Source organism: Amborella trichopoda, chromosome 2 (assembly GCF_054954075.1).
Source record: "Amborella trichopoda isolate Santa Cruz 75 chromosome 2, AtrichopodaSantaCruz75HAP2 v2.0, whole genome shotgun sequence".
Taxonomy (NCBI): Eukaryota; Viridiplantae; Streptophyta; class Magnoliopsida; order Amborellales; family Amborellaceae; genus Amborella; species Amborella trichopoda.
Window position 1 is genome coordinate 9,327,021 of NC_142337.1, and position 72,089 is coordinate 9,399,109.

Consider the following 72,089-nt stretch of genomic DNA (forward strand, 5'->3'; position numbering starts at 1 on the left):
TGTGAAGAGAGAGAGAGCCGTGCTTTAGAGAGACAGAGCTTAGTCAATATTAACAATGAGTGAAAGCAATAGTGAGCTGCTGGTCCATGATGTAATGAACTAAATGCAGGGGAAAGAAGAGGGGGAGTGTTTTCATGGTGATGAACTTTGGAGAGAGAAAATCTTCGTAGCAAATTGGGTAGATGGTGAAAAAGTGAAGGCGCTGCAAAGTTTCTAGAGAGAGCGAGGGGCGAGAAAGCGAGCCTTTCAGTCTTCACCATATTAAGAGAGAGGGAGAGCTTATAGGGAATACCCAACATCACAGTTACAGAGATGGGGTGAAACAAAGAGGGCTTAGAGAGAGAGAGCTCCACTTTTCGACAACATAGGAGAGAGAGAGAGAGAGAGAGAGAGAGAGAGAGAGAGAGAGAGAGAGAGAGAGAGAGAGAGCTCCACTTTTCGACCGTATAGGGAGTACCCAACATCACAATTACACAGATAGGGTGAAATAAAGAGGACTTTGTATTGACGGCAACTCGTCTGACTTATCAGCTAGGCTTGAGCTTCCTTCCATTACAATAGAAAGAGAAGAAAAAAAAAAAAGAGGGTTTGGTGGTAAAAGGAGAGCTTTTCCATATTAGGAACAATGGAGGAGAGACAAACGAGGTACATAAGAATTTCAAAATCAACGCCACATGGAGGATCGTTGTTAAATTACTAGTATTTGGGTAGAAGTTAGTTGGATTATTCTCTCTTGGAAGGTAGGAAGGCGCCTCAGCTTCCTTCCGTTTGTTGACCTTTCTCCATCGCTTGCTGGTGTTGATCGATTGTCCTTAAACTAAGCATTCTCTCTCATCAGAAACCAATTTTTTTTTTTGGGTTTTGGTGATATGAAGAGGAATTTTGTTGCTTGGGTGATAATTGAGCCTCTTTGAGCATAAGGAGTTTTCAGAGACATGTCTTGGCTGAATTTGGTATTGGGTTTTTCTGAGAAGGGTGGACCAATGGGTGGGAAATTGGATTATTGGCAAAACATTGGGTTTTTGGGGAAGAATGTTTGTCAAAAATTTGATGGTAGGAGGGGGCTTAGACTGCTATTGTCTAATGTTATTATTTGGTTTTGTGTTATTTTTAATTCGTTTGGGCCTGTGATGGCTCTAAGGCCTCTCAGGGAGAAGGATAGTTCGTGGAGTAGCAACCAGGCATGTTCTCTCTCTCTGACTTTCTTTCTCTCTCTATATTTCTCTTTTCTTCTGTCTATTAGTTTTCTCTTGTTTTAAATGAGTTGCCTTGGGTTACCTTGTGTTTGCACTAGTAATATGCTTGCTTTCGGATTTCGAATTCTTTCTTCAAATGTTTTATGATAGAAAGGAAGTATCCAATTCCATGAGACTCTTATGCAGTTGTTAATTAAAGTAGGCTTCTATGATGATGGACCAATGATCATCTAAATTTACCATAGCTATTTGCAGCTGACCTATTGTTAAATTTGGAAACCATGAGTTACAAATTCAGAGTCAATAAGGCAGAAAAAACTGATCATACTTTTCCATGTACTATCTCTGCACTTCTTGTTTTTATATGGATTATCACAGTGCTCGATGTGATATATTTGTTCTAAGAAATCTTTTTTACTACTCGTTTATGATAAAATTTCCACATTTTGAGCTCTTAATCTTCAACTTCAGTAGGAGACTTAACATTTTAGTATGATATGAATTTGTATTTTGGTATCCTTTGATGATTTTATTTGGAGCCTGAAGGGACTGCCAGTTCTTTTCCATAATGGTTTCAAACATAGATCAACTAAGTGAGAATATGTGATGGAAATGAACAATAGACAGGCATAATAGTCCTGCATCCCGTGTAATATCAAGTACAAAAGAAAGGGTTGGCTGATCTCTAACAAAAATTCCAGTGGAAGTGATAAGTTAGAAAGATACGAACCAGATTATACATCTATCCAAACTGTGGACATAATACACATGTTAAGAAAATGAATATCCGAGAATGGACAGTTTGTTGCAAACCAGGGTATGTCGCTAGCCTTTGATGAGGAGTTGACTCGACCCATGAAAATCCTTGAAAGATATCTTTATGGTGGAGTGTTGGGTTCCCAACAATCTTGTTCAACTATTTAGGGCTTTAGAGAAAAAAAATTCTCCAAAAACTTAGAAAACCTTGACCCTGGTCAAAGTGCTAGCGGTCTGTGTTGGAGAAAGAGTACACTCGCAACCATGTGAGTAGAAAAATTGCTGATGCATCATGGAGTGAAACCATCATTTTGAAGCATGTGCGAAAGCATCATTTTGAAGTATGTGCGAGAGTAACGCCATGATGTAGAGAAAGCTAAGGTTTCAGACCCTGGATTCTTATCCTCTAAAGATTGTGGAGAAAGTGAAGTAATTCTTAAAGTTTGAACAAGACCATTATACAGTCTCAAATTATCAAAAGATGAAGTATCCTTGGAACACTAATGCCCTCAAAGCTGTACCCTTCATTTCTTAACATGAGGAGCACTGAAGGTAGACTGAATCTTGTCCCTTGGGTGGAAATGGAAAATTACAGCCTTCTAGGTTAGGGTTTCTTGGATTATGATGATTGTTAAGTTGTGTTTTGGTATAAGCTGGAGGTGGATTGAGGATTCCCAAAATTACTGGGTTAAATTGGATGTGGGAGAGCAAAGGTTGTGGTTCTGTAGATATTAGGATTAGGAGGTGAAGGATGGTTGGTAATTCCTTTTTACAAATCCGGTAACAAAGAGTTTACTGCTAGGGAATTGTCATTAGAGAATTTGGGAGGAACAGGTAAGTCACTTGGATGATATTGTTGAAGGTGACTAGAGTTTGAATTTCATATACTTGCATCAGCTTCACGTTTCGGCCCAGCTTTCGTTCGTGTAGTTTAAATATGTTTGAGAATGTATATTACTTCTTTCAAGATTTGGTTCCATTCACTACATTGAACTAACATGCTAAGAGTGACACTCTTGGTTTTGATTGGACTTCAAAATGACTTATAATCCTCCTTTCTAAATCGCCAGTGTATTCTTTAGTGAACATATTGTAAGAACTGCAAAACATCTTGTCATAAACTTTTCCTTTTGGATCAAGAATTATTTTTTTATGTCGATCTAAGCATAAACTTTAAGACTAGTAACTGGAAATGTATTTATTTTTAGCTTATGAATATTGACTCAGATCCATGCTGCAGCACCTACTTATCAAAAGAGAAGATCGTGACTTCAGCCCTTACATCGCTTGGAACATAACAGGAACTTATAGAGGTATGTTTCTGGCTGTTAAATAATACTGCTAATTGTTGCCATTTTTTTGTTTTTGTTTCTCTTAACATTAACATGAAAGTTTTCTCTACTCTTCTGAAGCTGGCTGCAAATAGAGACTTCATCAAAAGATTATCTTCTTTATTTTTTATTATATTTTATTATTTTCTCTAACATTTTTTAAATCTTAGGTTAAGATAAAGAAGAAAATAAGAGGTTATCTTCTTGATTTAGTGCATCTATTTTTGTGTTCAGCTGTAGCTAGTGTTTTGGTTCTTTTCAAAGTTCATCTCTCACTCTAGGTAGATGATACTTTTAGGATTCCTAATTTATTATCAGCTTTGTTCTTGATAAACCTTTTTTGTAAACATTGATCCTAATTCTGCATGTTTAAATGCAGGGACATGGGGCACCTTGGAAAATAACAATGGCTCTCATAGGTTTCCAGAGTTTGGAAAATCTAATGGATATATTATATTTGAGTTAGTGAGCTCTGTAACAAAGATTACGGGAGTCCATTATGTTCAAGTAAGTATTTTCTTTACTATTCTATTATTTTGCCATCATTTTGGCTAATAACGTTAACAAAAGAAAACTATGCACTTAACACTAACTAGTTATTCACATACGTTGTATGTGTACTAAATATTAGTCACTAAAATAAAATTTCAATCTTGAACTGGCATTCGAGTTAGCTTTGGTGAAAAGCCCTTGAAGATCAGAAGGATCATCAAGATGGCAAGTCAAGATAATCATCTGTTGAAGAGATTCACCAATCCAAGACGTCAACCAAAAACAGGAAGAGCATGTTGACAGTTCGAGATAGAAGTTCTTATAAGGAACTTTCTTAGCCCAGACGCCCTGGTTCCAAGGGTAACTGTCTTAACTAAGGCTCTCATTACCGATTGGTTTAGACTTTTAGGACGGCCACCAAAAAGCCCTTGACTAAGCCCGGTACATTAGGTGTAAGCCCCCAATGAGACCGTCTTACTAAGGCTCCCATTGCCGATAGGTTTAGATTTTCAGGACGGCCACCAAAAAGCCCCTTATTAAGCTCGGTACACATGGTGTAAGCCCCCAAAAAGACACCCCCCATGCCATCAGTCCAAGTCCTGGTGAAGCAGTTTATACGCCCCATTAAGGGTTCTCCTCAGTTGTCTATCTAAAGCAAAATAGACAGACCAAAGGTTCAGTGTAAAAAGGGAAGGAAGCCCTTAAGCAAGGCCCCTCGCCACTAGCCTTTCAAAAAACATATCAAAGGTTCAGTGTAAAATTGTTTTATATTTTAATTATTTTCTATAACCTACTTTAAAATGGATCCATCTTCACATATGGGCTTCTATTATAAATTTTTTATATTTTAATTATATTATTCTATAACCTACTCTAAAATTATTGTTAATCATATTAGTAAATTTGTTATTTACTTGTAAGTAAATATTATCCTAGAGAATTAGAAAAAATAAAAATGCTAAAACATATCACATAAACTTCAAAATATGATTAAATTCTATTTATTACTTGCATTTTGAGGTAATTAGTTTTTCTAAAAATATCTCCAATTACATTATTTATTTCTATAATTTCCATTTACGGTGAATTATTATCTTGTTTTCCTTTTTTTATATATATTCAATTATATCATTCCGTAATTGGTTTTTTAAAAATATCTCCAATTACGTTATTTATATCTATAATTTGAAGGAATTATCTTTTCATTGCTTTTGTATTTTTGGTTAATTACTTTTGTGTTTTATCTTTTATTTTGTCTTATTTTCAATTATACTATTTTCTAAAATAATTAAAATTAATTTAAAATAATATTAAGAAACAAATTATTAACTATAAGTAAATATTATTCTTAAAAATTAGAAAAAATAAAAATACAAACAATATGTCACATGATATGTGTACTTCTGCCATGGATTTTGACCTGGTCTTGCTTCTGGCATTTTCAAGAAAGACTGCAAGAATTTCCTAGAACTACAGAAAATCTAGTAGTGGTCGTCCTACTAATGAGACATGTTCTCCATTTAAATCTAGTAGTGGTTGTCCTACTAATGAGACATGTTCTCCATTTTGCACTTATATAAGGCAATTCCACTAGGCATGTGAAAGAAGAGAAAATCAAAATAGAATCAATAACCTATGTGATATATCTGCTGGCCCGATGCTGCTGTTCACAAACAAATGAAACTTGTGGGGATTAAAAATATAAATAGTGCGAATTTTTGGTACTAAATTACAACTTTTATTCCACGTTATCATGGATAACTATACTGGAATCCCATTAATATGAGACTGGTGCAATTATTAACCCATTCTCATTTATGTATTGGGTGTGTTGTATTCGTCATTAATTGAGCTTGATATGTGAGCTTTTTATTTTAAGTGCTGTTAATTTGTGTAAGATGGATCTTTTTGTTGTCTTTTCACATTTGTGCTTTACTATTCAACTACCTTTCATGCTTGTGCTTGTTTCCATCTCTTCTGAACAGGGAGCGATATTTTTTCGAGGAGCATCTGATAATGAGCATGATCCTGGAGTAACTCAGTTGAGAGTCGAAGGGGTTTATATATGGCCTTTCAGACAGCTTCGTATGGTAACCAATAGGTAAACTTCATGTGCTTCATTTACATACTATTCACTGGCTAAAAAATTGGGTAAGCATGTTCTGGACCCTGATCTCTCTTTCATTATACTAAGTATCTTACTTTTGGGCTGTGACTCTTGAGGTGAACGTGTGGTGATTGGTTGAGAGAATTATTTCTGCTTCATCTAGTTAATGTTCGGTAAATATTCATGTTGTGTTTTTCAACATGCCTGACTCCTGATTATGTAATATTTGAGTCTGGAAGTATAACAAAAGAACTTTGCAAATGATTTTAAATATATGAGAAGGGCTGTTAATTAAGTGAAAAATTTTATTTAGTATTTATCATTCTCTAAATATCCCAGAAGGGCTGTTAATGAAGTATTAGCTTGGGACAAAGCTGATTATCGGTTATTCACAGTCTAGTACCATAATCTTTTTCACTAGTGTTATTTATGATAAGGAGATGCTCTCAATCTTTTCTGGTTAATAGCAATGCATTTGATGGTTCTTTTATTTTGGATACTCGAAATTATCTCATAGATGGTTGGAACTTACTTTGTGATACATCTCACAGTGGTTGTATTTTTTTTGATGACCGAAAAGTTTGAATGTGGTTGCATGGTTTGACTTGTTTTCTCCAGTTTCACCTTGTAGTGTCCTGTTAAATTGTCTTTAACACAAATTTCCACCGGTAATCTCCTTATATTGAGGTGTCTGTCGCATTACATGCACTTATTGGTGGGAAAATTAGTTGGAAGTTATTTCAAATACTGCTTCCTTTTTGAGAATTCAGAAAAAGCAACCCTGATTGTTTAGGGCAAGTTTGGACTGCCTCCCCCTGCCTACTATTATAGAATAACAGAAACATAGTTTTTTCGCACCGACTATTATCAAATAGGCCACCATTTGGCTGCACTTTTATAAAGCGGGATTCCAAAAGTGATGGACACAGAGGACTTGCAGTAGTGTGCTCTGCCACAAGTGGAACTGATACTTCTAAAAATCCCATATAATTTTCTATCTGAACTGGCCTGTAGTGTTTAACTTGATGAAACTAATAAAATTAATGAGAAAGAAAATCCTTGGAGCAGGAGTACATGATTGTTAGTGGAAATGTCATCCACATTTTTCATTTGCAGTTTTAATTGGCTGTTTGTTCCTTTGGAGTTTATTTTATATACAAGTCTGAAGATATGTTACAAAATTTTCTGGTCCATGTTCTTTCTTGCAGTGGACCGGATGGTGGACTGAACCAAGAGGAAGACTATTTTCTTTCCAATCCATATCACTTGGTAAGTGGTGATTGCTTTTTTCTCCTTCTTTCATTACTATTACATTTTGTTCCTCATTGCTGATATGGTTTCAAGTTATGCATATTTTCTTCTTGCATCACATAGTTTCAAAGTTCACTAGTTTGTTCTTGTGGAAGCTGTTAGTGATTTTTAATCTTGGGATAAGTTTGAAATATGGACATAATGATCTTCTGATCGATGTCATCACTGATGCAAGATGCCTTGCAATTATGGAGAAAATTTATTCTGAACGCAACCCATGAAAATTAAAACAAGGCATATAAAATGACTAAACTGAACTTATATACATGCATACATAGAAATGCCAAGCTTCTTGACAAGTTCTATCATTTAAAAGTATATTAAGTTCATGGAAATGGAGTAGATGAAAAGCGAACAGAAGGTACCTCCTTTAAGGAGCAACAATTTTAACCATTCCAGATCCTACTAATCTACCTCCAAATCAGTGCAGGGTGTATATTCTTTCCATGAACGCAGGTTCCCCTTACCTACCCTAATGGCCTAACTTTAAGCTAGTTCGTATGTGGTGTACAAATTACAACACCAGGCCACCCTACTGGGATTGGGGACAAAATATGTTTATATAGATTTGCACTAATCCATAGTAAGCGGTGTTTCAGGCACTGGCGTGGCCAATAGGCAATAGCTGTTGGCCCCCCGACCAAGTGCCAAATAGAGTGGAACACATGTATAAAGCCGTCGTATTGGCACTTTATGCATTATCTAAGCAGGCCCTTAAACAAATCATCGCTTTTCTGAACAAATCATCGCTTTTCTTAGGAAGGGAATTACCTTGGTCATTTAGGCTTACCCTTCGTACTTCAGATTGTTTTATTGTTGCGTGATTTTGCATCATCAGCTTGGACTTTTCTCATCTCAAGTGTTCCAAGACTCTCCACGTGAGCAGCTGAAGAGAAAAGGGAAACATGGTATATAACCTTTATGTTCTCTTTGTTTTCATTGTCCTTTTTCCATTTTGATTTTCTCTAGCTGTATGTTTCTCTAATTATACTTGTATTCTTGTTTACTACAGCTTTTTTACTTGATTTGGAGAAACATTGCAATTTACAAATTGCTGCTCAGATTTCAAAGATACCATCGGATCAAAGAGGTATTGGAATTTTAATTTGTTTGTGCCCTTGTTTTTGGTTGGCTCCGTAATCTTGCTTGAATCCTGGAATTCTTTTAGCTAAAAAGTAGATTTTTTCTTTTGTGTCGATTTCTTTACAGTTTCCTGAATGCATTTGTAAAAGAATATGAAAGAGGAAATGATTGTAATGGTTAATGGTTCACAGCACAGTCATTGTGAGTGAAAATGAAATGCAAAGCACATCCGCAGTTATTTATGTGCCTATCATAGATCAAAAAGTTGGGTTCATTCTATAACTCGGATCAATTAAAATCTGACTTAATGCAGTGAGATTTCAGTTTTTTTTTTTTCCTTTTTTTTTTTTTTCTTCCTTTTCTAAAGATAAAAATCCCAAAAAGAAGGAAATAATAAACACACAAAAATGTAGTACTTGGGGAATTTCTATAAGGAATTTGTATATTTTTTAGCTGTGTTATGTTAAAAAACAAAATGGACAAAAGATCGACCTGTAGGCTGCATTAGCTTCTGCTTATATCATGTACTGCACATCTTTTAGTGCGTTTTTGCATATATGATGGAACTGTAGGCTGACATTTTCTACATCGTTTTAGCCATTTCATGTGCAGGATTCAGTTAGTGTGTTTTGAGAACTAAAACTTAGATGTGGTTGGAGGATTCTACTGTTCAGGAATGGACATTTCTATAGCCAAAAAAAGTTAGTGCGTATAATGGAGATTATTTACTATTATAAATTTGCTGTTTAAAATTTTGGACGTATTTTGTTAAGGTCATTTCTGAGAAGAATCTTCAAGTTTTTTTCTGAAAAATCTAGAGGTAGAAAATCTCCTAAGAAAATACCTCCCAAGGAAGCTGCCGAGACTGATATGTGCCATTGTAATCATATCAGATTTGGTTGTAGGATGCTAGTAAGTAGGAGAATCAAAATAACCACGTCTTATAAAAATAAACTGTTTTCAGTCTGATAAGGACTTACTTTCTTTCCTACTTTGTATACTTTTTTTTTTCATCTGTTTAGACCTTCTTAGATTTTGGATCTTTTTAACTTTGTGCTCTTGCTCCTTGCCTTAACTCGCCTCACTCTTAATAGCTTTCATTTCAATTATTATTTTTTGCCCATTCTGACTACCTATTATTTCCATTTGTAAGAGGTGATCCAACCTTTTTCATAGGCACGAATTGATAGGAAATATTTATATTATTTTGTTCCAGTTCTGTCCTGTATTCTTAAATGGATTATTACTATTAACTTTTTAGCTTCCATTCTTGTGACCATGAATTTTCAAAATATGTTGATTTATGATTAATTGATAATTTGATTCTAATAAGTAATAATACTATAGCCAAGTTGCTGAGTAGTCTCATTGCTTAATGTTAGATGGAGATCGTGATCATTACCACATGGAAGGTTTAGTGGAGAGTCCAGCACTGGATGATGAAGGAGAATGCTTCTCACCTATTCTCTTAAATGCTAGTTCAATTAGCATGGAAGTTTACTACAACAAAGCTGTTAACTATACGTTGATGGTTACTTTTGTATCCTCTGTAAAAGGATGTGTTATTCTCTCTTCTCTTATCTCTCCCATTGGTATGGTTCTCTATTTGTCTGTGCTGTTAGGCACAATGTGATATATACTTTTCCTCTACAAATCCATCGTACATATGAAAGAAAATGTATTCTATCTGTGTTTCTTGTTATTTGGCATTGGCATATCTTATGGGTGCATGCCTTAGCATTTTGACGCACCAGATATCTTTTCTTCAAGTTCTTCTGTTAATTCGTCAAATGGAGCACAGCAGTACTCAATCGGTAAGTAATACAAATGATTTTGATTGAAACCATGTGTGTAATTTTAAAAGAGTTGGTAACATTCTCTAAAGGCTTTCCCATGTATTTGGCCCATCTCTAAAGGCTTTCCCATGCATTTGGCCCATCATCTTCTAATATTTTATTTCCAGGGGGCAGCCAAAGTGTCTTTGCTGATGATCGGGCAACAAGCGATTATGGATGCTTATCTTTGTCTTTTACATCTAACTGCAGGGATATTAGTTGGTGAGTTATGTGCATAGCTCTTTATTTTGTTTTGTAATAACATAACTACTTGTGAACAAACTGTCATTTATCTTTATTGATGTTTTGGTTTGTTAAAAATTGTATATTTGTATCTGTATGCTCTAGAGATGTTCTTATGTTTTCTTTTCTAATACTAATATATTTTTTCAGTAAGAATAGTTTTGTTAATTCTATTCATGTACAATTGCATTTAAGGCATCTGATTCTTCATTCTTTGATAAACAAAATTCATTCTCAGAAAACTCAGTCCGTTCTTACAGCTATTTCTCAGAGTTTAGATCTTTGGTTCATTCAGATTGTCTGTTTCTTAGGGGAGAACTACTCCAATCAAATGATTCAGTAATTATGGCCTGCCTTTGTTTGTGAGTGTGTATGTGTGTGTGTGTGAGAGAGAGAGAGAGAGAGAGAGAGAGAGAGGTGGGCCTTTTTCACGTGTCCTTTGCCATAGATAATAACAATTCACTGATTAATTACATGTTTTTTTCCCCAATGGGGTATACCATCTGGGGTGTCGTTTAATGTGGAGGCACTCCACAAATAATGGTTGATTTTCGTTCTTAATAACCATTTCGGTATAGAACTGTTCGAACCTCACTTAGTTGCTTTGACATTGTCCAAGTAGGTTCATTTGCACCAAATTTCTCATAAATTTCAGGAGTAGTTCATGATATCCTTGTTTTCTGGAAATGCTAGACATATATTTGTTTCAGTATGGAAAAGGATGCGCTCTCTGTATTTGACCTGAAAACTCAATCAAATTCCTATGTATTGAGACTCATCTGTCTCACCATATCTTCTCCAGCATAATTTCTTAATAGTATATGGGAAAAGATGAGATTAACCCACTAGTTCATATGAACATATGAGCCCAACGGCCCAGATTGAATTTGGGCCGATCTGACGATCACGGATGTCCGGTAGTGCTTGAATTTTATTTATTTTTCTACATATCCAAATCACTTGGAATTTTAGGTGTGTGTTCTTCTTATCAAGGTGCACTTAATAAAAATATAAAAAAAAATTATCTGTAAAAATAAAAATGACCAAAATACCCCCCCAATCTTTTCGGGGGTATTTTGGTCAATTTATTTCATGTAAAATATTGTTTTGATATTTTCGAAGATTCACCTATTTTTGATGAACACACGTCTAAAATTTCAAGTGATTTAGATTTGTTGACAAAAAACTAAAATTCAAACACTACTGGACATCCGTGATCGTCAGATCGGTCCAGATTCAATCTGGGACGTTTGCTCATATGTTCATATGAGCTAGTGGGCTAATCCCATCTTTTCCCATAGTATATTTATCTGAAAAGAGAACAATTTCATGATACCTATTTGTGTCTCCTTTTGTGTTCTCATGGATACTTTCTTCTTTAGCTTGCAGAAAGATGAGTTCTGAAATGTATGTGATGCCCATCTGTTTTGTTTGTAGAATCTCTTTTTAATGCTTTTGCAACTGCGGCCTTTTTCAAGTTTGTGGTGTTCTCCATCTTTGAGATGAGATATCTCCTTGCAATTTGGAAAGCGGGTAGACCAAATACAGGTGAAGGATGGGAAACAATGAGACGTGAACTATCAATACTCTACAGCCGTTTCTGTAAGTCTATTTTCCAGTTAATTTTTTGTGTTTAGGGTTTGCTCAAGAACCTAGAATGCTTAGTGTTTTCATTGAAAGATCCCTTAACAAAATTGATTGAATGAGTTAACTTGTATATATGGTACTAGTAGTTTGTATCAAACAAAATTGATTCATGGTTTCATGTAATTTTTCTGCAATTGTTTGATAAATTCTCTACTTTTCAGATCCCGCAAACTGAATCAGATATCTTAGGAATTGGGCTTGGGCTTAAGTGGTTAGCAGTTGATGTTAACAACGTTACATCTCAAGTTCGATTTCTACCCACTGAACCCAAAAAAAAAGAAAGTGGGATATGTTTGTCAAAATTAGTAATAAGAAGAATAGTGAACATGTTTCAAAAAATAAAGTAATACGAAGAGAAATAAATAGTGAAATATTAGGTTGCCTAGAAGCATTGGATGGTTTTTTTAGAGCTAAGAAGTTGTCAGTAGTTTGGTAGGTCATTTTTCATTTGGATACATCAGAAGTGTTCAACTTCAGAGTAATATTGCATTATTACTTACTGGAAAATAAAGTTGGATTGTCTTTTATTGGCATGCGAATATTCTGAATTCCTGCTATCATCCATTAGTAGAAGAAAAGCTTTTACTCATGTTTGCATTGTGCGAACTTTCTGTTCAAATACTTTATGTGAATATGTTCTAACTCATTTAAGGCATTATTAGTTGAAAACTTACAAACGCTTTTGTGAATCTGTTGTATTACTAGACAATTGACTAAATATTGCTCTAAATTTATGAGTCTTCTATGTTTGGTTGGGATCTAGAATACCTGATTTGGTTGTACAATATAATCTTAAACAGCATATAGTCTCACTTTATCATTATGTGTAAAATACGTCCTTTCTAATGAAGTTTGATTTCATCAGATGGGATTCTTTTGGGAGGCATTATAATCATGTATGAGTTGCATAGTTTTCTGCGGCCTATTCTACTTGCAATGTACTCCTTCTGGATCCCCCAAATAATCTTTAATGTCATTCGGGATACACGGAAACCTTTGCATCCTCACTACATCTTAGGAATGACCTTCACTCGGCTGGCTATTCCAATGTATGCCTTCGGTTGCCCAAGTAATTTTATGCGCATAGAGGTTGATAAGAATTGGTGTATGTGTTTGGGGCTCTTCATGGGATTTCAAGCTCTTGTTCTCCTTCTTCAGCATTATCTTGGATCTAGATGGTTCATTCCTCGTCAGGTTTGATCATTTTCTTGTTGTGAGATTTATTTATTTATTATTTTACCTATTTATTTTGTTTTATCATATCTGACATTCATAATATGTGCTTTGGTTAAATGCCATCCTTAGCTTGGAGGTGATGTTGTCATTGATTCCAACTTAGTTACATCTTTATTTGAGGTCTTATTATCAGTTGTGATCTTATCAATGGGAGTTGGTTTTGTGGGTTTTTAGGACCAAAGCATGTTTAAGAGCAACTAGGAGACTAAGATTGAGTGCATGAATAACGTCCAGAATTTTATGCTTGTGAAATGGGATGCATATTGTAGACATGTATTTCATCAAATTATTATAAAAAATTACTTCTATCTTTTTTATCAAAACCAAAAAAAGATGCATGTATCTCTCTCTCTCTGTGATGCCAGACAAAGGGGCTTTGCTCCTGCACGAGTGTAATATGTGAGGTGGGCATAGAAAAGAAAGGTTTTACGTATTTGGAATGCTAATTAGGTATTTTGCTTCCTACAAAGATTAAGACCAGAGGATTTTGACCTCATAAAAGGTTCCCTAGATAATGTAGAGTTCGATCTAAATGAAGTACAATTAGGGTTAAGGTTACGGGGAAGTGTTTGATTGGGTTAGCGCAAGGTTTGTGATAGGTTTTAGGGTCTTTGAAGGGGTTAAAGCTTAATAAAAGAATGATGAGATGGTTTAAAGCCCATGGTTAGGGTAGCTATAACGCTGGTTTACATGAGGTTTGGAGAGGTATAGCCAAAAGGGCGACTAATTTGGCTACGGGGTTATGGAAGGGTTTGAAAGGGTGACTAATTTGGCAGTGAGGAATCATGGTCGGGGGTATGCGACAAATGAGGGGAAAGAAAAAAGGGCTTGAGCATAGGTGGGGGGAACCTCCAATCCACAAGCTAGGATTTGGGGGAAAATATCCACATAAAGAAGAAGAGGATTGTAGGGAATATATCCACTTGGACGCTTGAAAGCATAGAAAACAACCTCCGAAAGACTAAGAAACTTAGATTTCTAATTTATCTAGAACTGAAATTTTACTTTCTAGAAACCTAATAACGTAAGGAAACTAAAATTAAAACTCAATTACAATAAGGATACAATCTCAAAAGAAAGAAACCTAACGCTCTTCACTGCTTCATTCCAAACCAGGCTGGATTCTACATGAATGAAACTAGGGAAAATTACAAAAACCCCCCAAGACTACACTTTCTATGTAACTTACCTCCAACCTAACTTTTCTCTCACTTTTTCCCCTAAAACAAACTTTCTATGCAAATAAACCCCCAAGGGAAAATGTTCATTTGTTTTAGACGGAAATGCCTTTCCCATACACAAATCAATTTGGCCAGATTTGACGTTTTCGGACCCCAGTAGCACATTGCCGGAGCGCACCATCACATTGCCGGACCAAAACTGAGTACTGCCGAACCGCCCTTTGCAACTGCCGGAGCTCAGTGACTCAGAAGTTCTACTGCCTGACTGCCCTTTGCAACTGCTGGAGCGCTGTGACTCTAGAACATGCACTGTCGGATCGCACTTACACAGTTTTGGAGCCCTGTTCCACTATTGGACCGCACTTACACAGTACCAGAGCGCTGTGACCCTTCATTGCCGGACCGCACTTACACAGTACTAGAGCGCTGTGACCCGTCATTGTCGGACTGCACTTACACATGCCGGAGCGCTTGATCCACTGTCGGACCGCGCTTACATAGTACTGGATCCCTATTTTGGTGGGATAGAGGAGAGAGGCGTGGGTAAGGGAGGGTAGTTTAGGCATTTATTTATTTATTTTTTGGTTGGGGGGGTATTTGCACAGAAAGTGTATTTTGGAGGAAAAAGTGAGAGAAAAAGTTAGGTTGGTGGTAAGTTGCATAGAAAGTGTAGTCTTGGGTTTTTTTTTTTTGTAATTTTCCCATGAAACTAATGCGTTTATGTACAGTCCTAGGTCAGGTTTGTGCATGTGTGGTGATATACACGTCTGAAAGTTCCTTTCTGATTTGTTTTATTGGACCATCTTTGAACTGTGTAAGTTTTGATTTTATATAGCAGTAATTGCTATATAAATCGCATTATTCTGTCCCTTGGTTTAACCAAGAGGCTTGGCTGTAGATAAATGGATAGCTTTAGTGCCTGAGAGAGATTTCCTAGGTGTTTCTCATAAGTATACCAGGACACTAAAACCAATGAACCATGCGAAGGTAAATAAAATGATAATTGAATGATAGCCATTATTTCATAAATCGTGTTTCCTTTTCCACTCAAATATTCTGAGTAATGTCAGCTTATAATGATGAATGATTAAGATTGAGTTTGCATAGTAAGTGAAGAATCCTGGTGCTGAAACCAGATATTATCCAAAGGAAAATTGTTTCATGCGGGCTGGACCGCATGACTTCATATGCGGTTCAAAAAGTGTAAAGCATCCATCTTGAAGATGGATGCAAGTAGGTGTTCCATCTAAAAACAATGGAAACTAACGGTCCAAATGTTTTCTTACTAGAATTATTATTTTTTGTTTTAAAATTTATTTATTTTTCATATTCATGATCTCCATGTTAGAGATTACATGTCCTTAAAAATTAAGTGCAAAAATCCATCTCAAAAATAGATTTATTAGTAAGCCCGCATTTCTGTGTATGCGGGCTTGGCCCCATAGAAATTGGATCCTTATCCAAATTACTATCTCTTGGAAGTTCTATGGTGCTCAGAAATGCTTGGGTATAATCCAGGAAAATGGAGAGATTGAGGAAGATGTCGCACATAGAATTAGAGCTGGGTGGGCGAAGTGAAGATGTGTAACTGGAGTTTTATGTGATCGCCGCATTCCAATGAAGCTGAAGGACAAGTTCTATAGGATAACTGTGAGACTAGCTCTACCTTATGGGGTGGAATGTTTGGGAGATCAAAACACAACATACCCATAGAATGAGCGTAGATGACATGAGGATGTTGAGATGGATGAGTGACAAGACAAAAAGGGATAGAATTCAAAATGAGTACATTCAGGAGAATTTAGGTGTGGCACCAATAGACGATAAGATGAGAGAAAGTAGACTTAGGTAGCTGGCCATGTGTGGCACAGACTCCGTATAGAACTTGTTAGGTGGTACGAGTTAGTTCAAGTGGAAGGCTCAAAAAGGGCATGGGGTAGGCCGAAAAGGACATGGTTGGAAGTAGTGAGAAAAAATATGGGGACTTATGACTTCAATGAGAGCATGACCCTTAATAGAGCAGAATGGTGAACTAGGATTCATGTAGCTGATCCCAATTAGTTGGGAAAAGGCTTTGATGATAATGATGATGATGAATCACAAATGCGTCTCAAGATGCATCACTAAATGTAATATGCCCGCAGTTGTAGACGAAGTGGGTGGTAAACAAAATTGATCATAAAAAATGAGATGGTTTAGAAACACATGATGTAGAGAATGAGAAATGCATGGATACTAATGGAAAACCCACATGGATCAGAAAACACTGAGAAGTTATGGGAATAATAGATGAAATCACTGAGAAGTGAGTTACATATAGAGAAAACACCAATGTTGGAAATGGAGAATTGTGTTCCTGTCCAATTTAGAAACAAAATCGTCACCATTTCTAATATGCATCTTGAAAAGCAGTATGCCGTTCAATTGAAGCAGATCATGTAAAATTGATTCTCATTGTGGACTGACCGAATAACTCAAAACATAAATGTATATGCACAAGAGATGTTGAAAAAGCCCTAAATGGAAGTCTTTTAATATAACTAGTAAAAAATGTCTGGTTGTAGTAGAATTACTCAACTACAGAATAAGAAAGAATATGAACTACTAAAATAGAATTATACAACTAGACATTTACTAAATCATATCTGTATAAACATGTGCTTAGCATAATATGCACAATCCCCCTCCCCAACAACCACCCGTACACAGAGAGAGAGAGAGGAGTAGTGTCTACTGAGTGACTCTTTGTTCACCAAGTAAAGTTGCTCTTTGGACATGGACATCTTCAAGAAGAAATACATGTTTAACAACTTATACATGTAGTCGACAAGACGGTGTTTTCTGTTCATCTCCTATGCTCTTGAACTCTTTTGAGACTCATATCTAACAACTTCTACATGTGGGCAACAAGATGGTGTGTTCTGTCTATCTTCTATGCTCTCAAACTCTTCTGAAAGATTCAACCAAATGGTTTCCATGCTGCAGATGCTTGGAATATTGGAAATTATTTTTTTATTTTTTGGATCATTGAAATACTAAATTTTTGGGTACTAGAATTATGTTTCATATCGATATTGTAGCTTCCCACATATTGTAATGGTTTCAGTTCCATAGTAGTTTCTAGGTATTTTATGGAAATTTGTACTTCTTTTGTCAGATCCTATTGAAGTTATTGGATATACAAAGAATTATACATTTGCATTTTTCTATATTATGACTGATCCCTCAAATGATTTATAGATCCTACCGGAGAAGTACAGCTACTATAGAAGGTTTGAGAACAATATTAATGCCGTAGATTGTGTGATCTGCATGACCTCCATTGATGTAGTGCAGAGATCAAATGAATGTATGGTATGAATAGTTAAACTCACATCTGCATTTTTCTTTCTTTTCTGTTGGTTTGCTTTTGGGGTTTCTTTTCAGGGCAGCTTTATTATAATGACATGGATGGTGGAACATTGGGTTCATGATCATCCCATAAAATGATGGGCAGTATTGAGACCTGGATCCATCAGAATAGGATATGACTAAATGGTGCTTCCTACTCAGTGCATTATTCTCCCATCATTTCATTGGATGGGGTTGGGAAAATGTTTTCGATAGTCCATTTGGTACTACGGGACTTATCGCTATTGTAATTTACTTATCAATTTCCTTTAATAAATTGTTAAAAAGCAGCATTTTGAGACCTCGTGCATTTTTGCGACAGGTAACTCCATGTGATCACTTCTTCCATTCTGGTTGCTTACAAAGATGGATGGATATAAAGATGGAATGCCCAACTTGCCGCCGCCCCTTGCCCCCAGTTTAGAAGCCTCTCATCTGTATATCTGTATCACTCTTTTCTGCCGTTCCCAGCTTGTATAAGCCGGCACTAGGGATTACTCTTTGTTTTTCTGGGAAAGTATACTACATGTAAGACTGGAAAATCATAGTTCATTTGGGTCATCACCATCCAATGAATTGATGGCTGTGACGGAAGTCCTGTTTCTGTTCTTATTATCATCCATCTATTCATTGGGTGGTGAGTAGCCTGCTGGACTATGGAAAATCATAGTCCACTGGATTACAGTATGCTTCCCCCTATGCGCTATCTTCCTCTTATTCGTATTATTAATATTTTTTATGGGATTGTATACAATGAGATCATTTACTTTTAGTACAAGGATGTCACAATTACTTATAGTCATCTGATTTGAAATCTGATAGCTTTGGTGTCACAAAATTCGAAAAATTTCTTTTGAATTTTGAGCTTGGTCAATAGAATAAGTACAACCACCCAATTCAATATTCAATGGTCAAAGATTAATTCTAACCACCTTGTACCACAGATAAATAGTCTGAATGCAGACGTATTTTTTATTTACTATTGTTGCTGCTTTGTTATATTGTTATCATTATATTTTCAGTCTCTGGTGACACCTTCAATTTGAATTTTTGGTGCATATTTTTTTAGATGGCATGAGGCTCAAACTGTAAATGTGACAGCGACAGAGAAGGGATGTCCTGTTGTTTTTGCCTGCCAATGCATTCGCTGGGTCTTCCACGGTTGCTGAAGGGCCAAGAGTGACCAGCAGGAAGTTGTATTAATTGTACTATAAAAGAAACATTTTTGCTTTTTGTTTTTAAAAAAATAAAAAAGAAAAGGAAAATGAAATCAGGGTTGTCCCTTGTTCCAAATTGTATAATCCATTTTGGGTGAAGGTGGAAATAAACGTCTTGCACCCATTTGCAGGTTTTGAATTAGTTGATCTCCTCTGTTTCTTCTTTGGTATGTGGTTTTGTTTTCTTGGACCCCATATTTTTGTGCAAATATTGCATAAGAAATCCTGAACATCAAATGAAAATATTGTATTTCTCAATCTGTGTATGTAGCGGCCTATTTATATATATAGGAGAATTTTTTCTTTGAAACTTTGTATTTATTCAATGATACTTTTACAATCACTTATTTTGAAATTTAACGGACAACAGTGATTGTGATCTCCATGTACAAAAGATAAATGGTTCTTTGTAGACAATCCTAAGCTTAATATGAGAGTATCTAGAGGATTCCAATTTTTGGATGAATATCATCTTTAACTTCACGATTCAGTTTAAGAAGAAACAGAAATTTAGAATGTACTATTTGTACTCCTGAAACAAAATAATCATTATCATTATCATCATCACTCGAGTTATATTTTAACTATTTGAGGTTAGGTGAAATGAACTTTCTTCCCTCATTCTGTTCTATTGAAGGTCATATTAGATTATAAGCTGCTATATCTGTTCTCACTACATCTATCCGAACTTTTTACAAGCTTGTAAATATAACATCCAAAAAAATGGACGTGGATCGTCCAGTTTTGGGACAATTAAATCTAGGTGCCAACGAATTCAAAACCTAAAGGAAAAAGTTAGTGCATGGTGCTAATCTCATATTGTAGAAGTAAGGCGCACTTTCATAACCCCATGAGAGGTTGTCTTGATACCAAAAGTGCTCTAATTGATCATCTTGATCTAGACGTGTACGACAAAAAATGAAAAAGAAAGTTTTGACTTTGAAAATTGGTACATTATGTGCACATTATTTGAATTGTTTTCAAGATTTTTAAATGTTTATACATCTATTCAATTTGTGTGCCATTTTTGCAGTTTTGAATTTCATAATTAGGGGTAGAAATAGAATTTAGATCATCGTATGGATTTTAGGCACCAAATATGGATTTTAAGCGCCAAAATGGTACCTTCTAGTAAGATTTGGGATACGCCTTGCTTTCAAAATTTCAGAATTTTAGATCATGTTAAGGTTGACACCCTATAAACTGCATCCAAATCTAAATTGTTATAAAAATTAATGATATTCTTTAATCGATCTCAAATTTTCAGATAAAAAAATCCTCCGAAATAGCTGTTCACCCGGAGGAGTGAACTGACAATATATTTTAATCAAGAATGAGGCTGACCTGCTCGCCAACAATGGGGTTACTAACCAGGCTTGTTAATTGTAAGGGTAAGAGTGTCAGCTTGAAATTTTTGTGAAGTTCATGTATAGGGATTCTTCTTATGTTTCGTTTTTGGACCTTTTTAGAGGGACGTACATTAAGAACAAATGTTTCATGGCGGGCTGGACCGCATTTGTACAATATGCTGTCCAGAGGTATAAAGCATCAAAGGGTGGTCCATCTAATAACTGGCTGTCTAAAGGTTTTTTTAATATAATTATTATTTGTATTTTTCAAAATTTATTTATTTATTCATATTCATGTTAAAGATTATATATTGTCTAAAAATTAGAATCATTATATTATAAACATATATTTATTGCCAAGCCCACATTTGTACATGTGCGGGCTTGGGCGGATGCTAACCATGTCCTTTTGTAAATGGTTATATGTGAAATGGAAAGATAAGTAAACACTAATAAATAATAAAAAGCTAAAGTGAGAAAAAAAGGCAAATTTCTACAATACTTCATGACTCATCACCATCCAAATTTCATCAAGCAGTTATAATTGTCTGAAATTGTTTTGTCGTCAAAGTTCAGGATGAGTCTTTTGTGCACCTCCACCCGTTGGTCTAGGATTGGAACAACCCAAAAATAAAAATAAAAACAAAATTGCAGAAATGATTTTCATTTGCATCAATAAGTCTTTGCGCTAAAGAGTTAAATCACTCATCGTATGGGGCGCCATACATCATGCATGATTCATGCAGTCCCAATTTTATTACATTATATTGTGTTTCATTTGTTTTATCGATGTTTAGATGGGCCAAATTGAAATAGAACTATAAATCATTCTCAAGAGAGGTGAAAACCTGGACATTTTGTATACCACCAAATCATCAAGAAATCATCAAATCCTGAAATAGTCCAATACGAATGGTTTTCATTGTTTTGCAAGAAAGTAGTTGAAACCATGAGTAGCAGTGTTCTTACTCTTAAATATTATCATCCCTCCTGCAAATCAAGACAACCCATCCAAAAAAAGAACTGCTGATTTATTCGCGCGCGAGCACGCACACAGGGCTATATATATATACACTAAGATATACATGAATCCCTATAGTTTAGGAAAAAGTTTATATAAAGTTGCAACCTTAAAATGTAGAATTAAACATACACCTCAAACATCCATAGAAAAAGGTTGTTTTAATGTTGAAAAACCTTTTAATTGATCATCTCGACATCGAGATGTATGAATATGAAAAAAAAAAAAGAAAGATTTCGAATCCCAAAAACTGTTCATCTTGCAACACATTATCTAGACCGCCCATTTTCAAAATTTTCATATGTTTAAAGATCTATTTGATTTTTACCAAAATTACATGTTATGATAAAATTTAGAGACGTGCCTTAATTGGATTGTTTAAGGTTGCAACCTTATAGAAATCACACCCTATAGTTTAAATTGCAAAATTCATCACATCCTACGAGCAAAAAAGTGCTATGTACCACCATAAGTAGCATATCCCACAGACTTCACGGAATAGATGATGAAATGCATTTATTTTGACTCGACCAACTTAATAGGCCCTGCAGAAAGCTGTTTCTGCCATGTAGCAACAAAGAAACTCAAAATCCTTTAAAATGAGTATTTGAGCCTATTCACAGAATACATTTACTTCCCCCACTTCTTTGATTTTTGAGTAGTTAATGCTTGAAGGAAGAAAAAATCAGCTAAAAAAATGTTGTGAAAAGGCCAAGAATAGAACAACAGTACAACAGAAACTCGTTTTTTCCTGTAAAGTGAGTTCCCAGCCTAAAAAGCACAGCAAGAAACTCAAGAAATCTCTCGCCAATTTCCATGGATAAAAATTTGTGAAAGTAACTAAAAAATCAATATATATAGCACATGAAAACACTGTAATCTCAGCTCAAGGTTCTCATCAGTCAGTTGCAGAATCCATCCAGTGTCTTAAAGAGGCATTAGGGAGACACACAAGGATACTGCCTAACAAACTAATATTTGAACTTGAGTACTTTTTTTAAAGCTAAGTGAACATTAAAATTCTTACTTTGCTTCCTCTTTCACAGGCACGTGATCCTCCCGGTGCTGCTCTGGAACCCACCTTGCGATTTTGTACTCACTCACACAAAATCTTTCAAGACAACTGGGTGAGCTTTCATCAGCCCCAGAGATATCAACATCTAAAACCAACAATGTCTTAGCAATACTCCCGCAAACCCTGACAATAGAGTGCCAATCTGACCAGACCCTTAGACGAGATGGCCCTTGATCTTGATCCTTCTCTGATAGAACAAGAACTGCATACTCTGAATGAACAAGGGCAGGGTGGTGGCGGTAGGCCACAAAATCAGTACCATATTGTGAACCCTGGCGCACTACCCAATTCTTTGACCTGAGATGAGAGTAAGCCTTGTACAACCTTGGAAACAACTTTTTCTTTGATATCATGTATTTCCACAACTCTTCAGAGGTCAAGCTAACCGACCCGCAAGGCACTGAAAGGCATTTGAGGGAATGGATGAGATAGAAGGCTTCCTCAAAACCCAGTTGGAACCACTGCTTATCCTTGAGAGTGGTGATGACAGGCCGACCAAAACATGCATGGTTTAGCAGGTCAGTTTGCTCGGATCCAACTTCAAGGAGCACAGATGAACCATTGAGTAATGCATGGGGTCTTGAGAGTAATAAAGAGGATTGTAGCTGTGTAATTATTTTGGACATGGGATTAGAGGAAGCAACTCCTGCCGAACCTTTTCCCTTCCATCTTGGTTCCATTGCAAGCATGGAACAATGGAATTTTTATTTTTCTTATATTTCATAAATAATAAGGGAAGCTAGCTGCGCAAATCTTAGAAATTGACAATCTTAAACCGGAAGACAGAAATCAATTCATAAATTGGAAACCTTTCTATTATCATTATCATCAGTGCCTTATCCCAGCTATTTGGGGTCAGCTACACGAATCTTGTTCCATTGTTCTGCTCTATCGAGGATCATACCTTCAGTCCTACCATAAGTCACCATGTCTCTTCTCACTACTTCCATCCATGTCCTTTTGGGCCTTCCTCTTGCCCTTTTTAGAGCCTTTCACTTGAGCCAAATTTGCTCCCCTTAATTGGTGTTGTATTAGGTTGAATACATAAATATTTAATATGAAGTGTCCTAGAAGAATTTGAAAAACTTTGACCTCTCCTTGCTAGAGAACATGTAATTTGTGCTTGTGCTAGGAGATTTTCCTGGAATTAACTGCATAAAATAACAAAAGGGTTTATAAGGAATTTTTTACAAATATTATGCAATCAACTGAAACAATGCAGCCAATGCTCGTAAGAAGTTTAGAAAAATAATCTCAAGGGCATATAAGGAATTCTTACAAATATTATACAATCAACTGAAACGCTGCAGCCAATGTTCATAAGTTCAGAAAAATAATATCTTTCATTATCAAATAAATATTAATCATGGATGTAACCACGTGAAACACAAAAAGGGGTGGAGCCATAAAGACCATAAGTTGTGAGCAGGGTTTTCTTCCATATAATATTCCATTCAAATACAAGCACCAAGACTCTGCTTATATACCACAGCAAAACATTTTTTGGGTATCAAATAGGCCTTCTGTGCATTCGGTTGTAAATTCTGTTATAATGGCAATGAAGAAAATAAAGAGAAAATTCTCATCGCCTTCTTAAATAGGCGAAGTAGAAGTTCCAAGTGCTTGTTAAACTGCAGAACTAACCATGGCTGGAAGGAACTACCTGCACATGGAAGAGAGTGTCGAACAAAGGTATAAGGCACTTTCGCTTTTCCAACTTAAGCAGGTGGTAGCCGACTTTGAGAGAACTAGCACATAAAAGGAGATGCAAAATATGAATCATAAATATAATTTTAGTAGATGAGGTTGTCGTATGCCTAGAAATCTAGAGAAGGGAGGACTCTTGATTGGACTGGATATCTAGAAAGTAGAAACTTGATCTGGCAATCCATCACCAGTGGTAGGAGTACCCTTCTGTATTGGAAAACAAATGTTTAGGGAACATTTCTTAATATTGTACCACATATACACCAGCTCACAATCATATTCTGACGCAAATATATTAGAAAGTTGACCTAACCTCTGTTGGAAGGGCATACTGCCAAAATCCCAAATGCAATAAAACATATGAAAAATATCCAGCTTATGTCAACTCAATATGATGAAATTTGATACCATAAATGCATTGTAATTATGCATGTTCTGCATATCTTTTATGACTGCATACTAATAAAATCAGAGATGTAACCCAATATATAAGAAATATCCCAGCTTAAGTCATCTCAATATGATAAAATTTCATACAGCACATGCATTGTAGTTATGCATGTTGTATATATCTTTATGACCTCTTACACAAATGGAAAGGCACTAAGATCATTTAACCCTAAGTCTCGTGTATGAGCCTTAAGGGATTAGTTTTCCCCAAAGGCATAAAAACTCAAATTCGCAACATCACAAGCAGGTACTTCCAGGTTACCTCTTATTCATCAAAATTTAACGAAGACATCTACTGTCTATATCCCACCCAACATCCCAACATAACAACTAGAATAAAAAGGTTAAAGGTTTTGGTTAAAATGTGGGGACCAATGGAGAAAACACAACAATTCAAACTTCTATTTGAATTCCAATCCAAAGGATAAAACTTTTCATGTAAGTTCTAAAAAGAATTAAGGCTGAACAATCATTTAATCTAGTAAAAGAAATACTTTTAATAATTAAGGCATGAACATTTTCCAGAACTAAAGTAAGTTCTTTTTCATTTCAAATTATAGACAATCTCCATCCAATTTCAAAAAAATATTCAGATCATAATCAGCTGATTTCAGATGCTACAAATCATTGGCCCAAATATCTGCAATTGTAAACCACATATAAAAGAATTGAGAAGCCCACAGAACTGGTTTTTAAGGCACACCCATTACAGCAAAAACGGTAAAGTCATAAAATTCAAATGAATTCAGCAAATCTAAGCGGAAAACATTTATCACCCAAGTCATACACTTGAGCCCATTTAAGTTCTTGTAAATTAATTTCCAGGAGATCTATTTCATGGAATTGGAACCCAAAATAAATCTCCCCATTATCCCCATTTTTGCCTCATTTTCAGGAAATATTTCTTCACCCTGAGAACCTTATCAATAAATGAAATTCCATGAAAACGTCTCTCTACAGCAAAGAAAACAGCACGTCTCTCTCTCAAGAAAAGGCATTGGCATTTGCAGTTAGGAAAATGACTTTCGCTCTCTAAAACAAGTCTCCCTGTCTGCCTGTCTGTCTGTCTGTCTCTCTCTCTCTCAAACCAGTTTTTCATTCCAGAAGGAGTGTCTCTTTCTAAAATGAGTCACTCTCTCTAAAACCTCCCAAACATATTTCTCTCTCTCAAACAAGCCTCTCTCTGCTTGAAACAAGTTTATCCCTCTAAAATGAGCCCCTTTCTCTGGAACAAAACACGAATTCAGTCCATTAAACCCACCCCCCCCAAAAAAAAAAATAAAAATAAAATCGAAGTGATGTAGTGAAACAAATTGAACTACAGGAACAAGAAAACAAAAACCTATTTGATAAGTACCTCGATTCTCAATGGAGAATCCATCATATGAACAGGTAGTTGGATTTTATACATTGTACCAATCCTTTGTAGTTCAAAAGAAACAACCATTTCAAATTAGGGTTTCACCAAATCAGAATCAAAGGATTCTAGGGTCTTTCTCAGAAAATTGCAGAGAAACATCAGTTAATTACCCATTGAAATTTGTATTCTGTCTTGTTTTCGAGGAATCGATTGATTTTATGGTTGAAAATAAAAATCATAAGCTAGGGTTTAATAGAGATCCTGGAAAAACAGGGTGTTGGTGAGAGAAGCAGGGTCAGCAAGGGGGAGAGAGAAAATTGGATGGTGGATCATATTAACCCCCTCTATTTTTTCTAATGATACTTCGGTGTTTTCCTATTTTCTTGGGAGATGAAAAAAGATATTTTGCTCGAAATAGAATTAGAAATTCAATTTATGACATTGGTTTTCATATTGGTTGTATAATTTGTAATAAAAAAGTAATATCCTAATTATATATTTCTTGGAAATAAATTTCCTGTTTACAGCCAAAATGTTTGAGCAAAGCAATGAAAATATAATTTCAGGGTTTCATATAGATGCTCACCAAAGAGGTTAATATTCGGATAAAAAATATGAATCATCCACAAGTCATAGAAATCATTTTCAAGAATTTTTTTCAAGGAGCTAAATGGGCCCTTAAACAAAAAACAGAACATAGCAAAATTTTAGATACACAACAGAATCCAAGAACACAAACCATGAGTAAAAAGTCATTGCAAAGCTACGTATCAATGGAAATAAAAAAATGGAAAGAAAGCAGGATACAAATAAGGGCGAAAAAAGAAAAAAACTTATAACCAGCAAGGAGGAAACCATTATGAGTGGAGCAAGAACACATCTTTCCATCATAATTAATAAATAATAATATCCAATAAGCAATACTAACAGCATCAAATAAAATGAGAAGTTGCATGAATATGAAGAGCAGAAGACAAAAAGGTTGCTCTGCAATGCCAACCATAAGTTTAAAGTAACCAAAAAAGGGGGGATTAAAAGGAGCAATATATTATGAATAAATCATCAAAATTGATAGATCTGACTCTAAATTACTTATTTTTTACATACTGAAATTAGGTTTAGATTTATGATTTTTGTTTATTTAATTTTTTTTAGCTGTATAAAATTAAGGGGTAGAGTAAAACATTTAATTTTAAATAGATGAAGGGCTAGAATTTAAAAAGTATGCATCCTTGGGACAATACCCAAAAAAGAAAAAGCAAGACAAAGTTGGGACAGTACCCAAAACAAGCAAGACAAGTTGTGGAATGTAAGCTGCCATAAAGGAGTTAAAAAACTGAACAGTAAGACTGTCAAAAAATAAGCTGCTGAAATTAACTCAGGTAAGTACAAATTCCAGAAATTGTAATTGAAAGTTCTTGAACTTGCACCTGAAAATTTTGATAAATAGATTCTAGTATTTTGTAATGGGTTCATCTGAGTTTATGAACTCACTATTCCAAAACACAAAGCTATCCATATAGGCACTTAAAATGATAGCACAAACAAATGACAACTTTGGGAAGACCAAAAATCAACAAAAGTTTGGTCAAATTCAAAATGTCCCAAGTTGTAATTCCACATTCCATTAAACATGAAGCAAGATCAAACCCAACAATTGCAACAATATGTTTAAAGTAGTACCCAAGTAAGCTTTTGCTTTGATACAGAACATATAAAGCCACAGCACAAAAGATTCAGCAGAAAATATGGGGCCCAACTAGATAGAAAATACGGTAACTGTTTAATAACCATTTCTATTGTGCTTACTCTTAATAACCATTTGTATTGTGCTTACTCTTAATAACCATTTGTATTGTGCTTACTCTTAATAACCATTTGTATTGTGCTTGCATGTCATAAATCATACACAACAGAGTAATCAGACAAAAAGTCGTAAAGAATATACCTTTGGAGAGATCCCCAACTTCTGAAAACCCTATATGGCGATGGGGACGTTTAGAGAGAGAGAGAGTATTAGAGAGAGATGGGGTAGAGAGAGAGTGGGAGAGACAGAGTTCAGAGAGAGACAGGGTAGAGAGGAGTTTTAGACAGGAAAAGACAGGTGAAACAGAGAAGGGGAGAGAGAAAGTGGGGGAGAGAAGAGTTCAGAGAGGAGTTTTACAGAGAGAGAGAACAATGGGAAATTTAATTTTGAATTTCGTGTTACAAGGGTATTTTTGTTTGGAATAGTACTGAAAAAGTGAAAAGTGGTCTTTGGGAAAGACAGAAATCAAATTCGCTAGGGTAGCGGGTACAAGAGACTTCTCCACAAGGGGTATTATGGAGAGAACATTACAACTGGGGGGAATGTTGTATTTCCACCGATTTCGCTTTTTTGAAATTAGTTACTATGAATTTCATTCACCCACGAACGATTACAAGGAGGTTCAAGAAGAAAAGGATGTAACCACCAATGAATGTTGGTGCACACCACGCTTTGCTAAAGCATCAACTTCCATATTAGCCTTCCTAAAACAAAGAGATAACTCAAAAGAACCACTACTTAAAATGAAAAAGATTTCATCGAAAATGCTGCATAATCTCCAAGGTGGCTTCATTTCTCCTTTTGCCCAAGCAATGACATTGCTTGAATCACCTTCAATTGTCTTTTGGCCCTCGAGGTTGTTTATTATCTTTAATCCCTCCAAAAGAGCTCTTGCTCAGCTTCATTCACTGTTGTATCTCCACATGGTCCCGAGTATGTGAATTTGTAATTACCCATGTGATCTCTAATGGCACCACCATAATTTGCTGGGCTTGGGTTTCCAATCGAGCTTCCATCAAAGTTGAGTTTTAAGCAATTTTTATGAGGAGATATCCAAATAGCATTTTGAGTATGTCTGTCATTATTAAGCTTAGCAGCTTCAGATGGATTCTCAAAAATCTGAGATTTTGGGATAAACTTACAATCCTTGTTTATTGAAAACCATTCAGCTGCTATTGCTAAGGTGTTGGACTTCAAAACTTCAATTTCACTTTGTGTCCCTTAAAATGTTCTTCTATTTCTCTCTCTCCAAATATTCCAAATAGTGCTCACCCATAAAGCTCGTCATAATACGGTGCCAATTTTCGACAAACCAAGGTACATCCATTGAGAGAGGATCAACTCTGGGCTTTGAGGGGTCATGATATTTAGATTCAACAACTTTCTACACCTATCCCACATGCTTAGAATGAAAGGACAATGTAAAATAATATGGTCCACACTTTCGTTATTCCTCAAATATAGCCTACAAACCTTGACAATTATGAAACCTCTCTTATGAAAGTTATCCACAGTAGGAAGCTTTTTTTGAAGAGCTACCCACAAAAATAACCGAACCTTTAGCGGCACCAGCAAATTCTATATTCTTGCTAAGCTATGGTCAGTCGCTTTGTGATTATCCTCATGCAGTAGTCGATAGACAGACTTAACTGAAAAGTCCCTTGAAACTATGAGTTCTCACACCAATCGATCATCTATATTGGGAACATAGAAAAAATAATGCAACAGATTCATAAGCAATTGGAGCTTATGAAAGAAAGAATTCGAGACCCTCCTGTACCTGCAAACAATATTTCAAGAGTTAGTAAAATCAGCTCCTCTAGTATCTTTCACTTAGGCCAATGGATTGTCGACTTTGGAGAAGACCTCAGGGAAAGAATCTCGAAGAGCAAAGTCTCACAGCCACTTATCAAACCAGAACAAGGTTTGATCTCCCTTTCCAACAACTTTGCGACAAAGAGTAAGATATAATGATCGGCACACATCAATTCCTTTCCAAATATTTAAAAAACCAACCTTAGATCTTGGACTTTTAATAAGGCCAGTCAATATATCTACTCCATATTTATTCTTTTAACACTTCTCCCCATAAGCTATCATGCTGATTTTGGAAGCGCCACCACTATTTAGTCAATAGGCTAGTGTTCATCAATTTTACCTTTTTAACTCCTAGACCTTCATCTCTCCTGGAGGTGCATACCTTATCCCAATTCACAAGTTTCAGTTTTTTTCCCATTCCTACATTGCTCCATAAAAAAGATCTCATAATGTTTTCCAAAGTCTTCACCACCTGCTTTGGCATTTTGAAAATGGACAGAAAATAGATAGGCAAGTTGAACAAAGTAGACTTGATAAGAGTTAGACTTGATAAGAGTAGATCTTCCTCCAAATGACAACACTTCAGACTTTCATAGATCCAATTTCTTATTAAATCTTTCAATAATAGGATCCCAAATAGATACTGATTGGTTTCCTCCAAATAAAGGAAGACTCAAATATTTGCAAGAAAACTTGTCAACCCCACATCCAAGAATTTCTGCCAAAGATACAACCACGTTCTCTGAAACTCCAATCTCAATCAAAATTGTCTTTTCTAAATTCACTTTGAGACCTATTGCTATTTCCATATACTTTAAGAAACATCCACAAATTCCCGACTTCTTGTTCCTCGGAACTACAAAAGATAATAGTATCATCTGCATACTGTAAATAAGAGATTTTTAATCTACCAACACTAAATAAAAAATAAGGCCTCTACTCACCACAGAATTCAACATAGTACTAAACCTTTTCGCCACAATAGTATATAAGTTTGGGGACAAATGATCTCCTTGCCAAATGCCTTTTGATGCCTTAAAATAACACAAGATTTACCATTGAAAAGGATGGAAAATTGAGGCCTCTACTCACCATAGAATTAAACATAGTACTAAAACTTTCAGCCACAATAGTATATAAGTATGGGGACATATGATCTCCTTGTCGAGTGCCTTTTGATGCTTTAAAATAACACAAGAATTTCCATTGCAAAAGGATGGAGAAATAAGTTGACTTCAAAGATCCCTGGATCCACACACTCCAACGTGATCTAAAATGCATCTTTCCTAAGATTTCATATAGAACATGCCAATCCACTTTGTCATATATCTTTTCAAAATCTATTTTACATAGAAGACCTGGTTTTTGCTCTTTCAGCCTTGAGTGTATACATTCTTGTGCCATTAAAATACTGTCCATAATATGTCTATCTTTGAGGAAAGCAAACTGATGACCTTTCACAACCTGATGCAATACTTCTCTCAATCTATTTGCCAAAATCTTTGCAACAATGTTATAGACACTCCCCAGTAGGCTAATAGGCCTTATGTCCTTCACACTCTCTATAATAGGATTTTTGGGAATTAAAGCAATAAAGGTAGAATTTATTGTTGCCGAGATTTTAACTCTATGATAAAATTTATCTATGAGTAAAAACGATCCTCCTTTAGAAGCTCCCAAAAGGTTTGGAAAAAGGCTGAAGGAAAACGTCTGGCCCCGGTGCCATATCCCTCCCCAAGGAGAAGACAAACACTTTTTATCTCATCCATTTCGAAAGGTCTTTCCAGCCATAAAGCCCTTTTTGAAGGCAATCTATCGAAGATGACATTCTCAAGACTAAGATGATTTCTTTTTTCCTTGAAATGGTTAATTAAACTCATTTCAATACTACCTGGCTCAATAAGTTCCACATCTCCCATTTTAATTTTACTAATGGAGTTATCCCTTTTTCTAGCATTAGCAATAGCATGAAAGAATTTAGTGTTTCTATTTCCTTCCTTTAGCCATTTCACTCTAGATCTTTGCCTCCAATATACTTCTTCCAATTTCAGAAGGTCATGCAAGGAAGCAAGAGAATTGTTTTTTTCCCTCATTTTCTCTGGTGGCATTGATCCTCCCATAAATTGGATCTCATCAATCTCTGCAATATTTTTTTTTCTCACTGCAATTTTTTACTGTAGGTTACCCCAAGATTCTTTTTTCCATTTAAAAATTTCATTCTTCAGCATTTTCAATTTAATAAGAAATTGATGACCCACACAACCTTCTATCTTGGTATTTTGCCAAACTTCTTCCACCAACTTAATAAAGCTTCTATTTGATAACCAATTTAGCTCCATTCTAAAAGGTGATGGGCCAAACTTCATACCCATCGAATTCAATTGGATAGGGACATGATCGGAGGCAATTTTCACTAAGGCTTTAACATAAAGATTTGGAAACTTATTAAAAAATGCGTTGGTCACCAAGAACCTATCTAAGTGGGTAAAGGTAGGGTCTGAAAGAACATGCTTTGACCAGGTGTAGGCAACCCCAATTGAAAGAATATCTAAAAGTTCATTATTCTGAATAAAAGAATTAAACATGCGCATACAAGGAGAGATCTTAGGATTAACTGAGGATTCAATAGGCCATCGAATCACATTGAAATCACCTCCAATACACCATGGCACATTAACGAAATTGGTCAAAGCATTCAGTTCATCAAAAAATTGTGCTCTTTCATCGGGACGGTTGGGACCATATACATTTGTTTTACCCCATTTAAAACCATCCACAGAGCCAAAAAAAAAAATGGAGATATGTCTTGCATTTAAAACACTATTATCTTTTTGAACGACATTCGGGTCCCATATGACCCACAAACCACTTGATAAGACATAAGAATCAAAACCCACAAAGGCCATTGGTCTCCTTCCCCAAACTGACTTAGCAGACTGAAAATTCGGGTCCACCAATTTCTTTGATACTGTAGGACCCCATTCCCTCCATCATGGTCGAATTATCTCTGTCTAAACTAATGTTAGAAAGGTCGACTCAGTCCGAGTACTCGGTCCAGGCCTAAGCCTAGTACTCAGGCCGAGAATGAGTAACTCGGCGTGAGTAGTGCCGAGTATTGTAGTAGCAAAAAAGAAAGTTAAAAAATTATAAAAAATATAAAAAAAAAATGTATATTTAAAGTAATGTTAAGCAAAACACTACAAAATGAGGTTAAAAGGTAGTAAAAAACAGATTTTAAAAAATCAATTTGTGACTGGGGGTATTTTTTGAATAATTTAAAAAATATGGCAAAGTGTGAAAATAAGTATATGGCCAAAATACTTTCCAATCTTTTGCCTAAATGATAGAAAACGTAAAAAAAAAATCACAAATAAATTCCTTCTTTTTTGGAATTTTTATGTTTTTTTATTTTTTTAATATCCTTGAGTGTGACACCCAACTTGGGGTAACTCAGGTTCACCAAGGTGATGAGCCCATGACTACTCAGCACTCGAATAGAATAGTCAAACACTGGTCTAAACCATGATAGGACAACAAAAACCTCATAGAATTCAAAATGAATATATTCGGGAGAATTTAGGTATGTCACCAATAGGCGATAAGATGAGAAAAAGTAGACTTAGGTGGGCTAGCCATGTGTAACACAAATCTTGTACAACACTTGTTAGGGTGTGTGAGTTAGTTCAAGTGGAAGGATAAAAAAAGCTAAGGGGTAAGCCCAAAAGGATATGGCTGGAAATAATGAGAAAAAAATATGTGGATATATGGTCTCATTAAGGGTTTGGCCTCTTAAAAAAAGCATAGACCAGAATTCGTGTAACTAACTCCAATTAGTTGGGAAAAGGCTTTGATAATGATGATGATGATGGAAAAGTATGTCGTTCACATCATGTGGACAGGTGGAAGCGTGCACAAGTATCATTTAAATCCATTTAAGTTTAGACTCCAAATATAGACAAGTAGAGAAACACACACATTCATTGGATAAGGTTTAAATAAATATCATTCGTGTGTGTGTGTCATATATGTATGTATGTATATATGTATAAGGACTAGCCCCAATTTTATGAGCGGCCCCTCGATTACTATTGTTTATGTTTTGGTGAGCGATCCACCTCGGATTGGCACTTCAAAAGATTACAAAATTAAAGGAAAAATTAAAGTAGAAAGATACAAAATGACGAACCTATGGGTTACATAATTTTGCTTGCCTTGTGTATATGATACAAGGGGGTCATTCTTGCTCCTTGTTCTTTCCCCAAATTCTACAGCCCCTTAGGGTGTGTTTGATAACTGGAAGTTAGAACATCTTAGGAGGTGGAAGATCTGTCTCCATGGAAGTTGGAACCTCCTGGGAGGTGGAACAGGCAAATAGTGTGTTTGATAAGCTGCTGGAATTTTTAAGAATCCTGAGAACCTATGTTTGATAAGTTGTTTGGATTGTTTTGGAAATCCGGGGTACTTTCTGCATTCTCACTATTTGTACTTATTTTTTGCATGATATTTTATTGCTATAAGTTTTGAATCGAATAAGTTTTACTATCCATACTGAAAAATCAAAAGATACATTTAAAAGTCACATTCATACCACATACCATGGAAAGAGTTTAACTTAAAAAAAAAAAGCACAAAACAATTACATATCACCACAAAATGAGTGTCTATGACATCAATCAACAACAAGAAGACACCTAAATGATAAATAATTGGATGACTCTAACGAATGACATAGGCATGCCACATTTGGGATGCAATTGCATCTCGTAATTGCACATCCTCGTCATGATCATTCGCACTCCAAGAGAGTAGTCTTACTTACCCTCAGAAGGCATACAGATTTTACAGCAGCATGACTGATATCCATAGAGCTTTTCTTAATGAACATATTAACATATTCCACTTGTGATCGTGAAATTACTCATTTTGGTATCACTTGGAAATATCATATGAGCAAGAATGAAAATTACTTATCTGTAAACCATTTTTTTTTTAATACCAAAAAGTATAGCATTTCATAAAATCACCTTGTTCAGGCATTTTACTGAACGCTTTCCCAGCATCTTCAGTTGATGTTGGACAAATCACAATCTCACTACTACATAAATACCACATGAAAGGCCATTTAAATCACATTACCTACATATAACACATAAAAAGACCATTTAATAGTCAAGAAACTTTGCCATTTAACCTTTAGTTTCATGGAAAATCTATTCTTAACCAATTCTCTCAGCAGCTTCATTGCCAAATTTGGTCATCAACAAAAATATGCCCACAAATTATTAGACACAGTTGAGTGAAACATTTGGTTTTTGTGGACTTCTACAATAACTGGTTATTCTCAGTTGGATCTCAACGGCTATTATCAACAACACACAAACTTTCAGCTCATTGTTTTTGCATAGTGTACAAGAACATGGAACTCTACCTCTTATAATCTACAGAAAAAAGGATTTTATTTTTTTGGTCGATGTATCCTATACAGAGAGCAAGGAGTGACACTTATGATCATCTCCCAATCAAATGCAATTTTTGTTGGTCTGGCCAAGTATACCGAGACTATTCCATGATGCATATGCTTTTCTTGCGGACGGGTAAGCCTATTCCATGATATATAGGTTATGCCTAACTAGCACAAATGATCCATATTCATGTATAAATGCAATGGATTTGAGAAAGATAACCCAAAGGAGTGACTGGTAAACTTTCTACAATGTAAGAGAAAAATGTAAAGAAAAACATGGTGTGATGGCCAAAAATCCATAGAGAGAGAGGCGAACAAGAGAGATTACCTTGAGAATAGCTCAGAGAGATACATTTCTTGGTGTTGGCGTTGGTGCTGTAGGGCTTCTTTGCGGAGAGAAGTGGCGCGCAAGGGAAAGGAGGATTTATTTGGGATATTAACATTCAGGCTTCCATCATGGGACATGGAAGCTAGTGGAACTTTTGGTTCCCACTTCCTAAAAGTTCCACCAAACAAACACGCCCTAAAGAGGAGTCTTAAGAGTTTAAATCTCAATTCAGTCACATTTGGTGTCAAGAACCCCTTAATTTAAAAAAAAGTATACAATGAGATTATTTATCTTTAGGAGAAGATCGTCACAATTAGTCTTGACCATTGGATGTGAAATTAGATGCTTGTATTTATTATATTGACCAAACTCAAATTTCAAAAAAAAATTTATCGTATTTTGAAATATATCCAACATATCAAATTTCACATCAGATGGTTGTAAATAATTATAACCGCCTTATATTAAAAATAAATGGTCTCATCGTATGCAATCCCTTAATTTCATCCAGAATTCCTTCACTTCGTATTGCTTCCTCAAACTCCAACTCTTAACTTACGAGTTTCATGCATAGGGGTTAAAGTTTGGTCTTCTCTCCCCTCACTCAAGTTCTCTCTCTTAGTTTTTGGCCCTTAGTTGATTGTACTAATCCACTCTATATTAGTTTCACTCTTCTCCCTGTATATCTCTATCTATTCATTAAAAGGCCAAGTATGGGGCATTATGGGTCATATGGGGTTAAGTTAGGGTTAGCACACAGGTTTTTTTTTAAAAAGGGAAAGTTAGTCATCAAAATGACCCAAACTTTTCAGGTTTTAATATGGTTTTGGGGGCTTTATATCCACCATCGTTCAATGGCTTTTCCTTAGTGAACTAACTTGTATTTTTACTTTCGGGGTGTGGTTCCAATAAGGTTGCAATTTTAAACAATCCAATTAAGGCGCATCTTTAAATTTTATTATAGATAAAATTTGAAAAAAGTTTATATAAGGTTGCAACTTTAAAATGTAAGAATTACAGATGCATCTAAAAAATCCATCGAAAAAGGTTTTTTTAATGGTGAAAAAACCTCTAATTGATCATCTCAACACCGAGACGTACTAATATGAAAAAAAAAAAGATTTTGAATCCCAAAAATAGTGCTTCTTGTAATATATTATCTAGACCGTCCATTTTCAAGATTTTCATATGTTTATAGATCTACTTGATTTTAACCATTTTTTAAATTTAAAATTTTATAATTAGATGTGAAAATAGATTTTGAGATAATCTTAAGATTTTTTTTAACAAAATTACATGCTATGATAAAATTTAGAGGTACACCTTAATTGGATTGTTTAAGGTTGCAACCTTATAGAAACCACACCCATAAAATTTTGATATAAAAAATACTTACGTTGACCTAAGAATCTATTTTCATCTCTAATTATAAAGCTTTAAACTTTAAAAATGGTTCAAATCAACTAGATCTATGAACACATGAAAATCTTGAAAATGGACGATCTAGATAATGTGTTGCAAGATACACTATTTCACCGACTCAAAATCTTTTTTTTCTTTTCATATTCATGCATCTTAATGTCAAGATGATTAATTAAAGGGTTTTCCAACTTCCAAACAACCTTTTATTATGGATTTTTGAGGTGCATCTTTAATTCTACATTTTAAAGTTATAAATCATTTCGAGAAGATTTTTACAAAGGAAGTGAAATTTACCCGAAAATTTGATAGAGTACCTTTTAAAGTACTTCCTAACCATTTGAAGTGTCAGCTAGAAAGAGAGGTAACTATTAAGGAGGTACAAAAGATTGTTTTTGCCTTACCATGTGATAAAACGTCTGGACCAGATGGTTTCCCATTAGTTTTTTTCCATAAATTTTGGAACTTGGTTAAAGGTGAGCTTTTGGAGTTGGACAGATGATTCATGATTACGGGGCATATTTTTAGAGGAGTAAATTCTACTTTTCTGACTTTGATTCCCAAAGAGATGGTGGTATCAAAAATCTCTGATATTAGACCGATCAGCTTGCTCAATAGCCTTTATAAAATAATTGCTAAGGTGTTGGCCGAAAGGCTGAAAGTGGTCATTCCTTTCCTCATTTTCAGTATGCAATCAGCTTTTATTGAGGATCGACAAATTACTGATAGTGTGCTGATACCACAAGGATGCATCCATTCTCGGGTGATGAGTAAAAAGCCTGGAGTAATGTTGAAGTTAGACATAGAGAAGGCTTACGATAGAGTGGAATGGGGGGCATTATTAGAAATTATGAAGGTGATGGGATTTGGAGATGATAGAGGAGTTGGATTTATGATTGCCTTTCCTCCGCTCATTTTTTGGTGCTCTTTAAAGGTAGCCTTGTTGGCTTCTTCAATGCATCAAGAGTACTCCGTCAAGAAGATTCACTTTCTCCTTTCCTATTTATCATATATACTGAATGCTTCAGTTTGATGTTGAGTAAGGTCGAAAGAATAGGTCATTTTTCGGGCTTAAAGATTGCAGATGCAATTATGACTATTTCCCACTTGCAATATTCAGATGATACTGTCATTTTTTGTGATGTTGAGATTCTTCAAGTGAAGAATATTGCTAGGTTTTTGGAATGTTGTGAGGTGACACTGGGTTTAAAAGTTAACTTTCACAAGTCATTAATGATTGACATCAATTGCTCACAGACTGTGGTAGAGAATTTGGTAAATGCGATGGGGTGTAAAGTTGGTGCTTTCCCTGTTATACATTGGAATACCCATATCGGATTCTAGACTTTCTCTTATAGTTTGGGATAAGGTGATTGAAAGAGTCCAACTTAAACTTGATATGTAGAAGCTGAAATATCTTTTTAGGAGTGAGAGTAACGTTATTGCGGTCATATTTGGCCAACCTTCCTGTATAGCAAATGTCGCTGATTAACATACTTGCTTCGGTTGCAAAAAGATTAGAAAAGATGATGAGAGATTTTCTTTTGGAGTTCATATGGTGAGATAATAAAATTTCAGCTTTTAAGATGGGATAGAGTATGCACCCGAAAACGGGAAGGAGGTCTCAGTATTATGAAGATCAGAGCTTTCAACCAAGCCCTTGTATGCAAATGATGGTGGTGTAGCCTTCACTTGAAAGATTATCTTTGGTACCAAGTTTTATATTCTAAATATGGTATGGATAGATTACAACTGTGGCTTGTGTAACGATACTTCTCATTTATGGAGAGCTAACTTTATTGCAAGTCAATGATATTAGGATATTTTAGATGGAATGTTGGTTGTGGTGCACAAGTTCCTTTTGGCATCAAAAGTTGCTTGGGGATTATCCTTTGAAGGCAGTATTTTCATATTTGTTCAAGCTAGTGACTATGCCCAACTTAAAGGTTAGTGAGGCTGTAGAAAAGAGGGGTCAGAGTTGCTCATGGAACATTCTTTTGGTTTATAGCTGATTGAATAATGTGTTGTTAGCCCAATGGTGCCAACTCATGGAGATGTGGGATAATGTATATTTATCTCAAAATGCAGAGGATGAGAAAAATGCAGAGGATGAGATGATATGGGAAATTGAGAGAGATGGTGTCTTCATTGTCAAATCATGTTATAATCTTTTTTTTCATGATCGGTGGAGGTGGTCTTGCACATACATTGCTCAAATCTGGAAATGACCGATTCCACATAAACTTTAAGTTTTTATTTGGTTGGCGGCGCAGGATAAAATTCTGATTATTGATAACTTGATTAAAAGGTGGAAAATTCTCTCGAATGTCTTCTTGTTGTGCAAGGAGGATGGGTAGAATGGTGCACATCTTTTTATTCATTGCCCATTACACTGAGAATCTAGTACTGGCTTTTTGATGTTGTAGGGATACAGATGGTGCTTCCTCAAAATGTGGCGGGGACTGTTTCAGCATTGAAATTAAATTTTCTTCCTAAGATGGGAAGAGTAGTGTGGAAGATTGCATTAGAGGTGATATTTTGGGAGGTTTGGAAGGAAAAAAATAGAAGGGTCTTTGAAGGGATTGTTATTCTTTTTGATAAAATCATCCATACTATTAAAAGTTCTATATGGTCTTGGTTGTCAGTTAATAAAAAAGGGATGGGGTATATCTAAGGTGGATGTGGTGGCTAACTTGCATAATCGATTTTATCTTGGCTCTGATAGCACTAGGCCAAGATGCCTTTGGTAGCTCCATGTTTAAGAAGTTTAAAGCTTAACTTTGATGGTAGTTCTTTAGGCAACCCAAGACTGGCAGGAATTGGAGGTGTGATGCGTGATTGCTATGGTAATATTTTGTTTACCTACGCTGGTCCAATAGGTTCTGCCACGGCAAATTTTACAGAACTGAGCGCATTGCTTTATGGTTTGAAGGTTTTCATCAGCAGGATTATGGGATGTAGTTGTATGTTTGAAGGGGATTTCTTAAATATAATCAGATGGTGCAATAAGGAACTAAGAGTCTATTGGGAACTTCGGTCCATGTGGTTACAAGTGATGGATTTGGCAGCTACTGTTTCGGTTTCATTTTCTTATATTTATCGAGAAGCCAATAATGTTGTTGATTTGTTAGCAAAGGGTGGGGCGTCAATCTCTTCTTTTATCGTCTCTGACGATGTAATTTCCTTTCCGTAGTTATCAATAAAAGTAGTGATTTCGGTCAAAAAAAAAAAAAAAAGGTTGCAACCTTATATAAACTTTTTCCTTTGTTATTTTCACCCATTTTTTATGCACAGTGCCAACGTCAGCAAAAATTTAGACTTTCAACTTTACCCAAAATGGGCAGGGGCTTGTCATCCCCACTGAATTACCCAAAAAAAAAAGAAAAAAAAGTCTAGAAAACGAGGTACATTTGGGAAAGTTGATTTGGAACACCATTGATCGAAATTTCACCAATTTTCACTCCATCTAAACCCTTCAACTAGGGTTTGAGTGGTCCCAATTTCCACTATTGGCCTAGCAGTTCAATGTCACCCGAAGGTCCAAATCCCCTAACGTTTTGGTGGGGAGGTCTGTTTATCCATTTGTTGGAGACCCTTCTAAATTTCATCTCATTCGGAGACCATTGAAGTAGTCTTCATTAGCTTATATCTAACATCGGTTGCCAGTTTGGTCGGTGATTCTGGCTTTTGTGATGGATGACCCAATACTTTTACATAGAAATAAAACATTAAAGCCTCTCCCCACAAATTAGTAGTAATGCTAGAGCTGATGAATAAACCATTATGTTATGGTGTGTATGGGGGGAGTAACTTGATGAATAAACCATTATGTTATGGTGTGTATGGGGGGAGTAACTTGATGAATAAACCATTATGTTATGGTGTGATGAATAAACCATTATGTTATGGTGTGTATGAGGGGAGTAACTTGATGAATAAATCTACTTCCTTCACAAAATTTAAAAAATTCAATAGAATTATATTTACAACCTCTATCACTTTGTAAAACTTTAATTATATATATATATCTTGAAAAATTATCAATAAAAGTGACAATATCTCTTCCCACCATGAGTTTGTATATCTCTTAGATGTTAAATATCATTGGGTGTTAATTTCAATAACTTGGAACTTCTTTCTACTTTTGGAAAGGATTTTTTTATATTCTTAATGTGACCTAATCTACTATGTCACAAAGAGAGAGAATCAAGCATGTATACAGAAGAAGAGGTACTTATTTTATTGATTACACTGAGCTTAAACAGGCCTTAAGAGGATACATAAGAAGAGGTACCTATTTTATTGATTACACTGAACTTAAACATGCCTTAAGAAGCATATCCCATGCCAACAAAGACTTCATTCTTTAACAAGATAAACTTGTCGGATTCCAAAACAAGTTTGAACATTAAGTTTTATGCAGACATTAAGTTTTTTCAGACTTCAGGGGCATGATATACATCTAGAAAGGTGAGGACTTTACTGGACGTAAATTTTAGTTCTACTGTCCATTTGCTCACTACTTTTGAGGATGAAGAATTGCCCAATATAATGGACAGTGTCCTCCCCAATGATTTTATAAGTCCTGAACAAGTTCCTATTATTAGAAACAGGTCTGGTGGCTCCAGAGTTCACCCACTAATCTGTAGTGCCCCCTACGATATTAATTTCACAGATCATGGAAGCAAATTTTTTTTCTGTTACATTGACCTGAGCCAGTTGCTTCTGCCAAAGTTTGTAGAATTTTTGCACGGACCAACTTTACCGTAAAAGCAGCATACCATGGGTTTCTTACGTTTGTCTTGTGTTGCCTCTGGGTTAAAATCTTTATTTCCTTCTCTCTTCTGTTCTTTTTTTTCATCAATCTCGACTACCTATTTTTTGAGTTTAAAATTTTATAATTAGAGAGAAAAATAGATTATCAGATAATCATAATAATTTTTTACACCAAAATTAATTAGATAGAATTTGGAGGTGCACCTTAATTGGATTTAAGGTTGCAACCTTATACAAACAACACCCATGGTTAAATTAAAGTCACGGGTTAGCAATTAATGGTAGCGAAAGTTGTGAAAAGTGAATGTGATCCTCCTAGATCATACTATTCACATAAGTCTAGCATACACTATAGTTGTGTGACTATATGTGTTGTAGTTCTCTTGGCCACAAGCTCATATAGTCCACATTACTATTGTTTTGAAACAATAAAAACTAATGGGAAAAGTTTATATAGAGCCGATGCTCTAAACACTCAAATTAGAGCCTCCTCAAAAATTTCATTAGAAATGGTTGATTTGATGCCCAAATATCCTCAATGATCACCTGTACATAAAATTTCATTAGAAATGGTTGATTTGATGCTCAAATATTCTCAAATTGATCACCTCTACATCAAGATGCATGGACATGAGAAAAAAAAAATAGATTTCAAAATTTGAAAATAGTATCTTTTGTAATGCATTTTTAAACTGCTAATTTTCAAGATTTTAAGTTTTCATAGATTTGTTCGATCTATACTATTTTTTAAGCTTTAAACTTTATAAATAATGATAAAAATATATTTTAAAGCTATCACAAACGTTTCCATCAGTGATTCTCGACACAATTTGAAAGTATGCTGTAATTTGATTGTTTAGATCCTAGGCTCTATACAAATCGCACCCAAAACTAATACCCTGCCCTTTTCTCTCTCCAGCGCTCTATCTCTCTCTCGGGCAACAGGCCCCTGGCCCTTCTCTCTTGTTTTCTATGCCCCAGGCCCCTGGCCCTTCTCTCTTGTTTTCTATGCCCCTCTCTCTCATCAGGGTCCTGCCCTTCTCGCTCTAGTATCCTGTCTTCTCTCTCTCTAGCTTCCTCTCTCTCTTTTACCGGGGATGACAGTAAAAGGGAATCTTTTTTTTGAATTTTATTTTTTATTTTTTTTATGGCTTTTTGCCACATTTTGAGCCCATGAAAAAGATTTACCAGACTCGGGCCAGGTTACCGGACGCAACCCATGGCCCGAGTCGGGCAATCCTACGCTGGTTGTGACCTCCTTCCATCTCATACTAAAATCGAATGACGAATCTCCAAGGACATTGCTCCCACTCAACAATGTTGAAATCCTACCAAAAATCCCTCCAAGAAGCCCAACGACAACATGCTGATCTTCTGAATTCTACTACCTACACTTCATCTTATCCTCGTACTCTTTCCATTCAACAACTAAAATATCATCATATACTCTTGAATTTTTGTTTCCTACTATTCTTAACCTTCGTTAGCTGCTAAGTTCTCCACCTCCCCTACTAGGTTACTCTCTCTCTCTCTCTCTCTCTCTCACTAAAAGAGAGAACTTGGACTGTAAGAAGGTACCAAGAGACAGAGAAAGAGGGACCATTGTGAATGTGAAGAATATTAATTTTGCAAATAAGAGGATGTTTTTTTTTAAAAAAAAGAAAATACAAAATGGGCTAATTTTGGATGTAAATTTTGCGGAAGGTCGGTCAATATGTATTTTTTTTTTTTCAAAAATGTACTTGGACTGCTTTTTAATTTTTAATTTTATTTTTTTCCTTCATAGGGTAGTGCCCTAGTGTGAGGGGCATCCTCGGACCATCTTATTTCTTAGCAAATAAATGAGCTAATACGGCCCGAGGATGCCAACCTCGGACCGCCCTGAAAAGCATCAAGAAGGTGGTTGGAGACCGATAATAGGTAGCTCAGACTGCTTCTAAATACTTAACAAAGTCAGTCTTTACGGTCCTCCGAGATTACCAACCTCGGACTATTTTGAAAAAAACCACAACAAAAGGCGGTCCGATGATGCTAATATAGGACCAATTTGGCACTGTTCCAAAAATCAAGGCACAACCCTACAATTGAAAAAAACTAAAAAAAAAAATTAAAATTAAAATACGGTTCGAAAATACCATCATTGGACCAATGAGAAATTTTGAAAAAGAAAAAAAAGCCTCATTTTGACGGACTTTCCGTGTAATTTTAATTCAAAATTGACTCATTGTGTATTTTAATTTTTTTTTTAATGTCAGTACGTAATTCACTTTTTTTGGTTTTTGTTTCCCGGGCGAGGGGTATGTGTGGATCTGCATGGGTGTTGTATGATTCTTTCTATTCTTTGCGTGTAATGAAGTTCATGTCATATAAGGGTACTTTTCTCTTTTACACTTTTTAGCTTTTTAGCCTTTATAGTTTATTTTTTTCCCTCATGTTAATCTTACGCGTCGCTTTGAAGGGATATTCCTCTTCTTGTGGCGGAGGCCGGCCTTTTCATGGCGCCACATGGTGTCATGTGGGGGCATCTCTCCCTCTCTCTACATCCCTTTAACCCCTTTAAAAGAGCCCCCTCTCTCTCTCTCTCTCTCTCTCCGTACCTGTAAGCCCCTCAAATGAGCCTCTTCACGGCCAATGTCGCTCTATAAGAGTGGCAATGTGTCAAGCTTGGGTAGGGCCACCCTTGGCCCAAGCCTGCCTGTTGCACTAGGGCCGGCTTTAGCCTTGTTAGTCGGCCTGGGTAAAATAAATAAAAAATGGAGCTGATCAAGCTGAACCAGTCGAAACTTGCCTTAGCTTGGTCTTGAGGCCATAATTTATGGCCCAGGTCCTACATTTTAAGGCCGGGCCAGCCGGTCTGGCATTGCCAATCCTCTCTCTCTCTCTCTCTCGCAAATGTACATAGTAGTGATCTAAAAACATCGGTCGGCATGAAATCGTCCGGTCCGACTCAATTCTATGTATATATAGGAAATTTTGCCGAGTCTAGTAAAACGGTATTTCAGACTGTTGATTCATGATGCAGACTGGTTTTTGGCCGATTCACTATTTTATCGCACAGTAAAATGGCGCTTCTTGGTGATTGCCTAAAGTTAAATTTCGATAGAAGTTTATTGGGGAATCCAGGTGTTGTAGGTATTGGTGGGGTGGTGTGTGACTCTGCTGTCAATATTATATTTTCCTATTTTTTCCTTTGCTGGCTTGATTGGAGTTAGAACAGCAAACTGTACTGACTTTATTGCTTTGATGTGTGGGGTTAAAATGTTAGTGGATAAATTTCCGTGTTGTTCTTGTATCTGTGAATGAGACTCCTTAAATGTTGTTAAATAGTGTAAAAAGGAACAACGCTTACCCTAGGAACTTCGTGGTCCTTGGCCGCAAGTCATGGATTTAGTTGAAACAATCTTTGTTTCATTTGTCTATGTTTTTAGGGAAGCTAATGCCTTGGTGGAATTTTTGGCAAAAAGTGGGGCTCTTTTATCTTCTCTTGTTGTTTCGAATGTAATATCTCTCCTTACTCAACTTAACAATAAAGTCTTTGAATCTTTGTCAAAAATAAAATAAAATAAAATGGTTATTCGAACCGTTGATTCATCAATCCAGATCGGTTTTTTGGTTGCCTGATTTGGGTTACCAATCTGTTCTTTAAATTACCGGTACATAGAGATATACAAGGAAAAAAATTATATAGAGTCGAGGCTCTAAACAATCAAATTAGAGACCTCAAAATTTTCACTAGAAGAGGTTATTTTGATTCCCAAATATCCTCAAATTGAACATCTCGACATCAAGCATGGACATGAGAAAAAATAGATTTCATGTTTTGAAAATTGTGCATCTTGTAATGCATTTTTGGTCCGTTTATTTTCAAGTTTTCATAGATCTGCTTGATCTAAACTATTTTTGAAGTTTTAAATTTTATAATTAAAGATGAAAATATATTTTAGGGCTATCACAAAGATTTCCAGTATTGAAACCACATTTCTCGATAATATTTGAAGGTGCCTTTACTTTGATTGTCGACTGCGGACCACACTTGCTTTATTAGACTAACCCAGTGTTTCCTATGACCCATTGTCCAAGCAGGGGCTCATTAGTGGGTCACCAAAGTTTGGAGCCAAGGGGTTACAATCCCAGTCTGTGATTACAGGTCCTTCCTTAGAGACGAATCCAGGTCACCAAGACCTGATGCGACCACAACTCTATGACGCATAGAGGAATCTCTCACACATGCATACGCTTCACCCTAAAAGGTGGATTTCTGGCTTTTCCGAACGATCTATCGATATGCATGCCGTGTGATGGCATATGGATGAAGTTTTGGCCACCATCTCTGTAGGCCATCATCATACACAAGAGTCACACTGTCTCTCGACTCACTCATCCGGGCATGTTCTCCGACCTCATCAAGGGCTAACCCACGAACCCTCCTTGGTTTGTTTTTCATGCCCAGGTAACATATGTTTTTTTCAACGAATTGACATATATCGTCAAGCATAGTCCGGTATCTGTAAACATCGTTTGCATGGTATGGTCCATGAGGGACCACACTCCCACTGAGTTCATTGTCCACTATATCATTTCATTTTACAAGCACTCATATGATCTTTAAAGGCCACATAAACCCAATAAAATCAACTGATTGACTAATTAGCCGGTTAAACTGCTTTTAGGCCATGTCCGATTAACCATTCGGGTTGGATTTTGCAATCTCCGATACAAACTGCACCCATAAATGAGATCTAAACCTTCTTTGAGTTGTAGTTCCTACAATAGGTTACGCATGTGACACATCTCACGTGTAACTTGCTTTTAATCTCATCTATTTCTCTCCCTTGAATCATTATCCTCTTGATAAAGAGAAAAGTGACGTACCCACTCAAAATGAATTACTCGATAAAATACCAAAAGTTCTCATAATCAAACATTAATTTGACTCCTTTCTTGTTTTATTTAGGGAAAAGCATGCTTAGTCGAACGCACACATGTTGTTCTTTAGGTTAAAAATTTAAAACGCTACGGTTCTTCTTTTTCTCGAGAAAGCCCCTAGTGAAAGGAGACCCAAACCTATCCCCCTTTTTTATTTTTCTTCTTCCAATCCCAAATGAAGTATAATGTATGGTACACCACATGTGTACCACTTAGAGCGTGGGACCATTTCTCACTGTGGATATAATATGAGGAGGACCAAGAATCGGTGGTCATGTGAGGCCAATGGGCACTAGCTTATTTTAACAAGAGTCTTTAAATTTTGATTGCATCTTGGCGTCAAGTAAGCATGGAAATGTGAAATAAAAGTTCCATTAATCGATGTAGTTGTAGCATTGCAAAATTAAATATAATAAAAAAAACCACATTCGCCGGCATGCACGTGTGCAATTGCACCTCCTCTCTCATATGTCACATTACATACGTGTGAGGATGCAAATGCATATACCAGGCACCGCTCTTTAGGGATGGCCTGGTGAGCCCGGCCCTAAAAAATTAAGGCTTGGTCACCAAATGTGGCCCGAGGGTCGGGTAACCATAGGGCGAGTAGCAATGGCAATGGACCCAGACCCGAACTGGGACTAGAGGGATAGACTTGATCTGGGCCTGGGTATGGGTCCAAAAATTGGACCCAACGAGTTGTATCTGGATCTAAATCTTAGATATGAATACTATTTCGGTCTAGGTTCAAGTACGGTAATATTTTTCGGGTCTCAATATATGAAATATATTTAAATATAGTTAAATATATAGATATTTTAATTTTTGGGTTGGATCCGAATGGGTTTAGGTCCCACACTATATGGATCCAGACCCAACCTAACCCGACCTGTTGACATCCCTAAGTGCGAGAGTAGGGCTGGTCGGGTTTGGCTAGCCCAATCTAGCCCAGCTTTGATAGGGCTAGAGTGGGTCTGACCTAGGTCCACGTCATTGCCAGCCCTACCTCTTTCCTTGCTATTTGTACAATACTTTTGGCTGATAGTTTTTGAGGAAATAGTGCCTCTCTCACTCAATGTCTCCTTCTCTCATATACGCTTACAATTGGGAAAATTTTATATAGAGTCGGGCTCTAAACAATCAAATTGGAGCCCACCACAAAAATTTCATTAGAATAGATTATTTTAATGCTCAAATATCCTCAGATTGATCATCTCGATATCAAGATGTATGGACATGAGAAAAAAAATAGATTTCAAGATTTGGAAATGATGTATTTTGTAATGCATCTTTGGACTGTCAGTTTTCAAGATTTTCAAGTTTTAATAGATATATCGATCTATACTATTTTTGAAACTTTAAACTTTATAAATAAAGATGAAAATATATTTTACAGCTATCACAAAAGATTTCTAGTATTAAAACCACACCTCTCGACTCTATTTGAAGATAGGCTCTAATTTGATTGTATAGAGCCTAGGCTCTATACAAACCACACCTTTTACAATTTATACGACCTTTTTGGGGGGCGCTCTCTCTCTCTCTTATATATTTAGGGAAATTATTGAATGAGACATTTTACCATTAGTAAAAATAATCACATTACCTTTGGCTATTGGATGTGAAATTAGGTGGCTGTAATTATTTTATTAACCAAGCTTAAATTTCAAATTTTTTTTTTTCGAACTTTGTAACACATCCAAGCTATCAAATTTCACATCGGATGATTGTAAGTAATTGTGATCACCTTATATCAAAAGTAAATGATCACCTTGTATACAATCCCGTATATTTATATCTTGTCTCTTACCTATCTCGGTGTTTAGTGAATCCCCCTTTCTCTCTCTCTCCCCCCTTCTCCCACCACTTTATTCGGCAGCGTAATACCTTCACATACAACAAACACAAACGAACATATTACTATAATAAGCAGGGGCATCACAAGCTGCATAACACACCTTTCACAAGTAGGGCCCAATGGGTTGGGCCTGGACCAGGCTAGCCTTGGCTTACTTTGCTTAATTGAGGACGGGCTTAGGATTGGCCTTGGCCCCTATAAGGGTCGGGTAAAATCAAAGAAAAACAATGCAAAAAAGTTAAAGAAATAAAGGTTAGGCCGGGCTGAATGGAGCCAAATTTCTCTTGCCCTGGCCCTGGCCACATATTGCAGTTTATGCCCTAGTTTTCAGGGTACGGTCAACTGGCCCGAGTAAGGCACCTAGCCTAGTGTTCACAAACTTGGCCTGTTCAACTCGAAACCACCCGGTCAAACTCGAACTGGGCACTTGCCAATCCAGTTTTGGTCGATTTTATTGGTTTGCTGGGTATTTAAAAATAATTATATATATATATATATATATATATATATATATAGTAGTGATCTTATGAGACCTTCACACACCCATGTGAGTGAGACCCCAAATGATCATCATCAAATTTGACATAGATCTCTAGAAAAATCAACTACCACACTCATGTGATAACTTTTTTAGAGATCTGTACCAACTTAGTGATCTTATGAGACCCTCATACACCTATGTGAGTAAGACCCCAAATGATCATCATCAAATTTGACACAGATCTCTAAGAAAATCAAGTATCACACTCATGTGATAACTTTTCTAGAGATCTGTACCAACTAATGGTAATCCTTGAGGTCCAATTCACATGCGTGTGAGAGGGTCTCATAGTGTCATTTATCATATATATATATATATATATATATATATATATATAAAATCTTATAAAATAATAAATTTGTTTATAATATGTTTTTGAATGTTTTTTTTATCAGTTTGACAAAGATTAGAAAGTGTTTTCGACATGAATCCTTATTTTTGCATTTCCCATCTCTTTAATGTTTTTTAAAAATACCCTCGAGTACAAATTGATTTTTTAAAATCTATTTTTCTCTACTTTTCAATTTCATTTAGACGTGCTTTGTTTAATCATACTGTAAATATATTTTTTTGAATTTTTTATATTTTATTTTATTTTTTAATACTTTTTGAATTGGCCAAGACCTGCCTAGTTAGGCCGGTTGAACCGGCCGGTTTACCAGGCCCTCGGCCGATTTCCTATGCCAGTTCAATATTTTTGAACACTAACCTAGCCCATTGCTACCCGATTCAGAAGAGGTTGAATAAATGATAAATGGAAGATCAATGATCAAATAGTCGACCATACTAGAACTGAGGTTTGCGTCGTTTACTTGGAATGGGAGACTTTAATTGCAATGTTTAACCCCTTTTGGGACTAAGTAATTGTCGACCATATCAAAAGCAAATGAGTTGCAAGACTATAAAGGAAAAAAAGAAAACTTTTTATTAAAAAACAAAAAAGACTGCAGAACACTTTAACAAGTTATTACGAGTCTTTGAATGCAAGATTGATTGCCTTCACCGAATTTTTGTAAAAAAATTCCAGAAGGGGTCCAACCACGTGTGGTATGCACGTACGTGTGGGAAGGTAAGAGAGAAACAATTAAGGGATTGTAGAGAGAGAAACAATTAAGGGAGTTGTAGAGAGAGAAACCATTAACTTTGGGTGGGTGCATTGGGAAGTGTATGTCGTGTGTTTTATTTTAATCCAAGGGCTGAATGCATAGGAAGGGAAAGATGATGGGTGAGAGCTTTAGAATAAGATGTAAACTTTAAAGAAGGCTGGCTCCAAGACTTCATCATGGCAAGGCAAGATACAAAAAAACCGGAATTCATGGGGAAGAGCACAGTTTATTGCCTTATTATTTATTTATGATTCACTCTAATACTATTACTACTACCTGTCCCTACAGTCGACACATGGCATTTGACGTATAGCTCTCTTTCTCTCTCTAACACATATTTGGGCCGTCTATTATAAAATGTGCACCCAATGAAAATACCCTCTCTCTCTCATGTTTCTCATAGTTTTAAAAATAGGTGAAATACATCCAAATCGGTCGATTCGGATCGAGAATAAAGTCGATTTAAATCCCGCCAAATATAGAGAACCAACTGATTCTCTTGTGAACCAGCCAGTTCTTGTAGAAAACTGGCTGCTTGTTACAGAACTGGTCCCATTTTATTTTTTTAATTTTTATTCCCTAAGTGTATTAATTTATTATTTTCTGTTTCACTATGTCGGATCACTGATCCCGACCGCTGATCTAGTCAGGTTTTCTAGAGGGGTGACCAAACTTTGTTTTTAAACTTTGCATGTAAAGAAAGTATGGAGAAGGCTGCTAAACCTGTCCACGAAATGCTATGGAAAATGTTCACTTAAGGTTGCAAATTTCAAACTTTTCGAGTAATGGTGCACCTCAAAAATCCAACAAAAAAAGTATGGATGCGAGTAGGTGTTTTATCTAAAAATAATGGAAATTAATAGTCCAAATGTTTATTTACTAGAATTATTATTTCTACTTTTTAAAATTTACTTATTTTTTTTATATTCACTATCTCCATGTCAAAGATTACATGTCCTTAAAAATTAAGTAAAAAAATCCACCTAAAAAATAGATTTATAGAGGGGTGCAGTTGCGGGCTTGTCCGCATAGAAACTGGGTCCATAATGAAATGTATTTAAAGAGGGTGCAGTTGGCATACAGATGCATTCGTAGCGGTAGAGGTAGAGTGCACCTTCAAATTTTATCATGGTATGTAATTTTGATGTAAAATATTCTTAGGATTATCTCAAATCTATTTTTATATCTAATTATAAAATTTTAAATTTAAGAAATGGTTAAAATCAAGTAGATCTATAAACATATAAAAATCTTGAAAATGGACAGTGTAGATAATATGTTGTAAAATGCACTATTTTTTAGACTTAAAATATTTTTATTTTTCAATCAAAGGGTTTTTCAACATTAAAACTATTTTTTCTGATGGATTCTTAGGTGCATCCGAAGTTCTACATTACGAGGTTTGCATCCTTAGATAAACTTTTTTCTTTAAAGAGATATTTCAAATTGCAGATATATTTCTAGAGGGAAAGGTTTCTATGCTGCCCCTCCAGCATAGAAGTTCTATCCTCCCCTTATCCAACTGTCCATTCTGAATGGAGGGCTAAAATTGTCCTAATCACAATATCACGTCTCTACACTATTTTATTTTTAAATTTTTTTCTATAAACTATTTTGACACCAAAATTTGGATGTCCATTCCTCTATTAAACTTACATTAGCGAAAAATAAAAAAAAATATTTTCAATTAAATAAAATGATCAAAATATCCCTGAAAAGATTCAAGAGGTATTTTGGTTATTATATTTTATTAAAAAATTATTTTAAATATTTTTTATAAGTGCATCCCAATGAGAAGATGACACGTACCAAATTTCATATTCATACAATTTGTATAAAAAAGCTAAAAGTAAAATATTTTGAAATGTTAGATCTAACGATGAATGACTTTCTTGATCAAAATTGAACGGCTGGATTGTAGAGAGGGGATAGATCTTATATGCTATAAGAGGAGCATAGAATGCGTACCCATTTCTAGAGAGAGAGAACTCCCATGTCTATTTGGAATAAGAGAGAGAAAGAAAACGGGGACTCGGCTTTTGATGGCGCCTTGTCTCTTCCACTCACCATGGACAAAAGAATGCCGAGCGGAAAGCTGTCCGACACCTCCCCTTAATTTATCCTCTTTCCCACTCTTCCACCATTATTTGTCCATTCTCTCTCTTGCTTCCTCACCACCAATCCTACATTATTATCGTTATTATATAATTTAAGACTAAATCAAGACCCCACCAACTCCCATGTGAGGGTGCTTGCTTTCTCTTTCCTCCACCCTCTTCTCTCTCTCATCCACAACCCTACTTATCCATCTTAGAGCTGCCATGGGCCGGGCAAAGTAGGGTCTAGCCCGCAAACCATAGCCTGAGGGCCGAGTTAGGGTTAGTGCCGACCTTGTTTGATCCAGCTAGATGTAGTTTTTTTTTTTTTTTGAGTGATTTACGTGTGGATCTTAAAATTTTAAGTAAATTACCAAATGCACTGCTTATATGTGGAAACTATTATGAAAGGACGATATATATTGTATATCCTCTTAATATGGAAGGTGTATATTTTAATTAGTGATTACAAGAAAAGTAGGTATAATATTTTGTATTTATGGTAAATTTGGGTATACTTTAGGGATTTATGATTTAGTTTTTATTATTATCTCTATAATTTGTATATAAAAGACAAGTATATATAGTCATAAGATTAATGAACACTTTTTTTTCTCTTCAGATAATCCTAAACCTCTTCACAATTACAAAGAAAGTTGGTCGACCCACTTTTTTATTTTTATTTTTATTTTATTTTTTTTTTAAAAAAGAAAAAAATAAGAAAAAAGGTTACCTCTCAATCAACTTGAATTTTGATTTTTTTTTAATTTTTTAATTTTTTTTTAGCTTCTTCGTCAGCGGAGAAGTGCTCTAATATTTAAGACACGTCCCTACTAATGAAAAAAAAGAAAAAAAAAAGAATCAAAATTTTGGTTGATCAAAAAGCAATTTAAAAAAAAATAAAAATAATGGGTTGGCCGATATTCTTTATAATTTTTACATATAAGTGGAGAATTTGGTATTTTAAGTTCCGTATCTAAATCACTTTTTTTATTTTTATTTTCTTTTCATTGATTTTTGGTCAAACCCAGCCCAGTCCTATGGGGACAAGGATCGGGCCAGGGGCCCGGCCTATACCCGCGAGGTCCAAGGCTACCCTTATCTCCTCCTCCTCTCTCTCTTTATTAATAAATCATTCAACCCAAAAAATCATTAACCCTCACCCTCATGTTAGGGCCTGACGGGTTATTCTCTCTCTCTCCACTCACTCTGTTATTCACTTCCCCGGTTCGTCCCCCATTCTCACGTCATTAACAAATCATTTATTCATTAGACTGCATTCTCATGTGAAGTCCTCTCTTTCTCTCTCTAACTAAATTATTCATTAAACTCCATTCTCATGTGAAGTCCTCTATTATCTCTCCTCTCTCTCTAACTAAATCTTGTTCCTTGCTTTCTCTCTCCTCCACTCTGAAACTTATTCCTCCATGTGCTCCTTCTGATTCCTCCACCCCCCGGCATCCATAAACCCGTCCCTTAAACCCCCATTAATTTAAAACCACACCACTCCCCCTCACATGCACACACCAGGCCTCTCTTTCTCTCTCCTCTCTCTACCTTGTTCCATGTCCATCATGGCCTAGCTGTCCTCGGATCCAGAGTTTCAGGCCCTTCAATATAAACAATTTTACATGGGGATAGCCGCTCCTCTCTTCTCCTCCTCCTCCTCTCTCTGAACCAACCTCTTCTCTCTCGGCCCAATGCGCGTTATTATGCCTGCGCAGCCATGGCCGAGCTGCAAAACCTTTTTTCTTTCTCTTCTCTGCCTCTCTTTCCTCAATTCACAATTCGCTCTTGCCATTGATGAGCAGGGCCAAGCTCTTCTAGCTTGGAAACATAGCCTCAATGACTCGACTGCCATGAGCGACTGGAATCCCTCTGATCCCAACCCCTGTAACTGGTTTGGCATCACCTGTGGCGCGAACAAAGAGGTTCTCTCTCTAACTCTAAGTTCCCCTCTTCTTCTTGGTCCCTTGCCCTCTGGTTTTTCTGCCCTTGCCTCCCTAGAGACTCTGATTCTCTCCGGTACGAACCTCACGGGCCCAATTCCACCACAATTTGGTGATTACAGAGCCCTGAAGCGTCTCGATCTCAGCAACAATGGCCTCACAGGCCGAATTCCTAATGAGCTCTGTAAATTAAACAATTTGCAGAGACTTTACCTGAATTCAAACCAATTTGAAGGCCCAATCCCTGCTTTAATTGGTGATCTCTCTGAGCTTCAATGGCTGATTCTATACGATAACCAGTTTAGCGGCGCGATTCCTCAGAGCATTGGCAAATTGCAGAAGCTCGAGGTTTTTCGAGCAGGTGGAAATGCAAACCTCGAAGGCCAATTGCCTGAATCAATTGGAAATTGCAGTAGTCTCACCATGCTTGGCCTCGCGGAGACCAGTGTTTCAGGCAACTTGCCTGCAACTCTAGGCCAGCTCTCGAAGCTCCAGACGCTAGCCATTTACACTGCCATGCTCTCAGGTCCAATCCCAAAAGAGCTCGGGAACTGCAAACACTTGCAGAGCCTCTATCTCTATGAAAACTCCCTCTCTGGCTCAATTCCTCCTGAAATTGGGCTTTTATCAGAGCTCCAAAACCTATTGCTATGGCAAAATGCTTTAGTGGGTGTTATTCCACAGGAGATAGGCAATTGTAGCAATCTCGAAGTGATCGATCTCTCGATGAATATGCTTACAGGTAGCATTCCAATTGCCATGGGGAAGCTTTCAAAATTACAAGAGCTTCAACTCTCCGTGAATCAGATCTCCGGTGAGATCCCACTTGAAATTGCAAATTGCTCTGGCTTGACACACCTTGAGATTGACAACAACCAAATTTTAGGCCAAATTCCGGCAGAATTTGGAAATTTGGAGAATCTCACTCTGTTATATGTTTGGCAAAACAAGCTCGAGGGGCCGGTACCTGAGACCTTAGCTAACTGTGTTAAATTGCAGGCTCTTGACCTCTCTCAGAACAACTTAATGGGTTCGATCCCGAGAGGTCTCTTCAATTTGAGGAACCTCACCAAGCTTTTGCTCTTGTCGAATGAGCTCACTGGTTTCCTGCCACCAGAAATCGGGAATTGCAGTGCGCTTTTCCGGTTTAGAGCTGCAGGAAATAAGCTGTCCGGCGAGATTCCAGCAGAGATTGGTCGACTCAAGAGCTTGAATTTCCTTGATTTAGGAGATAACCTGTTTACTGGACCCATTCCTAATGAGATTTCTGGTTGTTCAGGGCTCGAGTTCTTGGACCTGCATTTGAATGGGCTCACTGGCTCGTTGCCATCTAGCCTAGGCAGGCTCATGACTTTGCAAGTCATGGATGTGTCTTGGAACCGGCTTAGCGGGCCACTAGGACCCGAGGTGGGCTCCTTGCGAGCCCTGAGCAAGCTCATATTAAGGGGCAATGGCTTCTCTGGAGCCATACCAGCAGAGCTCAACTCATGCACCAGGCTACAGCTCCTTGACCTAAGCAGCAATGGGTTTTCGAATGAAATCCCAGCTCAATTAGGCAGTATTATTGGTCTGGAAATTGCCTTAAACCTCAGCTGCAACTCTCTTTCAGGGCCCATACCCAAAGATCTCTCTGGCTTGGTTAAGCTCACAACCCTCGATATTTCGAGAAACCGGCTTTTGGGTAGTCTGGAAGTCTTGGCCTCTCTCCAAAACCTCGTCACGCTAAATGTCTCGTATAACAATTTTTCTGGCGAGCTTCCAGACACACCATTCTTTCGCAGGCTCTCTCTCAGTGACCTCACAGGAAATGCAGGGCTCTGTGTCACCGGATGCATCGAGCCTCGTACACGCACCGCAAGCGCGAACGTGATGCGCATTGCAATGAGTCTATTGATCGGGGCCACGGCCGCACTACTGTTGTTCGCTCTGTACATGGTTCTGCGCACGAGGAATGGAGCCAGAGGTATGGGAAACGAAGAGGACGGTGAACTACAGGGGCCATGGCAAATGACCCTGTATCAGAAAGTCGACGTATCCGTCGAAGACGTGGTCGACAGCTTGGTAACCACGAATATAATCGGCAAGGGGTGCTCCGGGGTTGTGTACCGTGCACGCATACATGGAAACGAGAACAATTCCATTGCAGTGAAGCGGCTCTGGGGTGGATCAGAGAAGGCATCAGCACTCGCATTCGCGTGCGAGACGAGCACGCTCGGGGCGATCCGACACCGCAACATCGTGAGATTATTGGGGTACTGTTCAAGCCCTAATGCGAAGCTTTTGCTGTATGATTATATGCCTAATGGGAGCTTAGGGTCTCTGTTACATGAGGGGGGTAGTGTGGGGAAAGGGGTTGGAGGTGTGGTGGGTGAATGGGAGGTGAGGTATAATGTTTTGTTGGGAGCTGCTCAAGGCTTGGCGTATTTGCACCATGACTGTACGCCTCCAATATTGCACAGAGATGTTAAGTCCAACAATATACTGCTTGGGCCTCAGTATGAGCCCTATTTGGCTGATTTTGGGGTAGCCAAGTTGATGAACGGAGAGGCCCATCAGGCGTCCAGGTCCAACTACCCACAGTTTGCTGGATCCTATGGTTACATCGCTCCTGGTAAGTGCTCTCTCTCTCTCTCTCTCTCTCTCTCTCTTTCTATCTATCTTGAATTTCCTCTATTCCCGCTTATGCCAGCAATGTGCTGGCCCGGTAAGACAGGCCCGGCCTATCACTCTTGAGGGCTGGGTAGGGTAAAACTAAAGGAAAACAAAGTAAAAAAAAATTCAAGGAATAAGGGCTGGAAAGGAACTATGCCGGGCTCCTGTTGCCCTAGCTTAGGACCAGCCCAAGCCGGGCTTCTCTTGCCCTAGCTTAGGACCTACTCTTGGGCTACATTTTGTAGTCTAAGCCACAGTTTTGAAGGGCGGGGTCACGCCGGTAGGGCCCGTCCACCTGGCGTGTTGCCACACCTAGCCACCTCTCTCTCTCTCTCTTTAAGATTCTGACCAGTGTTTGAACAAATCGAACTGGCCTCGAAAACCGGCCAATAATCGGTTCCGAGCAATCGTTAAATAAGTCGGTTCAATTGGTTTAACTGGGTATATCCTAAAATAAAAAAATACAAAATAAATTAATATGAAAAATATATTTAAAGTATGATTAAATAAAACACATCCAAATGAAGTTGAAAATTAATAAAAAATAAATTTCAATAAATAGATTTCAAAAAATAGATTTGTGCCAAGGGGTTTTTGAAATTTTTAAAAAAGATAGGAAAAATATAAATCATGGCCAAAACACTTTTCAATCTTGGCCAAAACGATAAAATACATTACAAACAAATCACTTTTTTTTTTTTTGGGATTTTATATAAATCTTTTTGAATTTTTTTAAAAAATACCCAATTGAATTATCAAAATAAGATCGATCAATGCCTTGTTTCGGTTTGACCAGCCGGTTTTGAGTTGGATTGGTTCGTTGAGACTTCTTTCTTTTTGCAACTGTTTAATTGAATCCATTTCGGTTGTTTGCGCTCGTAACTATCATTTTTTCAAGTGCATATATTTCTCTCTCCAACGCCCTCTTCTATAGGGAAGCTTTCTATATTTCCCCTACCAAATAAAACTTATTCGTTTCTCTTATCCAACCAACTATTCTGAATGGAGGGTTAAGATTGCAGACACTATTTTATATTTTCGAGTTAGTTTTTTTTTTTAAAAGTAACATTAGGTAATGTGTATTAGGATTGAAAACCAGAACATGCCATCTCCTTTCTTAAGAAGGCTAACGTTACTAAAACAATACAATCCATTTACGCAAGAAAGCCCCTTCTATTATCCAAAATATATTGCAGGATCCGAATCAAGGTCGTCACCCAGACCCAATTGACGCCAACTATGCTCGACAAACAAGGACATGGCGTTTTCATGTAATGTTAGAAAGAGAAAGCAAGGGATTCTTCCTCCAAGTGGAGAGTCTCTCTCTTCACATCAAATGTAGGATTGACAATGCAGCTTGGGCACGGCCCCATCTACAAATTATGGCCCAAGCCCTGATTCGGCTTTTTCTTTTCATTTATTTTTGGCCCGGCCAGCTCTATAGCGACAAGGGTCAGGCCCCGGGGGCCGTCCCGTTACCACGCTTAGTGCTATGCTGTATAGAGAGAGAGAGAGAGAGAGAGCGTTCTGTACTGATTGATTGCTTGCTTTTGTGTTTGTGATGGCTCAGAGTACGGTTGCATGCTAAGGATAACCGAAAAGAGCGACGTATACAGCTTCGGAGTTGTGGCTCTCGAAGTCTTGACGGGGAAACGGCCCATCGACCCTTCTTTGCCCGAAGGCACCCACTTAGTACAGTGGGTGCGGGACCATCTATCTCCTCATAACAGCAAGACAGAAAGAGTGAACCACGTCTCTTTCTCTCTATTCGACCCACGCTTGCAAGGCGGTGGGCCCGCACAGGCCGAGGAGATGTCTCAGGCCCTAGGCATAGCCTTGCTTTGCGTCGTCAGGAACCCCGATGAACGACCCACGATGCGCCACGTAGCGGCCCTACTGAAGGGCATACACCACGATCTAAATGCGCATCAGGCCCACAAGCTTGACTTATATCAGCCCCAACAAACACCAAAATACCCATCTCGTTCAAACGTCACCTCATCTCACTGCTCTTTCTCTTTGCTCTACTCTTCTGATGATCCCAGCCAAAACAACCCCTGAAAACTGTGTGGCGCAAAACAGCCCATGTAATGGTGGGTGCAGAGATAAAAAATCCCATATCTCAAATATTCCGACACATATTTTGAGTGGAAAAATTAGAAACATGGGAAGGCCTCGAGAGAAGGTTGTTGGGGTGAGCTGGTTGGATGTTGACGGAATGGTGGGGTTTCAAAACAGATGTTTGTGAGGAGAGCACAGGGTGTCGAGCCCCATTATGATGGCCTGAGAAACGTATTTATTTTTGTGCAGAGATCGACTCAGACGTAGAATATGTGAAAACACAAATCTTTCGGATCAAGGGGAAAAGAGTCGAGAGTGAGAGAGGGCCCTTATTCATGGTAAAGAGAGAGCGAATGTGTATATGATTGAGTGAGAGAAGGGGAATGTCAAGAAGTAGAGAGAGAAAGAGAGGGTGTGGGGTGCTGTCGGAGCACGTGGATTTTAGGTAAGGAAAAGGCTGCATTGGGAATATGCCAGAGGTGGGGTCACCCTTAGTGTCGCTTTCATTGAAGATGAAGAGGGAATTGATGGGTAGTATGATTTACTTTTATGCGGATTCAGTCCTGAAACATGTGGGGTTGGGGGGGCCTGTTCAAGGACATGGCTTTGGTTCTTGTTTAATTCTACTATTTTTGTTGTAGAAAGAAAAGCAAGAGATTGAGATTCAAAATTCGGAGAGATGTGTATATGGTTGTGGATAGGTTTTCAACCTTTTGGGGGTGGTGGATTGTACGTGGTTAATGGGATCTTGTAAGGAAGGAACATTTGCTTTTCTCACTTTTCTCGTGCCCATGGGATTGCTCTCTCCCTATCTGCTTTTTATTTATTTTTAGGGTGGCAATAACGAAATTCGAATATTATTTGGGTTTGGGTCTAGCTGGACCCGACTTGTACTCATAGTCCTAGGGTATAGTCATAGGGTATATGATGGCAATCATGTGTCTTTAGGCTTACTAGGTGTTTTTATTGTCATAATATTGATAACATTTATATTTTTTGGCCAAAAAAAAAAGCTCATATATAATGGTAAAAAAAAAAAAAAAACCCATAGTCATAGAGTAGCAATCGACCCAACTAGATCTAAGACCCGATGGGTAAACTTGAAACCCGAATGATCCGGGTATGCATCCAAATTTTGAACCTAAATACTATTTGAGTCTAGATCCAGCCGAATTCGACCCATCGCTGCCCCGTATTCTCTCTCTTCTGAAGCTTGAGTTTTGAACTTGAGACAGAATATTGCAATGGTTAACGACTAATCAAGCTGAAATCCTAGATCCCAAAGTTCAACTAATGAACCTGCCTCTCTCTTCTTTCCCCCATCCGAATCCTGAACTTTAACTCATGTACTTCCCTCTCTCTTCTTCACCCTGAAAATTGACTCTCTCTCTTTCTCTAATTTTCGCATAAAGCCAATTTGGATAGTTGGAATGCGACTCCAAGAATTGACATGATTGTGTTTGTTTGGCCCCCAAAGTGGCATCGGATATTTTAATGGGTGCGGTTTCTATAAGGTCGCAACTTTAAACAATCCAATTAAAGTGCACTTCCAAATTTTAAACAATGGTACACTTCTAAATTTTATCATAACATGCGATTTTGGTGTAAAAAAATCTTAGAATTATCTAAAAACCTATTTTTATATCTAATTATAAAATTTTAAACTCCAAAAATGATTAAAATCAAGTAGATTTACAAATATATGAAAATCTTGAAAATGATTGGTCTAGATAATCTATTGCAAGATGCACTATTTTTGGAACTCAAAATTTCTTTTTCTTTTTTTTCTATATTCATACATCTTGATGTTGAGATGGTCAATTAGAGAGTTTTTCAACATTGAAACAACCTTTTCTGGTGGAGTTTTGAGGTGCATCTATGATTCTACATTTTAAAGTTGCAACCTTATATAAACTTGTTTTTTTTTTAATAGAAAAGTATACAAATATACTATTTACTTTTAGTGCAATAAGGTCACAATCATTCTTATATGTTAATTTTTAAATTAGGTGGTAGTAAATGCGTCATTGACTATACTCAAAGTCGAAAATAAAATTTCTTGAAATTTGTACCACATCCCAATTAATCCAATTTGACATTTAAAAGCTAGGAGTGATTGTGACTTTCTTGTAACAATGGCAAATGATTTCATATTATCCTTCCAAAAATATCTTCTAAAAAAGACAGTATACATTTTTTGAGGTGCAAGTCCCTTCACAAGATTAAAAAGAATGAGAGAACCTATAGAGAGAGAAGAGTGAAAAAAAAATAGCAACAAAATGGGAGGGAGGAGTTGGAAAAAAGAGAGCATATTCATACCCACAGACATTAGAGAGAAATGACATGGTTAAAGAGAAGAATTAGAGAGAAAATAGCATGATTAGGATATATATGAGTTACAGAGAAAAATGGCATGGTTAGAGTGAGACAAATTATAGACAAAAAATAATTAAAAAGAAAAAGGGCGGGGTTAGAGGAAAGAGGAGTTAGAGAGACATAAGGATACAGAAAGAGGAAGGAGGTAGAGAAAGAAAGGGCAAGGTTAGAAACGGATGAGAGAGAGAGGGCCCAGATACAAAGAAGATAGATAGAGAATGGATTAAGAGAGAGAAAATACAATATTAAAGAAAGAAAGGGTAAAAGAAAAAAATAGCGTGGAGAGAGATAAAAAGCACAATTAAAGAGAGGAAAGTCAGACAAACAAAATGAGATAGAGAGAAAAGGCATAATTAAAGAGAAAAAAAACACGATTAGAGAGAGATGTTATAAAAAAAAAAGAGCATGGTTAGATAGAGAAAAGAGTTAGAGAGGCAAAAGGATATAGTTAGAGGGAGAAAAGGGTTCTAAGAAAGAAATGAATAAGAGGTGGGCACAATTAGAGAGAATTACTCCCAAAAAAAAAAACCCTCACAACATTGAAGAGAATTACCAGGATATAAATAGGCAAAAAAACATAATTAAAAGGAAAAATATAAACTTTATATGCAACTTGAGTAGAATGCAATTAGCAAAATCAAGTTTTAGTGTTTTACAGACAGGTAAACCACACAATCGAAATATTAATGAAGGCTTGCATCCTTTTGCTATCAAGAGGCATCTAGTCATATTCTCCAGGATTTGCATATATGAATCAAATCCAGAAAATGTATCAACAGGGGACCCAAATAGGCCCTTAGTTGAAAGCGATTCTTTTGGCTTATTTTTTGGTTCCCATGGTGGAATATATGCAAAATAAATGACATTATTTCCAAGTGGATATCCATATTTATCATAAATAATGTAATAAGAAGCCAATAATGTATCATCAGAGGTTTAAAACTCAAACCTCCTTTTTATTCAATAAGAATGACTTCCATTTATGCAACTTGAATAGAATGAAATCAGCAAAATCAAGCTTTATAAACAGGTGAACCAAGCAGTGGAATATAAATCAAGGGTTGCATTCTTATGATCTTTAAAGAGCATGTACTCGTCTTCTAGGATTTGCATCCTCCATATTCCTTTCCAAAATATCAATCAAATCCAGAAAATGTATCTCCAAGGTGCTAAACAAGCTCTTAGTTAAAGGTCATTCTTTTGACTAATTTTTTATTGTAGACAACCCAATCCCGATTGGGGAAACTGTGGAAAACCAGAATTCCCCGAACAGGCTATCCAAAAACTTGAACCAATTAAAACCTTTCTACAACAAACCATGAACCATACCCCATACACCCAGACTACCTTGGTACAGCTTGAAGCACCAAAAAACGCCCTGAATATCGAATAAGGCAGATTGAGACCAAGAACTACCAATCTGGAGGCAATCAAGAAGTAGATAACTCCGACTCCATTGGCACATGTGTCGGTGCTATTCCAAATTCCTCCAGATGGATAATTGACTGAATATTGAAAACTGACCAGCTCATGCCTTGAGATGTGAGCCCAACAGACAGAAAAGATCCTGACAAAATTGCCATAGGCACCAACACCATTAGCAGCTACGCCAGGATCTGACAGGTCAAATGGCAAGACAATCTGGATGTACAAACATATGTACGGACTGACACGTCATGTATTAGTACGGTTATGGCTCTGACAACCTTGTTAGTTGTTCCACTTTCGGATCCGTTGAATGAAATGTCACATCACCTGAAATCGCATGCGCGTGCTCAAACGGTCGACTAACAGTGACGTACTTGTCAGCAATGCCAATGGCATTCCTAGTGTCGTGAGAGCATGATTGGCCGGTTGAATGTACAAAAGATTACTCGGAGACCGTCACGCAGCAATTTCTGTCAGACCGAGTTTCCCATTGGTGCCAACACCATTGCAAATGTTGTTGGGCCTCTGACACCCCATCCACAAAAGTGTAGCCGGTAGAAGATGACAAGATTCTGAACCATTAAATTACACTGATTGTAATTAATGCGAAAGTCACACCATTGGCAATGTCGCAGAAGCAATTACCAGCTGCGTTGACATCTGCACCGACATCTGGACGGCCCAGATTTCATCTCAAAAGCTCAACGGTTGTTTGGCCTATAAATAAGAGGATTCCCTTCGAGTTAAAGGGATCGAAAATTTAAGTAAGCACAAAAGCTCTGCTGCTTCAATCCAAACCTCTATCCAACCCAAAATTGAACCCCAAACCTCAAGTTCCAAACATTAAGGCCAATACCAAACCCCAGCCAAACCGAAGGTGGTCTAAATAACCCGACTTTTCAGGCTCTCTTCTACCCACATTCACTTGCCCGGTAAAAACCCTGAAGGATTGGAAAAAGCCGTGCAACTACTAACTCTGAACCAACACCGATTCTGGGCACCGGGCCTAGCTGCTTAGCCTAAGATATCATTTTTTTCTCTTTTCTTTATTTTACTTCTTTTACTTGCTTTCCTTTGTTTCAGAGTCCTTCGTAATTCCCCCCTCTTTTCTTACTCAATACTCAAAACTTCTTTTGAACTCCAAGACTAAGGCGCATTGGAAGTCGGTTCTGTCAGCGGTCCGAGTGGGAGAAGGTCTTGTGGCTTGACTATCTCCTTGATTGTAATTTGATGGGACCCATTTTCTCTAGCAACTCCTTCAATGAGTTTATACCCAAAACCAAGGCGAGGATTGCGTTCCCTACCAACATTTTCGAGTTTAAACATTTACTCCATGGAAAAGTATATGCAAAATAGATTGACTTACTACCTAACCAGGACAACATGTAAAATGGATATCTACATTTACCAGAAAGAATACAAATAACGGGGCCAAGTGGCTCGGCCCGACCCAGTTGATCCAACTATGGAAAAATTGGGCCTGTGCTACAAAATGTGGCCCAAGGGCCGGGTGGGGCCAGGCTGGTCTGAGCCAAATCCATGATAGGGCCGGGCCAACCCCATTCCTTTTTTTCTTTAGAAGTATGAGACCCAACTTAGGCTTGGGCTAGGGTCACTTCTGCTCGGTATAGGCAAGGCCAGGCTCTAGCCAGCCCTACTAGACCAGGGCCGAGATAGGCCCGAGGATAGCCTAGAGGCCCAACCCTTTACATGCCCTTTGAAGCCAGGGGAAAAAACATAGCCTCCAATAATTTATTTTCAAAAAGACATTCTCCAATATCTACCTCATAACAACTACATTTCACCTTCCATTACAACTAGAAGATTGGAATGATAACGCTTCTAATTCGGCCACGAAAATTGCTTTACATTTTCCATCATTGGTGATGTCATGTCCATGGTCCAATGATGCACATTATGTGGACCATGTTTTCCTTCTATGTCTGAGATCATTTTGTTACCTCATAATTATTTAAATAAATAGGCCCCCTTTTCATTTTGGGTGGGTAAGCTAGCCTTCGTACCTTTGATGTTAGTGCTGGGACTATTGCCCCCACACACTTAGCCAAGAAGCCAAAACGCCATCCTATTGGAATAGGTACTTTGATATAAAAAATATTTCAATCAAGACAAAAGGATTTCCTACTCCCGCCGGAGTATACCATCTATTTACTTCCTTGGGTATAACTTATGCTAGGATCTCAAATTTTGGGGATGTAATCTCTACAACCCATAAACTAATCTCAATAAAAATAATTTCTGAAATAAACTCTATACGTACTAGAAAAAAAATAATGCCTCAAGATCAGAGATCATCCAAAATTTTAAGAGTTAGATCTAAGTGTAAAAAACTCAAAATTCAATTTTTTTTCTCTTGAAAATAATCATCAGGTTGTTTTTATATGGTTCTCAAAATTCCAAAATAGTTATTTTGCGTGAGGGACTAGATGCATAGTATGCTCCTCTGGGAACATAGTATACGTGCTCTTCAATCAAATATCTAATGGTATTTAATATCATCTTGACAACTATACCTTTTAAGGCGCATTCCTATTTCTTTTGTGAAAGACAAAGGTTCCACAGTGTAAAAGACAGAGATCTTGACAAAGAGCATATGAAGGATTCACTTTCTTGATCAATCACAAATAAAATGCACTAAAAACTCTTTGTGTTGGTGCAATTAAGACATTAGATGGATAATCATCCTTTCAATCAGAGGGCACTTTTCATGGAAGAGGTGGGGGGAAGCTGTTTGTGGCGATGGCTCTTTCAACTGTGTGGATAATCACAGTAATAATCAAAATGTAAGGTTTTTTTGGGGAAATTTATCAAAATATTGTCAGGCTTGTTTGAGTTAGTGGGTTTGATCTTAGGCCCGCTTGTCTCTCTATCCTTCCACTTTGAACTCTCCCCTCAAACTTGTCCCTGTTTGATAGCAATCAATCTCAACTTCCATTAGCCACCGCTACCCCCCTTCTATTGCATAACCTAAAAAAGTTAAGCATAGACAACTACGCTCCCTAAGCGACTACTCTTCTTTATCCTCAAGGAACATTGTTTCATGCAGGATGGATCTCATTTATGTTGCGTGAGTATGATCATTAAAGGCTTTATGAGTGCTTGTAAAATAAAAGTATATAGTGAAACATGGACTCAGTGGGAGTGTGATCCTTTGGAGACCATACTAAACAAACGATGTTTGCTAGACCATGCTTGACATGCTAGATCGGTCTAGTTGGGGAAAACCCATGTTGTCTAGGCTCTGAGAATCGTACCGATGAGGGTTATGTGGTTATCATTTGATGAGGCTAGAGTATGCCCAAATAAGTGAGCTGATGGACTGTTTGACCTTTGTGTGTGATGGAGGCCTTTAGGGACAGAGCAAAAAATCTCATCATTTGTGCCATCACACTTCAGGGTGAAGTGTGTACATGTGCGAGAGAAACCCCCTACGCATCATCGAGCTATAGATTGTATCAGGTCAGGTTGACCTTGTTTCATCTCCAAGGGGAGACCTGAAATCCATATACGAGGATTGTGACCCCTTGCCCATTTGCTAGACTTTTGTGACCCAGTAATGATCTCTTTAATATATTGTGGGTAATGGACAACGCTGGGTTGGTTTAATAAAGCATGTGTGGTTCGTAGTTGGATATGGACTGCCCAGTGGATATTTATTTCTAGACCATATGGATCTATTTCCCATCAAAGATTTATTTTAATTATATTTTATTTTTAGAATTGTTCTTTGAATTTTTCTAAATTTTTGGATATTTTATTTATCAAATCTGGATTTATAAAAATGGAGATATTAATTTTATAATGATTTAAATATTCAAATAATGATTTTGTGTATTTCTAAAATGATAAAAATAACTTAAAATACATGAGAGGCCCAATAGGTCTTTTGGGTCAACCATTGCATGTTGGGTGGGGCCCATTATATATCACCATGGATGGCAATGCCCCACTTATGGCATCTTTTTTATTTGGTGTTCAAGCTTTGAAGCTTGAGAGAAGGGTTTGTGTTGTTTTAAAAAGTGAGAAATATTTGATTAATATTTTGAAATATTTGATTAATATTTTGAAATATTTGAGAAGACGTATGGATAAAAATAAAAAATGATAATATTATGATATATTAATTTTTTATTTAAATTAATTGATGTGAAAATAGTTTAGAAAGTGAGAGATAATGATCTTGCACCTTCAATAGGATGTTGATGGCCCATTTATGGAACGGAGAGCTCAGATCTTTCATTCAACAACTCACCAAGATCAATAATTCATATTCAATCTCATGTGAGTGGAAAGCCAAGAAAAACTCTAAAAAACCCTAATTTTGTTCAAACACTATAAAAAAAGGGAATACCCTACCCAAAATCTCTACACCTTTTCTCTTACATATATTTTCCATCTCTCTTTCTCTCTTAACCTACCAAAGGGGTACGCCCCACTTAAAAACATTTATCTCTCCCCAATAGAAACTCTCTCTCTCTTCTCTTTTCTTCTCTTTTGAAAGCCCTAAGGGGAGGCATGCCCTACTATCTCTCGCATCTATGGTTTCTTTCATGATATCTCATATCAGACTATAGGGTTGGGGTAGAAAAGAGAAACATCTCTCTCAAACTAGGTTACTAAAGGGATTCACGTAGGGTTTGATTTTGTGATAAACAAGAGTTCATGTTCCATTAATGTGGCTTGTCTAAACTTGCTTTTACCGTTGAGATTGAAGGTTGATCATTAGATCCCGTGCCATAAAGGTGGTGACTCGGTATGGGGTGTAAGAAGCCCGGTCGAGGTAATCTCTGGCACCTCTTTTATTTCTTCCATATTTATTTATTATATCTTTTATTTCCAAGCATAGGTTGTGTATTTTCTTTTGTTAATGAAAAACATAGTTTGAATGGCTTCAAGTTCTTGCGATCCTATTGTATTCTTTTTCTTTTATTTTATTTGAAGTTGTTATATCATAAAATGACTTCTTGCAAGTGATCTAGACCGTGAAGAAAAAAAAGAATTGAAAAAGAGAGAAAAAATTTATTATATACTTCGGCTAGATCACACATGTCCTTTTATCAATTCTACATATGCAGTTCAGAAATTGTAAAGCATCTATTTTAAAGATGGATACAAGTAGGTGTTCCATCTAAAAACAATGGAAACTAACGGTCCCAATAATTTTTTTACTAGATTTATTATTTTAAGTTTATAAAATTTATTTAATTTTTCATATTCATGATCTCCATGTTAGAGATTACATGTCCTTTAAAATTAAGTCTTAAAATTCACCTAAAAAATAGATTTATTAAGAGGCCCACATTTCTACATATACGGGCTTGGTCACATAAAAATCTTAATATGTTAAATATCAATTCCATTAAGAATAAAAGATATTTCTTGTGTCTATGATAATGGATCCAGCCAACTAATTGTTTGAGTGAAGTAAAGGATCGAACCAAACTTATGGAATAGAGGAAATAGATCTATTTATCTACTATCAAATTATATTGGTTGAATACACCATTGTCAATATATTTGTTGTTAAATAAAAGAAATAAGACATTGTCTTGAATTGCTACTACATGGGAAAAAAAATGGACTGGAGGAAATAGATCTATTTAATTGCAATCGAATTATATCAGTTGAATATACTATTGTCAATATAAATATTGAGAAAAATAAAAGAAATAAGACATTGCCTTGAATTGCTACTACATAGATAAAAAATAGAATGTGGCTGGAAGAATAAAGCATAAATAATAAAAAAGAGGGAAAAATAACATGATGAACCATATAATTGTTTATCCATTTAAAAATTTCCAACTAAAAACCATGTATTTTTTATGAGTATTTTGAAATTAATTCAGGTAGAATATTAACTCGTTCATCTCTTATGGGTAATTTCATAAATCTCTCTATCTCTCGCTCTTTATATATATATATATATATATATATATATATATATATATATATATATATATAGTGAATTGGTTACTTGGATTTTCCATCCTAAAAATCGGTTATGATGAGCATATCAGAGGTCCGGATCAGGAAACCGGTCTAATCTGGCCTTAATATTTTTAAAAAAGTATTACAAATAGTTATAAATATTATTTCGAGCTTCCATAAAAATGAGGGTAATGGATTTTCAATATTTTGCAAACAATACGTAAATATTGAGACACCATTTCTTGACTAAGTATATGTTGATATTGGTTTTGTTACTGATTTTTTATACTAATTTTGATACGACACTTTTTAAAAAATTTTGATACCCACTTTTTGATTCTTTAATGAAGAAACAAGGAAGAACGTGAGCTTTGTGATTTTTTATACTAATTTCATGATATAGTAAGTTCCATTTTTATGTGTGATTTTTCTCTCTCACACATATTGGACCTCTTTCTCCCAAATACACACAAAAAGCACATTGCACGCCTCTCTCTCTTACACGTATACATAAATACAAATATATAAACATATTGGACCTCTCTGTCACCCACACATACAAAGACATTGGGCGTCTCTCTCTGACATACACAAACACATTGGACATCTCTTTCACAAAGATATGGGACCACAATTTCTCTCTCATAGCTTTAGTACCTGTGCTTGTTAAACTCACACATTTTTTATGCAAGGTCAAACTTTATACTTAAACTAAAAAATGCCATAAACCAAGCATATATGGGTGCATATGTAAAAGGGAGGGGGCATTAGTAAATAAAACTCGCATAGTTTTATAAAGGAATTAATATTGAATTTAACCTCTCATGGTGACCAATATTGAATGTAACTACTCAGACAAATATTTAACCTCCGATGTCACATATAAAAACATATAAAAGGGGAATGACGGTATGGGTGCCCAATTAGAAAGACGGGTGGGCCACAACGATTCCTATTAAATTAAAAAAAAAAAAATAAAAAAATAATTTTTTCTATAATTTTGTATAAATTTTAAGAAATAAAAAACAAAAAATATGGAAATTGGGTTGTCTAGCCTGATTCCTTGAGAATCGCACTGAACCACCCGATTAATCAAGAAACCAGCCGATTTAACCAGCCAGTTGCCCGTTCCTGGTGGCAGCTCCTGACATATGGTGAAAATTAGATTAATTCCTGATTTCTTATCTGGATCGGCCAATTCGGATTTGAATTGGCATTTTTTAAACCCTGGTTTTCATATTCCAAATCCTAATAAACTAAGCTGGCTTGACCCACCTACTTCTTTTTGTACGATTATAGTCCCCTTAAAATGGACTTCCATTGGCCTATCCTTGTTAGGGGTTCGGAAGGGAGACTACAACATAACACAAGCCCTTAAATGCCTTAGGAGAACATTGAGCAATTAGGTGTTAATTAATTCTCTCCATCGAAACTCTTTGGATGGTTTTCAAATACAAGTGCCTCGTGCCTTGAACATGATTTTGCATAAATATGCAGTTTCTATAGGACCTAGGCTCGGTGAAGCCTTGGTTCGAATCCTCATCATGAAAGCACTTTGAGCATACAGTTTTTCATAATGGCATTAAAATCAATTTCTAACATTGAATATGAAATTTAAAGTTCAAAAAATTATTGATCTTGCAGTTCCATGAACACTTATTTTTAGGGCAAAATAGACAGTCTAGATAATGTGTAGTCTAGACTATATGTAACACTACTTTTAGAGCTTGAAATGCTATTATTTTTCACTACCATAATGATTAAGGATGAGATGATCGATTTGAAGGTTTTCGGTATCAAAACTGCTATTTTAAGTGAGTTTTGAGGTGAGGCTTTACTTATTTTGATAGGCTACAGCCATGTCAAACATTTTCCTTAATTATAAAAAAAGAGAAAGCCACCCAACGATTTGACTATGGGATTAAAAAATGCTAGGATTTATGAACCCTAGGCATTGAAGAAAAGGGAACCTTGAAATGTACAATTAGCCATCGTGTATTTAACTAGCTATAAATAAATTAGGCCATTATAAAGAAATAAAGCCTAAAAGCACATGCACCACAAGAATACAAAGAATTTTTTTGGTTTATTCTAAAGGGGGTACATTCATGGGTATGATAAATCGAAACCCATTATATTGACGAGGTTTCCATTATAGATTTTGGGACACAGTATTACCTATCTAACCCTCAACAAAGCCCAGTCAAGTAGTCTTTTTACACTAGCTCTCTTGACTGACATTGCCTACTAATATCTCTTATCTATTCTACAACTAAACTATAGTCCTGGACAAGAACACCTTAAGAATAACTGAAATTTTCTCTTATTAAAAAGGATATCACCTAAAATATCTATGTGACACACAGGCATGATTTATATAAGGTTGCAACCCTACTTGTAGAATTAAGGTTGCGATGTTCTACAATGTCTATTTTAATTAGACAGAGTAGATTTGACATATTTTGTAAGACAATATTAAAAAATGGCACATCCTTTAAGAAAGTGTGAAATCTATACCATCTAAAAAATGAATGGTATAGATGTTGCAACTTTGTTTTTGCAAGTAATGTTGCAACATTAGATAAACTTTTTTCCTAATAGGATATATGAGATTCATATTGATATGTTAAATAGGAAACTTATTGAAGTTTTCAATTTTCTATAAGATTCCTAATATATAAGGAAAAATTAATATAAAATTGCAAGTTGACTTGTAGAAATAAGGTTATAACAATCTATCATTGATTCTATTTGGATAGGGTAGATTTGACATTATCTTAAATGGCGTGCCATATTTTAATACGGTCTTAAAAGACTTATCAAACATACACATCATGTTAATACCATTAAGGGGTGAGTTTTGGATATCCCCTTATTAACAAAAATCAACTTGGTTTCTAAATCTCTAAATTAGGCTTTTACGAAAACTATATGTGATGAGAAATTTGGACATGTTGATGAGATTCAACTGGCAAGCAACTGGTTGTTTATCATCGACCTCTATTAAATTTATTGAAAGGTTTTTGATGGAGGATGTACAAAATTGACTTGAAAAAGTTGACTATTTGATAAATTTCACAGTGCATGAGTCACAAAACATCAAAAAGGTCGGTTATGAATGTTATAGAGGAGTCTTAGAACTTCAAAAGTCATTTAGAAATTTTTTTAGAAAAAAAGATGATTGCATCTAAATCAAGAACATATTCCAGTGTCTTTTCTAGACCAAATACTATGCACTGAAAACCAATCAAATCGAAAATTGGATCACTGTGGAAAAATAGGGTGATCTAACCGCTAACCTCCCCGTTAGATCGGAACCCGCCAATTGTCGGTTTGATTGTGGGCGGTTTTGGTGATCGACCGGTATTTTTTAAAAAAATTCAAAACAAATATATATAAATTCTCAAAAATAAAGAATTTGATTTGTAATGCATTTTTTAATATTCTTTACATTATGGTAAAGATTAAAAATTGTTTTGATCATTAATACTCGTTTTTATATTTTCCTATCTTTTTCATAAAATTTTAAAAATACCCCTAGGCAC

At 36.4% G+C, this 72,089-nt stretch overlaps 3 protein-coding genes across 8 annotated transcripts; 2 read left to right on the top strand and 1 right to left on the bottom strand.

The window, feature by feature from the left end:
• The first annotated feature begins 468 nt into the window (after positions 1-468).
• On the top strand, positions 469-19,283 carry LOC18443299 (transmembrane E3 ubiquitin-protein ligase FLY2). Of its 6 annotated transcripts, none has more exons than XR_002282404.2 (15): positions 469-1,181; positions 3,193-3,265; positions 3,663-3,790; positions 5,761-5,876; positions 7,091-7,151; positions 8,032-8,101; positions 8,206-8,283; positions 9,659-9,816; positions 10,031-10,090; positions 10,240-10,333; positions 11,792-11,956; positions 12,867-13,195; positions 17,659-17,772; positions 18,131-18,336; positions 18,878-19,283. XR_002282404.2 is itself a non-coding variant. In XM_006853491.4 (15 exons), exons 1-14 carry the CDS (start codon positions 936-938, stop codon positions 18,230-18,232), a joined length of 1,794 nt encoding a protein of 597 aa, XP_006853553.3. In that variant the 5' UTR covers positions 469-935; the 3' UTR covers positions 18,233-18,253; positions 18,878-19,283. The 6 variants fall into 6 exon arrangements, 4 of the variants coding, with proteins under 4 accessions (XP_006853553.3, XP_088714004.1, XP_020528441.1 ...); XR_016049079.1 differs by having other exon boundaries at positions 18,131-18,292; positions 18,878-19,001; XM_006853491.4 differs by having other exon boundaries at positions 18,131-18,253.
• A 2,939-nt stretch (positions 19,284-22,222) lies between these two features.
• LOC18443300 (tRNA-splicing endonuclease subunit Sen2-1) lies at positions 22,223-23,306 on the bottom strand. Its single transcript, XM_006853492.4, has one exon. The coding sequence runs from the start codon at positions 23,157-23,159 to the stop codon at positions 22,419-22,421; it is 741 nt and encodes a 246-aa protein (XP_006853554.2). The 5' UTR covers positions 23,160-23,306; the 3' UTR covers positions 22,223-22,418.
• Positions 23,307-53,706: 30,400 nt separating this feature from the next.
• Positions 53,707-59,565, top strand: LOC18443301 (uncharacterized). The gene is given in 3 exon segments (XM_006853493.4): positions 53,707-53,923; positions 53,925-56,686; positions 58,298-59,565. Coding segments are annotated over 3 exon segments (3,324 nt in total). The 5' UTR covers positions 53,707-53,852; the 3' UTR covers positions 58,789-59,565.
• The last annotated feature ends 12,524 nt before the right edge of the window (positions 59,566-72,089 follow it).

Bases quoted from the DNA above. Each gene is read 5' to 3' on its own strand.
- LOC18443299 (XM_006853491.4), top strand. From the start codon at position 936: ATGTCTTGGCTGAATTTGGTATTGGGTTTTTCTGAGAAGGGTGGACCA. The intron at 10,091-10,239 runs GTAAGTAATACA...TTTTATTTCCAG, and splicing joins AGCACAGCAGTACTCAATCG to GGGGCAGCCAAAGTGTCTTT. The intron at 13,196-17,658 runs GTTTGATCATTT...AATGATTTATAG, and splicing joins GATGGTTCATTCCTCGTCAG to ATCCTACCGGAGAAGTACAG.
- LOC18443300 (XM_006853492.4), bottom strand. From the start codon at position 23,159: ATGCTTGCAATGGAACCAAGATGGAAGGGAAAAGGTTCGGCAGGAGTT.